Here is a 71942-nt window from a genome sequence, read left to right on the forward strand (position 1 = left end):
GCTTGGGATGTTTAAGTAGTATCCCTGTAGGCTTAGCGGATGGGAAAAATAAAGAGTTAGTAGAATTGAAAATTCCATAGAAAGGATCGAGATTATACATTATTGTAAAGGATTCTATGATTTGGATTGGGACTCAACATGGATTCTACCTGATTGGGATTCATAGTGAGATTTGGATCGATACACTGATGTAAGATCGTCAAATGGTAGGATTCCGGTACTAGGATCGGGATTCTGACTACCTTGCCCCCTAGGTGCCATACGATCCTTTCACCTTTCCCTTATGGCTAGGTTTTTTCTCCACTCCAGAGATGGCAAGGTACACAACCATTTCACAAGCTCCATGAAGGAGAAGCTCGGGCCTCTTGACAATCTTCCACGAAGAGGTCACCAGAGCACCAACCTCCAAGACAACTAGGAGGTCACCCCTCCAAGAGTAACAAGATCACGATCACTCACTCAAACTAATTGTAATGGAGAGCTCAACACTATGCAAGGATGCAAAGCAAGAACACCAAGAAAAATATCAAATCATTCTCGCTCAAATCCCACCAAAGCAACAAATGCTAAGGAGGAACTAGAGAGGAAGAACGATGGTGGAGGTCAACCAATGACTCAAGATCTATATCCTAAGAGTTCCCCTCACTTAGAGAAGGAATGGATCGGTGGAGGTTGTAGATCTAGATCTCCTCTTTCAAAGCCCTCAAAAAGATGCAAGAATCATAGGAGGAATGGGAGAGGAAGCAAGCTCGAGAAAGTCAACAATGGTGGAAGAAAATAAGCTCAATAACCCTAGAAAACCTTTGTGGAATGAGCCCCTAAAAATATGACCAGGGTGCTGACCTACCCGGCATAGAGCCCGGCGGGCCGACCAAGGTGCCGGATGGTCTAGAAAACCCCACAACACGTCACCCGGCAGCAGCACCCGGCATGGCGACATATATGCCAACCTACCCGGTCCTGGACCCGGCAGATTGACCTATACGACGAACAACTCGGTTGTACCCGGCGGCGCCGACCTATACGTCGGATGTTGCTGGCAGAAAAACCGCCCTTACGAAAGACGCGATAACTTTTGCATCTAGACTCCGATTTTGATGAACTTGAGCTCGCTGGAATCACGAAAACGAGATATACAACATTGTGCATAGAAACATCATAGTAAAACCATGGAGTAAGAACAACAATATGAAATATTTTACCTATCTATAAAAGGCAAACTAGTAAAACCTCCAAACATGAAAACGCAATAGAAGATGCATACGAATTCCATTTTCTATGAACTTGGGCTTGTTGTAAAGTTAGCAACAAGCTCAATAACCTCAATCAAAGAAACACCAAGAAGAAAAAAAGAATATGGGGATTCAAAGTATGCAAAGGATTGATCTCCCTAAGATGATGCAATCAAACTGAATGCCCCTCTAGCTTGATAGTGCAGCTATCTATCCTATAACCCGCTCTCCCAACAAACACCTTGATACCAATAAAAGGAAAACCTAGCAAGGCCATACCCTTTGCCTTACGTCTCCCGCTTGATCTTGATGATGATGCTTCATGCTTCATTCAAGGCGGAATGCCCACTTGATCATTGTTGCTTCGTGAAGACTCATGATTGTTCCTCCATATACCACTATGGAAAAGCTTCATTGAGGCACATCTTCACACATGTCCATTATCACCAAATGGACGGCAAAGCTTCAAGCATGATATCTTCGATATGCTCATCTTGAACTTGCCCTTCTCAACCTTGATGACATCCAAGCTTGATGTCATCCTCTCATGGGCTATATGAGATCATAGTCTTGATGAATGCCCATGGCAAGATACCTAATCCACATAGACAACACAAATGCACATATATAGTGGGTTAGCTCATGAAGCATAATTGACAAGGCTTACCGCCCACAAGATCACATGATCCAAAGTGGTACAATCTTTATGTTTCATGTGTTGACCAACTTGAATTCAATCTTCACTTTTAGTCTTGGTCAACATTGTATCTCTTCATGCTCTATCATAATATCTTGATCATTCATTGCTTAACACATAAGCTAGAGCATGGATAACTTGAGTTCCACACCAGAAGTCCATCTTCATTTCTTCTTCTTGATCATATCATATTTTTCTCTTCAAATCGATGATCTTGATGCCAATACCTAAGGTATAACATTATATTCATGGCATCGACCACTTGAATCCAACATATGGACTTCAAGAAATACCTATGAAATATTCTTTCATATAAACACAATGAAAATATTAGTCCATAGAAGATTATCATTAATTACCAAAAATATGCTTAGGGGCAATGTACCCTTACACTTGGTTGTGCTGCTATTCAGATGCTGCAGTAGCTGCCTCTTCTTTCTAGCCAGTCGGGGTGATGAGGAGAGAGGGGAGCAACAACTTCTTGGTGTCTAGATCCTACATGAGGCAGGTTGAATCTCGAATCTGCGTTCAAGGAGAAATTCTAGAATTCATCAACATCAGCTCTTCATCGACGGTTGTTTGTCGTCCAACTGTTGATTCCTATGGTCGAAGGGCGACCACTCCAAGCTCTGACGATGCCTTTCTGTTGTTGTCATCTCCTCTTCCTCTAGGCCAGTGAGCCATGTCGGAGGATCTTCACGAGCTACGTTGTGGCGTTCATCGCCTCGTCATCTCCAAGTGGTGTAGTCCTCGACTAGGACAATGGTGGACGTGACGTCAAGCTCTCCTTTGGCGGTGGAGAAGGACTTGATTGCATTTTCATCAATAGTTGCATGGTCCTTTTTGTAGAAGTCTAGGGTTGTGTTGTAGGTTTATTTATGTTAGGGTGCTTAATGTAATTTGTATGTCCACCCCTTCTCCTTAATATATTTTCTAGACCCTTCAGGCTCGGGGTCCTTGCCCGTTGAGGAAAAAAAGTGAGAAGATGAGATAGGAATGAAAGGTGGGAGACCCACACGACGCATGGAGAAACACGAAGGCGAGAACGAGGGATCCCCGGTGGGATTGTATCATTTTCCTTCTTGAAAACACAATGCGGTTCCATCCCCCGAGTCCCCATTGAGGGCTCGTTCGGTTAGCCCCTCCCCCGGGGGGATCATGTCCTAATTCCGGTCAACTCTCGTGGATCCGGCCCGGCCAGGGATTAATCCCCGTCCAGCTAAATTCGTGCATTCGGTTACACCCCGTGGTGGGGATTCCAGCCCGGCCCAAACCCGCCTGAACCCGGCCATTCCACAGGGGAAAATAAAATCGTCTCACCACCCGTGGATCAATTCCCGATCACCCTAATCCCGGGCGAGTTAGTTCCCGGGTTGCTTCCCAGAGAACCGAACGAAGCCTGAATCCAATCGATTCCCCAGAGGCCCAGAAGATGCTTCGGCGGCGGTGACCAGTCGCAGTCATCCAGTCCGGTGGCGATTCCTGCTGGCGGGATGCGGCAGTGGCTGGACCACGAGTCCACGACGGCAGCGGCCCCCCAGCCCGTTCGAAGCAAACTGCAGCAGGGATCGAGAACAGTCCAGTCGTCTTGGTGTCGGGTTCGTTTGTTTGTAAAGATAGTAGAATAGCTAGAACAGATTCAGTTCACAGAAGCGTTCATCGTGTGCATGGATTTCGAGAGATCGATTTGCAACAGTAAGGACTTCATTTTCGCAATAATTTTGAAGTTTCTTCTGGAAAGGGAGCGGATAATCTCATTCCTCATCAACAAGAATGCAAGATCGAATCGAATCTGTCATATGCCAAATATTTCGCAATAACTTTGCATATGAGGCGTAAGAAATTAAGTAGATCTGCGATCTTCAGCAAGTTGAGGTCACCAAGCCGCTCCTTCTTTATGCATTTAAGTTCTACATTGTGCTGCGCGGATGGTTTTCAATGGCAATGTGCCAACTGCACATGACCAACATGCTGATATGCAAATGTCCACACCTACCGAGGCCTTTGTCCCAACTCAACTTACAAATAGCATCCTAATCTCATTATTTTGTTGCAACTAATGTCCAAGATAAGCTTCTTGGTTACTTGTCAACATCATGAATACATTACATGTTAGAGCTAGACATCCCTTTCTGCATTGTACGCCCCTTATATCTGGATTGACTTCCAGTGGCAATGTGCATGATTGCAGAGGCTCAAACTGCTATTAGCTACCAAAAATGGCAAACCAGCGAAAGTGCATATTTCAACTCACTCATTGGCATGGATAACATCTTTGTCCTGCTACTTTAAGAGCAGTTTCTTGTAGTAGTACCTGATGAGTCAGTTTTCATCATGGATCTTTCTTTTGTACCAATCATGTTCTTGATTACAACCTGTAAAACTTTATTCCTTTTTGGCAAAGTAGCATGTGGAGTCCAGCTCCTATATAATCATAGGGTTAAGACAATAAAAGGCTATCGAACAGAACAAATAACAATACAAGGCGAGGTTTCTGATTGGCAACCCCAACAGGTAAGTGACCTTAGCAGTGATCTGTACCCATACTATATGTTATTATTATCCTTAATTTAAGGGAACAAAAAGGACAGCATTATTTAACTACGCTGACACACAAGAATTAAAAAAGGGGATTATTTTGTTTAACAATAAGACCCACTGTTGCACATGTTTGAGTGATTGAGTTCTATAAAGCAAAGCTGAGGATCAGAGCCAAGCAATGCAGGTGTTCTAGAGTGGACGCATTTAGATCCAGGTACTGTTGTTCTCCTCGCTTTGTTAGTTATCTGTAGTTGCTTGAAAGTTGAATGTTGGACCACATGATTTTAATCGATTATTTCCTACTCAAAATGGTTCTATTTTCTTGGAGAAGGGAAATGGTTAGTTTGAATACAGAGATATTTGTGCAAATGAAATCTGAGGTGTCAGTGTTTTTCGCATTTTGATTCTTTGAAATCCCAAACTTTCATCACAATATTCATTATCTGTTACACAATGATCTCCAAATAGATATTGTCATGAAACAAGATATGCCTACAAAACTTATCATAGATCAGTAAACTGGATCTTGATTCAGGCCCTTTTCAATGTAGGAGGCTTATCTTCGGCTATTTCTGTTCTAACTGTGCATGCCTTCTTTACAGAGAAAGAACAGTATAGCTCAACCCAAACAATATCCATACCAAGATGGGAACTTCAGAGTTAGAGCAAACAGATGTAAGGGCAGGGTTTTTTTTTTATCAAGGCTCTTCTTTACACATGCTTCAATCCGTAATGTCTTTGCCACAGTAAACTAGCATGATACTAATGTTCCTTAACTTTAGACGCACTCACAAATCAATTGTGTACAACCAGCGACAAGAACTTGGCAAAGGAAATTTGATGACGAAGGAAAGAAGATTGAAATGTTTAGCATGACCATGCATGATGTGGTATCAATTGTAAGTATTTGAACATACTCTATATCTCCAAGATTTCTGTGTGAGTATATTTTGAAGAATGTGACCCTTTTGTGCGCCTTTTTCTTAACGTACTAATTAGTAAACTTAAACCACATCTCACACCTCCTGGTCGACGCTACACAAGGAGACATTGTGTTTGGAGGTCGGATGTGGTTAAAGTTTGAAAACTTATTCGTTTGAAAAATGAGGCAAAAATGGTTCAAAAGCATCGAAAGAATACTCTGTTTGAGGGCCTTCACCAAGTGTTTCATTAAGAAAAACCTGTCACTGTTGCTAATGATATCTGCTGCAAATGGTATGCCCAGTCATATCATCAACTGACAGGTCGAAGAACATTATTTTTGTGCGTTGAGTACTAAGTATACGTATGTTACTTCATTTGTGGACTTAACGCTAACCACTTCTGGTGGTACTGCAGATACCCATGATTCTCAAGGGAGTGATGATAAATGCCGAAGAAAAGGGAAAAGGCCGAGTAAGTGTTGAACATTTATAAAATACATCAATCGTCATTCTTCTTACTTCAAGCATTGAAGTAAATTTACTCTGCCTTGTCACCGAACTTAACAAACAATTCTTCACCTGTGAAGGATACAATCTATGATATCTTCAGGAAATGGAATGTCAACTGCTGCCGTGGCCTACCCCTTGGTGGGATAGGGTAAATACTTTGGCCTTTTCTCTGCAGATTCTAAATTAATTAACCTCCATATACATCAGGAGGAATAAGCTTTGCTGTCACATTTAACCTTGCCTTGGTGATTTTAACTCGGATATGTTCCTCTAGCTGATTATACTTTGGATGATACAGTTCTGTTCTCAAAACATATCATGTTATCAGTGCAGGAAGCATCGGGAGAAGCTACAGAGGGTATTTTCAGCATTTTCAGATATTCCCAGCATTATATGAAGAAAAGCTTATCCTTGCAAATCAGTTTTCAGTAACTATACTTTACTCTTCCATTTCCTGATTTGCAATGCCTCTTGTCACTCTTAACTGTAAAGAAACATCTAATTAGTGATTACCACTATTCACTTGTCTAGGCTTTTATTTCACGTCCCAACGGAAAGAGCTACTCCACAGTGTTGTCCGCACCCAGTGCTGATGACCTCAAGTAAGCTTTGAATCTCAACAATCTTATTTCTGACCACTCATCCAGAGATTTCGTTCATTATGCATACTTGCAGGGGAGTTGATAAGGCCGCTATCGGATCTTGGGACTGGAAACTTAAGGAGAAGAATTGCACTTACCATGCCTTGTTTCCAAGATCTTGGACAGTATATGATGGTAATTTACTGCAATAAAGTTCCATATGCAGTTTTATCTCTTATCTGATAGATACATGTCAGTTATCTGAAGAAGTTATCACGTACACCATTACTGATTAAGATAACACAATTGCAACGTAGGCGAACCTGACCCTGAAATCAAAATCACCTGCCGTCAGATATCACCATTCCTCCCTCACAACTACAGGGAGAGCAGCTTCCCTGTTGCAGTTTTCACCTTTACGGTATAGCTTCTACTATTTTTTTCTTTATCTGCTGCAAATGTAATTGATGCTAATTGAGATACTCCTTCTTTTACTTCTGCTGCCGAGTTTTACAGGTGCATAATTCTGGGAGCACAGCTGCGGATGTAACTTTACTCTTCACATGGGCTGTAAGTTTAAGCCAAACATTTTACTCTTTCAATGAAAAGATAAAGCATCTTCGAGTGAATAACTGACCTTTCTTTTTTTATCTAGAATTCTGTTGGTGGGCAATCAGAGCTGACAGGAAATCACACCAACTCTAAGATGATGTAATGAACGTCAAATATCGTCTGTCTTTTGTTTCGTCACAAATTCTATTTCATGCCATTTGCATCAATCTCCCTGACAACCTTAATTATTTTCTTTCCATTGTACTCTTTGTTCTTGCACAGAGAGCGTGATGGTGTGCATGGGGTTCTTCTCCATCACAGGTATGTTAAATAGTTCATTGTGCAGAACTTCAAATGATAAAGACTCTAATGTAACAGTGAACTTGAGATGACACAAATGTAGGACTGCGGATGGGCACCCACCAGTGACATTTGCAATCGCATCTCAAGAAACAGAGGACATCCGTGTCACAGACTGCCCTTTCTTCACGATGGGATCTTCCAACTCCGGCGACTTCACGGCGAAGAACATGTGGGAGGAGATCAAGAAGGTACTATTTACAGCATATGCACAACCTTTAACACGTGTCAGCATCCACCCAGTTCGTTCGCAACTTGCGCCAATGTTCTCTGAACATGTAATATTCTGATCATTGCACATCTGCTGCACATAGCATGGTTCCTTCAACGAAGCCCGCACCGACAAAGGGCCAAGGGTGTCGAAGCCTGGATCATCCATTGGAGCAGCTGTTGCGTCAGCAACCACGGTGCCAGCTGGGGGAACCCGCGTGGTGTCCTTTGCGGTGTCGTGGTCCTGCCCCGAGGTCAAGTTCCCAGACCGGAAAACGTATCACAGGTGATGTGCCTGCATATTTGCTGAATCTGCATGGTTTACTAGTATTAGCTATTTTTCCTTGTCGCTGACATGGTATTCTGGAACAGGAGGTACACCAAATTCTATGGCTTCAATCGAGATGCAGCTGCAGAGAGCTTGGCTCATGATGCCCTTCTTGGTAAGATCTGTTGACTGTTAGACACAGGGGAAAAAAGCGCTGTTGCAGAATTCTGATGCTCATATGCTATTCCTTCTCTCAATGTAGAACACATGGATTGGGAGTCTAAAATTGAAGAGTGGCAGAGACCTATTCTGCAAGACAAAAGGCTGCCTGAATGGTAATCATTTCGTACTACTCTCTTCAGAGTTTTCTCCAGAGTCTTCCAGGGTATAAAATCACTAGGCAAGAAGTAATTTATAGACTTAGTACCTAAACTGATTGGTGCTAAAAAAAAATTGGTATTGATATTGTAATCTTGACACCATATGCCTCTAATCTTTAACAACTAATGTCATAACTGTCTTCAGGTATCCGATTGCACTGTTCAACGAACTTTACTATCTGAATGCTGGAGGCACCATATGGACAGGTGATTGCGAATTTGCGGATCTCCTCTCAGCAACGTTCTGATCTCTTATACTACAAATTTCCTAGAATGGAACTGACCATACATCTCTATGACAAGGGACGCAGATGGGCTGCCTCCAAAGATCAGCGTTGCCTCATCCGGGACGGGGACTGAGCCATTCTCCCTTGACGTGTTCCACACAGACCTTCAGGGCACCGCCACCGGCACGAGCAAGACCACGGCGGATGGCGTCCTGCGTGAGATGACATCCGTGACGGAGAATCTGCACTCGGCCGCAGCATTTGGTGCAGCACTGCTGGGTGACAGCGAGGAGAATGTGGGGCAGTTCTTGTACCTGGAGGGGATGGAGTACCACATGTGGAACACCTACGAGGTCCACTTCTATGCCTCCTTTGCGCTGCTCTCTCTCTTCCCGAAGATCGAACTCAGCCTCCAGCGGGACTTTGCTAGGGCCGTCCTCCTCCACGACCCCCGCCCTATGCGCACCCTAAACGGGAAGACCGTGTCACGCAAGGTATGCGAGTGCGGTGGCGCCATTTATTATTTCCTGCCATTTTTTTTATTGAGAAAAACAGTGGGAGAGTTTCACCTGACGACCTTCACCTGAACAAAACAATGTGCAGGTTCTTGGATCGGTGCCGCACGACATGGGGCTGAATGACCCGTGGTTTGAGCTGAACGCTTACATGATCCATGACCCGTCGCGCTGGAAGGATCTCAACCCGAAGTTTGTGCTGCAGATTTACCGGGACGTTGTCGCAACAGGCAACGTTGGCTTTGCTAGGGCGACGTGGCCGGCAGTGTACCTGGCCATGGCCTACATGGACCAGTTTGACCGGGACCGGGATGGCATGATCGAGAACGAGGGCCGCCCTGACCAGACATACGACCTATGGTCCGTGTCCGGAGTAAGCGCCTACACCGGCGGGATCTGGGTCGTGGCGCTGCAGGCCGCTGCGGCCATGGCACGCATCGTCGGTGATGGAGACACCGAGTGCTACTTCCGCGCGCGGCACCAAAGGGCGAAGCGCGTGTACAATGACGAGCTCTGGAACGGCACCTACTTCAACTACGACAACAGCGGTGGCAAGACTAGCTCCTCCATCCAGGCAGACCAGCTCGCCGGGCAATGGTATGCTCACGTGTGCGGCCTGGAGCCGGTCGTGGAGGAGGAGAAGGCCCGGAGCGCGCTGGGGACGGTGCTCGACTACAACGTCATGCGGGTGAAGGGTGGGACAGTCGGGGCGGTGAACGGGATGCGGCCGGACGGCACCATCGACATGTCGTCGACGCAGTCCAAGGAGATATGGTCGGGCACCACCTACGCCGTCGCGGCCGGCATGATCCACGAGGGCATGCTGGAGGCCGCGTTCCGAACGGCCAAGGGTGTTCACGACGCCAGCTGGTCCAAAGATGGCTTCGGGTCAGTACACCGAACCGCGCCTGAAAACTGAAATGAACCCCATGACGAGTGACTGACAGTGAGTAAATCTAACTAATATGCAGGTATGCGTTCCAGACGACGGAGGCATGGACGGCGGAGGGTGGCTACCGTGGGCTACACTACATGCGGCCCCTCTCTGTCTGGGCTATGCAGTGGGCGTTGTCGCCGCCGGAGCTCCACGAGGACCTCGGGCCGCTGTCCTCACCTGGGGATGCCTCCATTGGGCAGGAGAAGTTTGAGAAGGTGGCGAGCATGCTGAGGCTTCCTGAGGAAGTTGAACACGAGGGATTCCTCCGGGCTCTATGCCATATTATCCGGCAGTTGGTGTTCCCAGCATGATTCTTGGAGTGCAAGCGTGCAACTCAACAAGTCTGAAAGGGTGATGTTTTTCTTTTGCAGGGCATGAAAGAATGATGGTAGTTTCACGAATAAATCCATCGGTCAATGAACAGAAATGGGCGTGAGGGGTGCCGTTGGAGTGTTCTTGGTCCTCCAGAATAAAAGATTGGTTCTTTTACCGTTGGGATGATACTATCGCTTTGCCATGCCTCCTTTACCTGGACATACAAGTTCTTTTCTACATGATTTACATCCATTTGTATGTGCGGCTGAAGATATAACCTGTGTGGCTGTGTTGATTCATGACAGAGAAGATGTGTCTAAGTCTTGTCACAAACAGAGGCCCAAGTGATTGACCAAATCAGCCCCATAAGTTCCTTTGAAAGTCTAAATTTTCTTCATTAAGTCAAGATCTTTGCGTGGCTGTTCTGGTAGCATGTAGATTGGACCAACCCACCACGGATAATTCAATCTGAATATAAACTGCTCGGTGCTCCTAAATTTTGGTCCTGCAATACACCTCAAAGTGTGGATCAACTTTTCTACTGTACTAGAATGTATGGAGTATGGACATTATACTCGCTCAGTATGTCCTGGGGCTTGACTGGATACCGCACAGGGGAAGGTTGTCAGCCTGGTTATTTTGAGCAAACAAATTGGTGGTGTAAAAAAACTGTTCTTCTTTTGGAAGAAGTTTTTTCTGGAAAAAGGCGATGTTTTGACAGTTAAGCCCCGGTTGGATTCAAAGTTTTTTAAAAAGCTATTTTGGAAATAGTTTCTGAAAAACTACAGTTTCAAATGATTTCAGTTGTTTGGATCAAATAAATATTGTAGTTACGAGTAGTAAAATTACGGGTAAGGGTGTGCAAAAAACTGAAACCGTGGAAACGGCGGGTGGGAGATAATTCATTTCTTTTCACAAATTCAATCCTCACTTCCAAGGTAGTACAGAAACGGTGGAACTGTTTTCTTGCACACTTACTTACAGTATTCAAGATACCGTGGTAATCTGAAATAAACACGTCATCGACTGAACTTGTTTCCCGATCGGCCTGTAGTGATGTTGCCTGTTCCGTCCGAGAGCTTGATGGTATGATCACGATCTTTCATGGTGCTTTAGGTGGAGCCGAGGAGGAGAGAAGGAGGCGTTGGGGATGAAAAGACGCAGCAAGGCGGAGCAGCCCAGATAGGAGACGCTGTTCAGGAGAGAAGGCTATAGAAAGAAGAGCTCGAGCACCGCAGGTGAGGCCTGTCTCTACTTGCACATGAAGGTGCGATGCAGCCCCTTCCGGCTCTGATCGTCACTCCTGTGATGCCTAATGTGCTGGGTGAAGTAGGCATGGGATGACAGGGGAATGCCGATCGGCTCCTCTTTAAAGCCGACACTCATTCAAATCCATGATGTTTCCGAACGTCTTCAGTGACGATCTTCGGAATTCAGTGGGATAATATCACTTAAAATTGAGCTCCGAGAGGCATCACTTCGATCTATATCTTCTAGCTAATATGGCGTTGTGCGAGGCCTTGAAGAGTGTGATTGTCCGTCCAGTTGCAATTTGAGTTCAAAATGCTCTATTAAGTAGAGCAAAGAGCAATTGCCACACTAGAATATGTAATATACGTGTACTTGCATTCCATGCCTATTGGTTCTAATGTTGCAGTTTAGTCTGATGAGTATTAAATTACCTAAGAGCGTCATAGCATGATTCCAAGAAACATATTTCCATAACAGAAACGATTGCATCAGCAAGCAAAGTGCAGACAAAGCGAACTGAAAAGATATCCAGAAATTACAGTTATAACCTAACAAGGTTCTCTTCTCAGCTGAATAGGAAGTTCAAAGCTGTGGTAACCATCTACTAGGTACTACAGAGATGCAGCAGAACAATTATACGCCTGGAGCTTACAGTTCACGACAGAGGATGGTGCTCAAGAGACAAAACATGGCGTTCAATTGCATCTTGCTATCAGCCGGGCTTCAGAAACTGAACTCATGCAGTCCACTGCCCGCCGTATCCAGCAGCAGCGGCAGGCTGCGGTGACACGCCCTTTGCAACAGCAGGCTGTGGATTCGCAGGGGGTGCAGCATAACCGCTTTGAGCAGCGGCTGGTGGTGGCGCTGACTGATCATAACTTGGCGGATTTGCAGGTGGCTGGGTGTATCCTGCCTGACCATATCCAGGCTGCCCAGTTGCTGGTGCAGCAGCATATCCCGACTGTGGGTAGGCAGCATTGGCATAGTTGGGATCAGCTGGAGCTGCCTGGTACCCGTAGTTGGCACTGTTTTGAGCTGATTGATCGCCACCATATGCAGGTTGTGATGGAGGATACTGTGCATAGCCACCTTGCTGACTGTACCCTGGTCCTGCCGGAGCACTCTGACCATACGTTGCCGGCGCTTGACTACCCTGCTGTGGGTAACCCTGTTGAGCATACCCATCAGGTCCGGTTGCTGGGTATGTCTGACCATAAGCAGGAGGTTGCTGAGCTGGTGGAGCATAAGACGCAGGAGGTGGCGCCTGGTAAGCACCATCTCCTGCAGGAGCGCCGCCTCTGGGTGGCCATTGTGCAGGTCCACCATATGGAGGTCTGGCATAAGGATCTGGCTGTTGAGGGTAGCCTTGCTGTGGACCCGCTGGTGGCTGCCCATAGTACTGGGTTGGTGCAGGAGCGCTGTATCTAGGATCACCATATCCAGGGCCATAGTTCTGTGGAGGTCCAGACTGCGGATACGGAGGTTGTCCATAGCTTGGAGCTGATGGTGGCCCATAACTGTTGTAGTTACCTGGTCCAGGAGGGTAGTTTGGTGGCTGGCTTTCATATGGTTGAGATCCATGCTTGTAATAGTCATAACCACCACCCTGGTGTGAAGAATGAGGCGGGGGACCCTGCCTCTGATCCCAGCCCATGCCACCTCTTGGAGGAGGCTGCTGTGGATAGCCACCATAGGGCGGCTGAGAGTATGGCGCATTCTGAGGTGGAGGACCCCTTGGTGGATATCCATACTGCTGTGGCTGAGACCGTGGCCCCCACTGAGAGCCTGCACCATGACTCTGAGGATGGTGATGTTGCGGCCCATAGCCACCAGTCTGAGTTGTATTTCTTGGAAAGGCCTGTTCAAGAAAGGATGTTAAAAACCAGATAATGCAGTTCAAAACCTAACAAAGGGCACTAATACAGAATTGTAGAGGATAACTGCAAGTATGCATAGCAACGGTGTACAACAATAACCTGCATGAACTTGATAGGAACATCAATCAAATGAAGTAGTCTACCAAGAGAAAGATGACAATTAACATCTTTAAACATTTCAATGACTTCTCAGGAGATCTAGAGCGAAAAGATTAACAAGGGGCAATGGCATCTGAACCATGGTACATAATAAACAAATAATGTCAATGAGGAGACACTGATAACACAATGCAAATATCAACAAGATCTTTAGTGCAAATAAGGCAACAAAAGCTTCACAAGTTTAAAGAAACAATGTTTTCAAATATTCAAGAACATGGTGTGATGACATACAAAGCACAACATGATAGCACATGTTAATTGGCCCCAACTTCCTAAAGGGACAGGAATTGCAGTTGTGAGTAACACATCAGAAAACTAAGACAAGTGATGTGAGAAGAAAACACAGTTTTCAGCTATAGAGGAAGCGGTTCTATAGACAAGAGTCGCAAACAATTTAGTTTAGCAAACCTAGACATGGTGATGCAGTATCCTTGTCATGGCAATGATACATTTGGTGCAGTCTTCCAATGCCGCATTGTTTTTTCTTTCTGTTTCGGCCATAAGCAACCTTACCAGTTAACCCAACTACAAAACACATGCAAGGGCAAGGGATAATGATCAAATATCCCTCATCTGTGCATGCAATGGATGAAGGAGATGACCCCATCAGGAAAGCCTAGCTGAATCTGCATTAGGACACCCAGCCAACTCCAAATTGGCACCTTCAACAAAAGATAATTCATGGAAACTGGAAGGGACAGAACCTGATGTGTCAGCTATGACTTCTGATGTAGGAAACAGAATCGGATCTTTATCTAGCAGTTAGCAAGAAGCTAATTGGCCAAACCATGTGTACAGAGTAATTGCAAAGCCAAAGACAAGGATCATGCTAAAGCATTCAGCAAATGGAGCATGCGCTATACTTTCGGTTAAATATTCCCATGTTTATGGTGAGTTACGAACACCACTGTGAATTCAATTAATACACCAAGTTTAATAAGTCTTAATATGAACTGCAAAAATTGTGAAGTAGTTACACTACAAACTACTTTCATTATTACCTGTAACTTGGAACATTTTTTGAGATTCAATTTTATTTCCATACAATTGGTGACGTACATTATGTCATGAAAATCACAGTAGCTAGATGAGCCAGTGTTGAGCACAATACAATTTAATCATGGTACGCAGAGATATCAATGAGAAATAAAAATACAATATTAAATATTTGAGGGTTATTGGTGATGCTCTAATAACAAATATCCCCACAAAAAATGATGTGGGTGAAACTACTACAAATCCTAAAAAGCGGTGGCATGCCACTGACTGATTGATCGATCAAGGAAAATAGAGCAAACAATGGACTTACCTTCCAGTCCAATTATGCACTCCTATAATTCAAGACTGATAGTCCATTGTAGAAAACACAGATTAGTCTATAATCATTCAGTTTCCATGATGGGGAAAAAATCCAACACCCCGAAACATGATCAACTGACAGAATATTTCCCACATTGTTTTCAAATGAAGAATGCATTTTTGCTAAAGTGTTCTCATACACAACCAACCTTAGGTCAGGTATACTAGATGTGGAGGTGGTATGAATACAGCGACAACTAGGACAGATTTTCAGTTATGTATACAAAAAAACATGTTTTACAACAATAACCAACCAAATGAATAACCTCCAAACATCACCAGTTTTATTAATTAATAAGTCAATCCAAATTGACAAATAAGTTAAAAGGTACAAAAGAGAACAAAATAGATCCCCTTTATTAGTAGTATATAGCACAGTGAATAACATATAATTAACGAAAATTGTACCACAGCCCAAAGATATGTGTAACGACCAGACCAAGGTAGCAATAAAATACACAGGCAGTACCTCATGATATGATTTTATATCATATAACATAAATACACAAACTTCATAACACTAAGTTGGTCACAGCAGGAAGGTAAGAGTGGTAAGCATCCTAAAGTTGATCGCAACACAAATGGACATGGTCAATTGACAAGCATGTAGCATACTGAGTTGATCACAGCACAGATGGATGAATAAACATAAAGCAGAATCATATCACCCTCTAGCATCAGTGACTTCATCGCAGCAAAATAATTGAACAACAAAAAGCACAGAGCAGGATCACATCACCTGATTCATAGCTTGTTTAATCAGTTCTTTTGCAGCTTCTATCTGCTTCTTATTGCCAGTAACACGCACAGTCCTTTCGGTTAATGTAGTACCGGCAGGAGGATGTTGAGGAATTAACTACAAAAACATTTATTGCCAACCTCAAACCTTGGATAACATAAGCTACAATTGTTAATAATGCCAACATGACACTCAAGTTATCTACCTGGATTCGAGCACCCGATCTAGTTTGCAGGTTTTTTATTGTCTCGCCACCTTTTCCAATAATTAAACCAACCTAGCAAATAATTAAGTCGGTTAAGCAAATGAAATAGTTTGACTCCTCACAAACATTGAAACCTAACCTTATTATCAGGGACAAGCATCTCAAACTGTTCTGAACCTGACTGTCCAGACCCAAAACCCTTGGCTATCAAGGCAGGGGAACCACCAGCCTCAGCCTGGAACAGATGCATTGGAGCAAGCATTAGCAATGTAACTTCCATTAACAGAAATAAAGCTTAAGTCAACAACTAACAAGCACCATATATGTTTAGCATACCTCAGCTATAACGCTCTTAATAAGCTGCTCAGCCTTGTTAATACTTTCAAGAGTTCCAACCAGTTCCACTGGACGAGTAACAGCCTCTGCAGAAACATCTGCATCCTTTGTGATTTGGATCTTGGCGCCTGAGCTCACTTGCAGGTTTCTGATCGTTTCACCAGCTTTTCCTATCAGAACACCGACCTGCACGAATTTCCAGAATAAGAATAAAACGTTACATTCCGGTTCACACGTGTTCTTATCTGTGTTTGATGCTATCTATCTATGTTTCTCTTAAGTTTCGCACGGAGTATATTATCAACATCAACCGTACCTTGGTATTGGGCACCTCAATTAGCCGTGTAGTCTCCTGCACCACACCGGTTGCATCACCTCCTTGCTGCTGCAGCGGTGCTTCAGTCACGGTGTCTGCTGCGGCCTCCAGCGGCTTGTCCTCGGAGCCTGCCTGCAAGCCCGCATCAGGAGCAGCCTTGCCGTTCTCGGCATCTGCCACCCCTTGAGCAGCCGCAGGGGCTTGCTCCTCAGGCTTATCGGAGGCCTCAACGTTTTCCGCATCTGGTCCCAACAGAGACAATGACCGGATCAGGACAGACCAACCCGAGCTTAAAACAATCCGACCACGATTGACAAGCCAGCCTCATCACCGAGACACTAAACCCTAGGTCAGATAGAGGGATTCACCTGCCCCGTCGCCGTCCACGCGAGGCCGCTTGGCGTCCTCCGCGTCGCCGTTCGCCTCCGCGCCCGCATCGACCTCGTCGAGCTTCCTCTTGTGGTCGCCTTCACCCTCGGCAGCCTCCGGGGCGGTCTCTTCCAGCGCGGGGACGGCAGGCTCGGATGCGGCGGCGTCGGCGGAGAGGCCTGCGGCTGGGGCCTGCGCCTCGGGCGCTACCTCCGGCGGCGGCGCCGTCGCGTCGGAGTCCGCCATGGGGATTAGGGTTTGAGGGTTTTCGCCTCGTGTCTGTTCTGGTTGGGGAGGCGGATGTGCGAGAGAGGGAGCCCGTGTCCTGGCCTGGCTGGTCATATAAGGCGTGGCCACGGCGTATTTTCGCTAGAGCTTTTACGCGCACCGTGTAGAGAAACGTATTTCTTGAAAGTTCGCAAGCCGATCATCAAAGCGTATACGTCGGCATCCGCTCTTTCACTTTGCATTTGCATGTTAAGTAAGTTTTAGAGGCGTAAAAACCAACATTGTTCAGTTTATCATCTTCTTAGCCAGAATAAGTCACATCGAACTGCAGAACGTCTGTAGAACGATAGAGGGAGAAGAGATTGCGGAATATGATGGATGTATTATTGAGCCTCATGGGCGAGTATATATAGGCGTACAGGGATCATCTTGGAGTGCAAGACAAGACACAAGATCTATCTCTATCCTAGACTACCTAAACCGTACGTATACCAAATATATCTCTAACACTCCCCCGCAGTTGTAGCGGTAGTGACGTGAACAACAGTAGCGTCGCGGACGGTCGGACCGGAGATAAACCGAAGTGGACCCCGGAAGGCCGACACTCCCCGCAGCCGTAGCGGGAGCGTCGTGGACGGAGTTGCGTCGCGGATGCTTGGACCGTAGAGGAAGCTGGTGAGGCACAGGCGAGGTGGTAGCCCTTATGCCGATGTCGAGGAGCCGAGAGCGTTGGGTGGTGCAACCTTGGTCGTGGTAGCCGCGCGAGGGATGCCGTGGTCGATGTCGTCGTCGGGTGCCGGTGTCGAGGTAGCCGCACATGAAGCCGCAAGCGCATAGTGCGCGAGGAGAGTGACGGAGACGCGTCGAGGCGGTCGTGGAGATGGTCGATGCCGAGTCGAGGCGGTCCGAGCCGTCGAGGACGAGGCGCGGCCCTAGTTTTGCCGTAACCGGGCGCACGTCGGAGACGAAGGCATACTTCGGTTGTGCCAGAACCGAGTACACATAGAAGAAGTCGGTGACGCGGTCGAGGCAGTCGTAGAGGCGATGCCGAAGAAGACGTTGTCGAAGCCGATGAAGACGAGACGTCCGACGCGAGTTTGCTAGACTCGGGAACGTGTCGGGGACGAAGGCACTTCCGGTGTTGCCAGTACCGGGCATGCGAGGGTAGGGAACATTACAAAGTGCGCGCCATGTCGGAGTAGACTAGTAGAGGAGGTCTCGACGACGTGTGTCGGAGTAGAGTAGCAGGTGACGTAGTCGGGGAAGAGGCGAGGACGCTGGCGGCGAAGCTGTAGTGTACGAAGACGTAGAAGGCGGCGAACCCAGCGGTGACCAGGGGTGGTCAAGTTGGACGCCTAGACGGGCGTTGCGGTGGTCGGCGAGCCCGGCGCGACTCGAAGAGGTTGGCGAGCCCGGCCGGCGACACGGGGTGGGGCGCGGCGGCGGTACACGAAGTAGGCGAGGAAGACCCGGCCGGCGTGACGAAGACCATGCGCGGATGGAGGCGACCCGCGCCGAAGGGGCGGCGCCGTGGTGGCCTCGGACATCGACGCGCGGGGACGGCGAGGGCGACCGCGTGCGGCGACGCCACGGCCCGAGGGGCCGGCGTAGGCTGCAGTGGCGCGAGTCGGTGCAGCGGCGGGACGCCACCGGCGATGTACGCGCCTCGAAGGCGCGTCGTTGGCTAGCGGCGTGGACCAAAGGCGGCGGCGCTGCGACCCGAAGGGGCGACGCAGCGGCAGCCCGTAGCTCGATCGGTGGTAGGCGCGTGCTCGGGGACGTGCTTGGCGGAGACGTGCGCGCGGTCGGTTGATCGGACCGACGGCGGCGCTCGTACGCGCCATGGCGTGGACGACGTGCCGCAGATTGGAGTCGTTGGCGACGTTGTCGGTGATGTCCCGGGCGATGACGGCGAAGACGGACCGGCGATGGAGACCGCGCGGGCGAGACAGCCTCGCTGCGTCGCACGTAGGCGTCCCGTGTGTGACGCGTGCGGCCGTGCCGCGCGGTTGATGAAGATGGCCGGTATAGATCGATGCCGTTGTCGGAGTAGAGGCGCGCGGTGACGGCGGCGGTGGGCGACTCAATCCAATCTATGATCGGTAAACCGAAAGAAAACGCCGGTCGAGCGACCGGCGGAGCAAAAGAAAACCAATCTACGGATTGGAAAAAAAAGACTCGAGGGCAGCGGATCAACGGATCGGCGGACGAACCCTCATACGGGTTGCGCGGCCCCCGGAGTAGATCATGGAGATCGACCTCCCCGGGGGCGGCGCGGAAACTTTGCGGCGGCTAGGTCAAGGAGCGTGCCGCTCTGATACCATGTAGAACGATAGAGGGAGAAGAGATTGCGGAATATGATGGATGTATTATTGAGCCTCATGGGCGAGTATATATAGGCGTACAGGGATCATCTTGGAGTGCAAGACAAGACACAAGATCTATCTCTATCCTAGACTACCTAAACCGTACGTATACCAAATATATCTCTAACAACGTCTACCAACTACTCATCGCATTGTATGATGGAAATGATCTACTTATACTATTGTTGTACAAACCTTCAAATCTACTCTTAAGACAACATCCTTGTAACGCAAAGAGCAAAAAACATCATCACATATATTAAATAATTTGTACAAGAGTAGTCATCTGTTTTGTAGTTGTCAACATTAAATTAATCATCAATGTTTTTGTGTTTTCCTCACAACTTTCTCTTTATCCTACCGTCACCTTTAATGGAGGACATGTCGTCTACTCCCAAAGATGGAGTACTCCTGCCGCACCCTCCAAACTATTGACGTTGGATACAAGTTGTACGTACACGATAGAGTGCCTCAAACCACCATTTGTAAAAATTTGCGAAGACATCTCCTTAAAGTACATAATAGCTCTAGCATCCTCCTTCGGATAGCTACGAGAGGTGCCGCCCACAAGTTTGTGAAAGGATCGTATGCCGCACCTAGAGGGGGGGTGAATAGGTGCTAACCAATTTTTAGTTCTTTTTCAATTTAGGCTTGACACAAAGATAAATTCTCTAGATATGCAACTAAGTGAATTTACCTATATGACAAGATAAGCAACTAAGCAAGATATAGCTACGCAATATAAGAGATAGAATAGGATAGAGGTAACCGAGAGTGGAGCACGCGATGACACGGAGATGATTTCCGTAGTTCCCTTCCTTTGCAAGAAGGTACATCTACGTTTGGAGGAGTGTGGTTGCTACGAAAGCCAAACCAACAGCCACGAAGGCTTCACTCAGATCTCCGGTGAGCAACGCCACGAAGGCCTAGCCCACTTCCACTAAGGGATTTCCTCGAGACGGAAACCGGGCCTTTACAAGGTTCTTGGGGCACACATCCACAACTGAATTGGAGACTCTCAAATCTGTAACAATACAACAATCAACAACAACACATCAACACAAATCAACTAGGGAACCAAACAGGAACACTAGCATGAGATCCCTCAAACAAATGAGGGGGAAATGAAAAACGCTTCGGTGAGGATGTAGATCGGTGTCTTCTCCTTCGAATCACCAAAGATCAAGAGCTTTGGTTGGGGGAGGAAGGAGATCTTGCAAATCTTGTGTTTCTTGAGGTGGCTCTAATGGAGGTGAAGCTTGGCAGATTTCTTGTGCAATGATTGAGCAAGGAGCAAGGTAGAAGAAGGGGGTATAAATACCCCTCTCCAAAATCCAGCCGTTGAGCCTTCCGGGGGGCCGGATATTCCGGCCTAAGTAAGGGCCGGATAATCCGCCCCCCGGATAATCCGGCCTCAGGTACAAAACCGGGAAAATGTCCGGCCAAATATCCGGCCTCTATCCAGACTTGCTTTTCTTCAGGTCCTTAGCCATTTTCGAGGGGGCCGGATATTTCGGAAATGTCCGGCCCGGATAATCCGGCCTTGGGACAAATCCGGGACAATATCCGGGCAAATGTCCGGCCCCTATCCAGAAGCATACTGAGCCACAAAACCTCAAGTTCTTAGCCGAAAACTGGGGGCCGGATATTTTGGAAATATCCGGCCCGGATTATCCGGCCTGATGATCTTTTTGCTGCTTCTTTTTGACAGAGCTGACCACATCCAACACACATAAAAATGTATCTATATAATCCTTGTACCACTTAAACAAACATTAGTGTATCACATACATTGACATCAAACACACAAAACATAATATGAGATATGTTCTTTCAATCTCCCCCTTTTTGGTGTTTGATGACAATATACGAATTTGCAAGAGAATCACTATAGAGACAAGCATGATGGCAAAATATAGAGGCACTCCCCCTACATGTGTGCATATAAGTAATTTGCATTTGAACAGAAATACACAACACATGATCACGGTTGGATATGTTGGTCGGAATTTGCTCCGCCGTATCGATCTAGTTACTAGCCTATTCGAACTGGATCTTTGATTCGGGTCCATCGCCCGCTGTCAGTGCGTGTACGTACGAGTATACAACTACTCTCCTGGATTAGATTGTATTTCGGTCATGCTGGCGGAATCAGAGACCATCTCGTGACACGATTTCAAAGCGTAAACGGTTTATGGTAGAAAAAACTGAACCACCGGGTCTATGGGATCAGCAGCGGACAAGACAGTTCCGTCATAATCGATAGGCGGAAGCATGAGCCAAAAGAAGCGAGCGATCGGAAAAAATAACCAAGCATCACGAAGCGTTTCATTTGTGTGGTGACCCGGCATACCACTGCATGGTGTAGTATGCAAGTCTGATATAACACCAATGAAACACCGTTCCACTAGTATTATATCGCTCAGAGTGGTACAACAGAAACATATGCGGGTCCAAGGCATGTCTATAGAATTACAACATTGACTCAATTACATAAGATCATCACAGCCTCCTACTTTACAATGAGGTAAAACCGCAAATAAACTCCGGAAGAACGACTCGTGGTCTAGTCTTATCACGAACTCTAGTTGTAGAGTATTTAACTAGCTATAGAGGCTATGCATAGATTCTAGCTAAATAGGAGCTGTGTTTAGGAAGCTAGTTCCCTTCTATGGCTAATCTAGGTTTTCTCCTTGTTGGATGTAGTATTTGACTCTTCTGACAGTGTCCTGTCCCTTGAAGTAGTTGTTGACTCCTCGATCTTCGAGTTGTATTGTAGATCCTCCTTTGATGCCTCCATATCTAAGCAGAGGATTTAAGAGTGGGATGAGTACGAGCGTACTCAACAAGTTCATTATAAGAAAGAGGTGTTTAATGCACTAGCTACAGCATTAGACCAGAAAGTCTAATACTAATGCAGGTTTTCATAACCATTTCTTGAAAAGGTTGTTTTTATTCAGAAGAACTATGTCCGTCAGCCTTCACCGGTTTACTAGAACTTCATGGAGCTCCTTTCCGGCCGCGTTCGCAGTTCCATATCCCGGAACAGGGAGTGACAGGTCACGGTTCTTTACACTCTGCAGAGGTGTGTTGCTTTACCCATAAGAGATCTTAACCTTGGTGCCAACCGGGTGATCTTCCCGTCCACACTTCCTATGGTGTGAGGCCCGGTATAAGGTCTAGCCAATCATGTTCCTCCGCTACCTCGAACACCCACCCGTTGTTGCATGCGCCGACCCTGGGTCCACGTCGGTCCCATTATTCCTGTAGATTTCAAGGTGGACCCCGACCACGACAACAGTGCTGGGCTCTACCATACACTCCTACGCCGGTGGCTGCAACCCATCATAGACCGCAATACCATGGGGACTTAAGGCTTCCCCAGCCTACCGCTTGTTCTTCGAACGACAAGTGTCTATGGATCATGCCGTGGGGACTTAAGGCTTCCCCAGCCTACCGCTTGCCGCCGACAGATACAAGTGTCTACGGTAAAGCGCATCCGTTGATGAACGAGAGGTGGAAACACTTTTGACTACTCCGTCCCACTCCGGATCTTATGGTTAACACGGGTATTACGAGCACAAGAATCATCGGCGACATTTGTTGTTTAATCCTAGATGGATATAAACCCTTGCAATGGAACCTCCACCATATCAACACAATCCATGGTTCCATTGCCCACCACATAGTCATATTCATAGTTATGAAAATAGTGGTTTTGGTTTTTATGCAATAGTGATAACCATAGTACTTCGCAAGTAATTTGATAGAAATACTCAAATGACATGAGCAAGCGATGAACTTGCCTTTCTTGGCTGCAAGATTATGCAGGCAAGGTCTTCGATACGCAATAACTCCAAATTCCGAAATAGCAATCATCGTCCGGTAAGGACGATGTTTAAAAGATTGGCAAGGATGCAATAATGCATAAGAATGAGATGCAATCGCTCTAAGCGTGATCTAACCCCGATGATTTAGGATCAGTGAGTTGTAATGATTGGTTCAGGGTGTGTTGCACTTTTAGAGTGATTCACATACAAGGTTCTTATTCAGGTGTGATTACTTGGGATCATAAACAGGTGGATAATAAAGCATAGTAATCAATTGAGCACACAAGGAATGATAATTGTCATAATGTTAACAAGTAAAGAACAGTGGTTAGTTTTAGTACTATATGGCATGGTTAATGATTGATTATCATATACTTTAAAAGAATAACTTTTGAAGAACATGTTCTTTAATAAAGAACAAGTATGATAATTAGGTTTGTGGAGTTCTATGGTGTACTATGGTTTCCATCGCTTCGGAGTAAGTAGTAGATGGATCACAACCTAGTTGGATTCATCAGCTACTAGGCTTGTATTGTTGAATTAAGTCTAAACATCTTAATTACCAATAGTTGTTGTCAAGGTGGTATATCTTGTTGGTGATACCAGGCTAGGTTTTGTAGGTCCATATAAGCAGGGTTGATGATGATTCTTTATTTATTTCAAAAGAATAACTTTTGAAGAACATACTTCTTAGGTAATAAGAAGTATATCAGTTAGGGTTGAGGTTGTCTAGGTTTTGCTACTTGATCCACTATGTAAGGAATGATTGGCTCCTAAATAGGATGGTTCATAATTAGGAAGTATTTGTAGGGTTCAGTGGACTATGGTGATGTAATGATAAATAATAAGCATGATTGCTATTTGGGTTCATCACAATGGTGTGATGCTAGGCATGGTTAATTAAGATTGATATCTCTAAGGATAGGAGCTAGGGTTTGCATTTGGTTGCCCTTATTTGATCAATTAGGTTGGATAGGTATGCCTACATGGACTACTAAATTATTGATAATAGGGCTCCTACAATTTTAGGTGGCATGGCAAGTATTTAATTGTTGTTATGATTCTATGTATGAAAATAGAACACCATGATTACATGTGAGGAGCTAGGGTTTAGGTTTTAGAAGTAACTTAGGGTTCAAATGAAATAGTGGAGCTAGGTTCTAAATGGCATTAGGGTTTTAGGATCCCACATGAAATTATGGGGTTATCACTTTGTTTTATAATGGAACTAGGGTTTCCTAATTACTCTATAATTCTTGTATTAATAACTTCATTAATAAAGTTGAAGTTATTAATAACTTTGAAATTAAAATAATATTGGATTTATCCTTTTATTATTTTTAAGAATTAATAATTAAAGTAATTATTGATTAGGATTTAAATCCTCCTATTAAGGATTTAATAAATTATAAGCAAAGAAAAATTAGTTTTATTATTTTCCTGATTTGCTTATTGGTTTTTATTAATTTTAGAAGTTTTTGTTAATTATTGAATTTTAATTAAATTTGGCATTTAAAATTAAAGGTTTAAATAACAAGCATTAAATAATTAAATTTTTATTAAAAATAAAAATTTCATTTTATATTTTTATTGGATAGAGTTTATCTTTATAAGAATTTTGATACCTTATTTATAATTTTCTGAGTTAAAATGGATTTTATAGATTCATGTAAAGTTTCAGCAATTATTAGATTTGAAATAAAACAAACGAATTAGCTAAACGTACCCGGTCTAAACTATACCCAGGCACTGACTGGTGGACCAGGTGTCCACGGTGGCGGCCACGCAAGCGTGGACCGAGTCGAAATCGAAAAACATGGCGGGGTTTCTCTGCCGGCGGGATGTCGGCGACGGCGCCGCCGTTCCCGGGCATAAGCGGACGCGCTGATGGTTTGGTTAGGTTCAGGGTGGCGTGGCGATCATTTTGAGGGTGGCGCCGCTAGATTTTGGTCGCCGGAGTTTGCTCGTCGGCGATGTCGCGCGGCGATGCTCACAGGTGTGCATAGCGACAGCGATAGGAGGTGTGCGCGACGGAACTATGGGGTCCTAGAGAAGCAGGGGCTCACCGTGATCACGAAGAAGGTGACGGCGAGGTCGAAGGTGGTCGGACGGCGGCTCCATGGTCGACGGAGTCCATGACCGGGAGTGAAGAAGAGGAGCTTGGTGGGGTTGATTTAGGTCGCTCCGTCTCGATTCCTCGCGCAGGTGAAGCAAGTAGAGCATGGCGATGCGAATGGCGTCCTTAGCGTGGCCCGGGGATGCCCCAATCGACGGCAGTGAGAGATGGCCGGAGGTGCTAGGGTTTCAATTTGGGGAAAATTGGAGCAGAGAAGAAGAGAAATTGGAAGCTAGGGTTTCGGTCCGGGATTTATACGGCGCTCTCTCGGTCGTCGGTGGTCGCGCAGTCAGCACGGCGGCCAGGACGTGGCGTTGGCCGTCGCGGTGGCGACCTCCTGTGAAGCGAACGAAGCGGAGACGAAGACGAAGACGTTGTCTTCGGCCTTATCCTTGCGAAGAGGTAAGTGGGCTGTTTGGCTGCGACGTGGAGCTGGGCCATGGGCTGCTTCTGGGCTTCCCCAGTTGGGCTGCTGCTGGGCAGAATCGGCCAGGTGAGTTTTTCTCCTTATTTCTTTTCTGTTTTTATTTTCCTGTTTTATATCTTCTATTTGGATTCAATTCTATTTGCAGATATTTTTAATTATGTTAATTTAATCAAGATCTAGTATACTGACTAATGTATCAGTATTCTCTTTGAACAAGCATTTTATATGAGATTTTAGTGCACACTTGTGATCTTATTCAAAATCACTATTCGACATGAATAGATATTTTCACTTTACTTTTCTTTTTATTATAAATTCAAACTTATTTAGAAACATTAGAGTTGAGAGTTCCTACTCTAAGTGTTTTATAAGTAATTAATATGACTTGATCTCTTAATTAAAACTTTAATCACATGCATATTATTTTATATGAGCAACATTTTATTAAGGTTTTACAATTTCTATTACCACCCCCTTTTGAGGTGTACACTATTATTATAATTTGGAAGTGCCTAAGGCAGGTATTGTTTCCATCAGGGTTTGGTTTTGGTTCATAAGATTAAGTGGTTGATAACCACACATGTGGTTTTAACTCTAAGATGGATCACAAGGATTCTTTTCTCAGGTTTAATAATTGAAGCTTAAGATTTTATTACTGTGCCATACTAGGGTCCTAATGATATTTACCTAATGGTAATTGGTTTGAATCTTAATTATGGCCTAGGTTTATGTTGTGATCACCATAGTGATACAAAAACTAGGGTTTAGATATACTTCTAGGTTGTAGATAAAGGATGACACCATATTGCATGTGCTAAGGTTTAATTTCCCCTAACCAAGGTAATATGGTTACTTGCTTAGTTGTTAATGTGCTCCTTTAGTTACTAAGGATTTGAGAATTGGTTTTATCTTATACACATAGATTTCTATTATATCCTTAATCTATTGTCAAAGCAACTAAAGTTGTTATAGTTCTTTTTATATTTAACTTTGGTCATATGGATGGATGGTTTTTCACCATATTAAGTATGGAGTTTTACTCTAAGGTTCTCTTTTGTTTATTAGGTGAAGAATAAGTGGAATGTATATGTGGGAGAATTCTACTTATGATCACCAAGTGGTTCACAAATTAAGGTTGGGATACAAGCCTGGATTTGATTACTAGTGATCTTCCTATAATTTCATGTGAGGATGAGATCTTCTTATTCTAGTAGGGTTTAACTTATCCTCACATACCTCAAGAGCATGATCATGGATTAGGCATGATCAACTTGTTGTAAATATCTCTACCTCAAGTTCTTAGGATTTATGATCATCACTCAATTTATAATGATCAAGGTTTGGCTTCCTAAGGTCTCTCTTATTAACTAGGTTTCTCACTTCCATGATCAAGCATTGTCTTGATTAACTAGGTATAATATCCCTCTTATTGTTTCTTGGGTGGACATGGCTATAGTTGTCTCTATAAATTATATCCCAGGAGAATGCCTGAGATATTCTGTTAGTGTTCTACTTAATCATTGATGATATAATCATCTGGTATTTGGTTATCTCACCACTTCAAGATGAAATGGTTGTTCCTAATACTTTAATTTAAAGGTTTTCTCTGATTCTTAAATAGGTAAAGCTAGAATTAGTATGATTGGTCTCTCTCATTTGGGAAGGACTTGAATAATATCTTAGGGCTTCTCTTAAAGATGATTAATTGAATACATGGATACATATCCAAGGTTTAACTCAAAGTTTGTTATTGCTTCTTTAATAATTATTATAGAACTCTCACCTCTCTAGGTTTGATGTACAACAATATGGAATGTAGAGGAATATATATTTCTTGAGTGGATCTCCTTGTCATGTTTCCAAGAATGAAGTAAAATGAATACCATGAGGTTCATGGTAGGATCATGGATTAGTTTAAGACATGGAAAAGATCAGTGAAGAATGGTGTCTCCATTTATTGTTACTTGATTTCCAAATAGATGTATGTTTATATGTTTTGGCAAAGATTACCATATTATGATCTTTAATAAGATCAAGTAATGGATCATTGAGTGAAGTGTTGTTGTGTTGATTATTAGTTCCATTTGATCTAACCCCTTAGATCAAATTATCTTTACCCAAAACAAGGTTTTATCAAAGTTCACATTGAGGTTTATAGCGCTTGACTTGATGAGCTACTTCAATTCCACCAAGGTCAAGTGAAACTTCAGTTACTGTGACTGTTTTACTTTAAAGCGCGAAAATTCCCAGATTTTCTATGCATGAATGCAATGCACACATCTGTTTCCTCTATTTTTGTAACCCCATTACCTGGGATATTACAGTCTCTACCCCTTAAACTAAACTTCGTCCTCGAAGTTTGATCTCTCTCACGTTTCTGAAGTGTGGATCTGACTTGTGCAGACTACGACTTTTCTCGAACTCCGTGGTAATCTCACTGGATATAATTGAATATATCCTTTGTCCAGATTCTTCCTGGAATCCATTACTGTTTGATATCAAACAACTATTACTTCCTTTACTTCCATGATTTCCTCCAATATTATAAGCTTGTTTCCTTTCTCATTGAATATTCAATGATTGAGACTTCTTCTTGTCTTGACAGTCTTAATTGAGGACTAATTGGATAACATTCTCCTATTTGATAAAATAAGTCTTTGTTTTTCCCTTACTACCAAAATTGCAGTAATGGTACTAAGTAAGGTACTTACTATGGGAATGATCATGATGGTTTATTTCCCTAAGAATGGATTAGACTCATTTAGTCCATTCAATCATGGTTTATAATTGATACCCATAACTCTTTGGATTCATTTAGGTTCCATGAAAGGAATCTTTCATGTAGTCTCTGATTCTGGTATGGTCAAATCCCTTCAGTCTTTGACCTCCTTGAGCTCTATTTGGTCTCTGATATTTCCTTCGTCCAACTTCTTTATCTTTGACTTACTTGAGCTTAAGTACTTCTGAGTAGATATTACTTACTTGCTCAAGTTATAATCCACTTCTTACTTCCTCGAGGTATGAACCTCAGCTTCGGTCCGACCTTCTTCCGAAGGTATTGTTCAACAATCTTATGAAAATAAGATCGAACTTCCTCTCGGTTCGGACCTTCTTCTTCTATTATGCTCAAAGTATTGAGTTATTGTATATCCAACTCAATCTTTACTCTACCCCTTAGAGTTTTCTTATGGTCTTCAACTCCTTTTCTTCCAACCATTGGATTGATGGTTGGAATATTGGTCTAAGTATAGCTTATGATTTGTACTCTTCTAAGGTCTCGCGAAGAATGTTTGTGGTATATCCACTCAATTGTGGACATCCAATGTGAATCCTTCAACTAAATGATTATAGATCTAGCTATTTGGCTGACAAGATCTTTATTTGTTCACAAACTTTTGTTACAAATAATTAAATCGTGGACTATTTATAATACCAACTGATACCAGCTGTGGTTATTATACCAACTGTGGCTATTGATATCTAAAAAAAATGGATTCTATTATAGGTTCTGATCAACTGGACGAGACATCTTCTACTTTATCTCTCAGTATTGATCCTATACCACTTGTGATCTTCTGATACCAACTATGGTCTTCTTATATCTTCTATGGATTCATAGGTCATCTTTGTTTCTTCGAGGGTTTATTGTTGCAAGAAAACCACTAGCTGACACTATGAATATAGTATCCTAAGTGATTTCCCATGCATTCCCTCTTCTATAATAACTATGGATCTGCTTCAGCTTCACCATAATCACCATATTTCTTACCTTCATGCTCCTCAGGTACTAAAGTACTCCTCTGTTGAGGTAAAGCATGAATGTTGGTTGGCACTTCCTTCAGAGTATTGTGGTTGCTTCCCACAACTTTGTTTCCTTTATCTGATGAACCTTCATCTTGTCTTCAAAATATACAGAATTCGTCACTTCCTCACACGAATACCATAACCCTCTAGATCTATAGCATCAAGTAAAGACTTGATATTGCAACATGCATTTGCATATCAAAGTCAAACTTCATGTATGGATCTAGTCAAACAATGAAAATCCAATAAAATCCAAGAAGATTCAGCTTTGTGCTTATAATACACCTCATCATAAGCCTGAATAAAATAGTTGAGTAAGACATCTCTAAACATCGAGCTCGATGTGTAGTATATAACACCACATAAGATAGGTTTATATCGTGATACTTAGCACGATTATATGGGATTCTACTATTTGTCTCAACATTTACCTTAATTGCACATTTGCAATGAGATAAACTTGAAACAGAGTGGTCTGGGATGGTTGAGGTTAACATAATTTTCTTTGGAAGTACTACTTAACTTTCATTTTATTGAGGACTATCTCCCATGATATGTCTAGGTTCTAACATTGCTATTCTAAACACATAACTATGGAAATATAGCTCATATACTTTCATATGTTCTTACCATGTAACTAGGTTCTGATGTACTTGACACAGTTCCCATGGTTTTGGAACGCAAATCTTACTCTATTGTTTCGCGTCTAACTTCTTTTCAAACTCATCCTAAGTATTTATGATATTCTAGTCCATCACATAACGATTCTCAGGTGAATCATATATGATTAGTAATTCTATCATGTAAGTAAGCATATTATAATTTCTAACTCTCTTCCTTACTTTCCATGATTGACTCATCATGGTCTATACTACTTCATCTAACTTAGATTTATCACTTACTATCAAATGTTTCACAAGTTTGGATAAATTTTACTTACTCATTATTTAACTTGATCTACATTTTCTATTAGGATACTTTAGTTATCTTTGTCACTTAATATTACTCCTATTACAGTTCTGGATAACTCCTACTTAAATATAACAGGTGTTGGTACACATCTTCCAATAGGATATCTTCCTTGTGGTTGTATCCTTTCTTTGGACTACCATGTATTTTATACCAACTGTGATCTACTCATCTATTGTTTTAAGGACTTGATGTGCTACATGTTTTGGATTAGCTAACTAACTTCACTTAGGAAAGATAGGTAGGTAATGTTGACTCAAGTGTATCAGGATTATTCACAAGTGAATATCCATCTCAAGTCATAAAAAGATTTGGTTCACCTAAGACACTTCCTATAGACACTACCAATCCTATAGGTCTCCTTTAAAGGGTTTTAATCCTAAGGTCAAAGCATTTGCTCTGATACCAGCTGTGGTGACCCGGCATACCACTGCATGGTGTAGTATGCAAGTCCGATATAACACCAATGAAACACCGTTCCACTAGTATTATATCGCTCAGAGTGGTACAACAGAAACATATGCGGGTCCAAGGCATGTCTATAGAATTACAACATTGACTCAATTACATAAGATCATCACAACCTCCTACTTTACAATGAGGTAAAACTGCAAATAAACTCCAGAAGAACGACTCGTGGTCTAGTCTTATCACGAACTCTAGTTGTAGAGTATTTAACTAGCTATAGAGGCTATGCATAGATTCTAGCTAAATAGGAGCTATGTTTAGGAAGCTAGTTCCCTTCTATGGCTAATCTAGGTTTTCTCCTTGTTGGATGTAGTATTTGACTCTTCTGACGTTGTCCTCGTCCCTTGAAGTAGTTGTTGACTCCTCGATCTTCGAGTTGTATTGTAGATCCTCCTTTGATGCCTCCATATCTAAGCAGAGGATTTAAGAGTGGGATGAGTACGAGCGTACTCAACAAGTTCATTATAGGAAAGAGGTGTTTAATGCACTAGCTACAGCATTAGACCAGAAAGTCTAATACCAATGCAGGTTTTCATAACCATTTCTTGAAAATGTTGTTTTTATTCAGAAGAACTATGTCCGTCAGCCTTCACCGGTTTACTAGAACTTCATGGAGCTCCTTTCCGGCCGCGTTCGCAGTTCCATATCCCGAACGAGGAGTGACAGGTCACGGTTCTTTACACTCTGCAGAGGTGTGTTGCTTTACCCATAAGAGATCTTAACCTTGGTGCCAACCGGGTGATCTTCCCGTCCACACTTCCTATGGTGTGAGGCCCGGTATAAGGTCTAGCCAATCATGTTCCTCCGCTACCTCGAACACCCACCCGTTGTTGCATGCGCCGACCCTGGGTCCACGTCGGTCCCATTATTCCCGTAGATTTCAAGGTGGACCCCGACCACGACAACAGATGCTCGGGCTCTACCATACACTCCTACGCCGGTGGCCGCAACCCATCATAGACCGCAATACCATGGGGACTTAAGGCTTCCCCAGCCTACCGCTTGTTCTTCGAACGACAAGTGTCTACGGACCGTGCCGTGGGGACTTAAGGCTTCCCCAGCCTACCGCTTGCCGCCGACGGATACAAGTGTCTACGGTAAAGCGCATCCGTTGATGAACGAGAGGTGGAAACACTTTTGACTACTCCGTCCCACTCCGGATCTTATGGTTAACACGGGTATTACGGCACAAGAATCACCGGCGACATTTGTTGTTTAATCCTAGATGGATATAAACCCTTGCAATGGAACCTCCACCATATCAACACAATCCATGGTTCCATTGCCCACCACATAGTCATATTCATAGTTATGAAAATAGTGGTTTTGGTTTTTATGCAATAGTGATAACCATAGTACTTCGCAAGTAATTTGATAGAAATACTCAAATGACATGAGCAAGCGATGAACTTGCCTTTCTTGGCTGCAAGATTATGCAGGCAAGGTCTTCGATACGCAATAACTCCAAATTCTGAAATAGCAATCATCGTCCGGTAAGGACGATGTTTAAAAGATTGGCAAGGATGCAATAATGCATAAGAATGAGATGCAATCGCTCTAAGCGTGATCTAACCCCGATGATTTAGGATCAGTGAGTTGTAATGATTGGTTCAGGGTGTGTTGCACTTTTAGAGTGATTCACATACAAGGTTCTTATTCAGGTGTGATTACTTGGGATCATAAACAGGTGGATAATAAAGCATAGTAATCAATTGAGCACACAAGGAATGATAATTGTCATAATGTTAACAAGTAAAGAACAGTGGTTAGTTTTAGTACTATATGGCATGGTTAATGATTGATTATCATATACTTTAAAAGAATAACTTTTGAAGAACATGTTCTTTAATAAAGAACAAGTATGATAATTAGGTTTGTGGAGTTCTATGGTGTACTATGGTTTCCACTGCTTCGGGAGTAAGTAGTAGATGGATCACAACCTAGTTGGATTCATCAGCTACTAGGCTTGTATTGTTGAATTAAGTCTAAACATCTTAATTACCAATAGTTGTTGTCAAGGTGGTATATCTTGTTGGTGATACCAGGCTAGGTTTTGTAGGTCCATATAAGCAGTGGTTGATGATGATTCTTTATTTATTTCAAAAGAATAACTTTTGAAGAACATACTTCTTAGGTAATAAGAAGTATATCAGCTTAGGGTTGAGGTTGTCTAGGTTTTGCTACTTGATCCACTATGTAAGGAATGATTGGCTCCTAAATAGGATGGTTCATAATTAGGAAGTATTTGTAGGGTTCAATGGACTATGGTGATGTAATGATAAATAATAAGCATGATTGCTATTTGGGTTCATCACAATGGTGTGATGCTAGGCATGGTTAATTAAGATTGATATCTCTAAGGATAGGAGCTAGGGTTTGCATTTGGTTGCCCTTATTTGATCAATTAGGTTGGATAGGTATGCCTACATGGACTACTAAATTATTGATAATAGGGCTCCTACAATTTTAGGTGGCATGGCAAGTATTTAATTGTTGTTATGATTCTATGTATGAAAATAGAACACCATGATTACATGTGAGGAGCTAGGGTTTAGGTTTTAGAAGTAACTTAGGGTTCAAATGAAATAGTGGAGCTAGGTTTGATGAAGGTTCCTTCCCTCAATTGCTTAATCTCAAAACCAAGGAAGAACTTCATCTCTCCCATCATAGACATCTCAAACCTATCGGTCATAAGCTTTGAGAATTCATCATTGAAAGCTTTGTTAGTAGAGCCAAAGATAATATCATCAACATATAATTGGCAAACGAAAAGCTCCCCATTGACCCTCTTAGTAAAAAGAGTGGGATCGATTAGCCCAACATCAAACCCACGGTCTACCAATAATTCTTTAAGGTGCTCATACCAAGCTCTAGGAGCTTGTTTGAGACCATAAAGAGCTTTATCAAGCTTGTAGACATGGTTAGGGAAGTTGAGATCCTCAAATCCCGGGGGTTGCTTAACATAAACCTCTTCATGCAAAGGACCATTAAGAAATGCACTTTTCACATCCATTTGTTGTAACTTAAAGTTATGATGCGATGCATAAGCAAGAAGGATACGGATGGACTCAAGGCGAGCCACGGGAGCATAGGTTTCTCCAAAGTCAATTCCCTCAACTTGAGAGAACCCTTGAGCCACCAATCTTGCCTTGTTCCTCACAACATTTCCAAACTCATCTTGCTTGTTCTTGAATATACATTTAGTGCCTATAACATTGCGGCACCCCTTTGGCTTCTCTACTAAGGTCCATACTTTGTTGCGCTTGAAGTTGTTGAGTTCTTCGTGCATAGCTTCCATCCAATCCGAATCTTCAAGGGCTTCAAATACTTTCTTGGGTTCCACTAAGGAGATATAAGCATGATGATTGCTAAAGTTAGCCAATTGCCTTCTTGTGGAAACCTTTGCCCTTACATCACCAAGAACCTTGTCATGTGTGTGTTCAAGACGCTCAAGTTGCCTTTCTCTTCTTGCTAGACGACGGGCCTCGATCTCCTCCTTGGTTCTTCTTGGCCTTGGAGGTGTCACTTGATCAACTTGATCATTTGGGTCCCCGTCTTGACCTTCAACTTGAGCTTCCTCAATTTCTTGAGGTTGCTCATCCTCATGTGCTTGATCTTGAACAATATTCGTGAGAATGAAAAGAGTTGATTGGATCCTCATTGGAGCCATCATGAATGCTTGGTTGATCTTGTCCTTGATCTTGCACACAAGAGGGAGGGTCTTGTTCTTGTTCTTGGGTTGGTGCATCATTTGCTTCACTAGATAGGGTTTGTTTATGTTGAGAAGATGAGGGCTCCACCGTGGTAGAGCATAGTTCTTCCCGAGACGCCACACCGTGTCCCTCAATGGGGCGGAAAAATCCCACACCCATTCTTACTATGGCATCTTGAGGTATTTCATCACCTGCACAAACATCAACTTGCCCCACTTGGGAGCCATCATTTTCTTCGAACTTCACACTACAAGATTCAATGATAATCTTGGAGGATATATCAAAGATTCTATAAGTGTGAGATTCGGCACCGTAACCAACAAATATACCCTCCAAAGCTTTAGGAGCAAATTTAGACAAACGAACTCCTTTGATTTTGTAGAAACACTTACACCCGAACACCTTGAAGTATGAGATATTAGGCTTGTTCCCGGTGAGTATTTCATATGGAGTCTTGTTCAAGCCCTTGCGGAGATAGAGCCGGTTAGAGGAGTGGCAAGCGGTGGAGATGGCTTCGGCCCAAAAGTTATAGCGGGATTTATACTCCGCCATCATAGATCTTGCCATATCCATAAGAGTCCGGTTCTTCCTCTCCGCAACACCATTTTGTTGAGGGGTGTAAGCAGTGGAATATTGATGACGAATCCCCTCATCACTAAGAAAATCATTGAGTGTATAGTTCTTGAACTCGGAGCCGTTGTCACTTCTTATTGCCATAATAAGGAGGTTATGTTGGCGTTGCACCTCGGTAGCAAAGTCAATGAATATTTGTTGAGTCTCATCTTTCGTCTTGAGAAAGTAGACCCAAGTGTATCTTGAGTAGTCATCAACAATCACCAAGCAATGTTTCTTCGCACCAAGACTTGCATGAGTGACGGGACCAAAGAGATCCACATGAAGGAGCTCCAAGATCCTCTTGGAAGAGATGATAGTCTTGCTTAGATGCGGAGAGTCATGCATTTTGCCTTCAACACAAGCCCTACAAACACGATCTTTGGCAAAAGACACATTTTCCATTAGTCCCACAATATGGTTCCCCTTGTGAAGACTTTGCAAAGTTCTCATGTTGACATGGGCCAAGCGGTGATGCCACAACCAACCCACATCCGCCTTTCCGAATAGGCACATCGCACTTGACGTGGTTTTCCCCGAAAAGTCCACCACATACAAGTTGTGTTCGCGATACCCAACGAAAGCGACTTTTAGAGTCTTGCTCCACAAGAGGACCACAATATCATTATCAATAAAGACGGCGAAACCCATCTTGCCAAGGGCGGAAACGGAAAGCAAATTGTAACCAAGGGTTTTGACAAGCATGACATCCACAAGAGTAATGTTGTGTGCAACCACAACCTTGCCAAAACCCAATACCTCGGATGTAGAATTATCGCCAAAGGAGACGGTGATATCATTTATGTTAGGCCTCAACTCCTTGATGAGGTTCTTGCCGCTGGTCATATGACTTGTACATCCACTATCAAGTACCCATTTTGAACCTCCGGCGGCATAGTCCTACATGAGATCAATTCTTGGATTTAGGTACCCATTTCGCAATGGGTCCTCTTTTGTTAGCAACAAGGGTCTTTGGGACCCAAATAGACCAAGCAACATAACCATCATATGGGCCAACATATTTAGCATAAACATCACCATAATAATCTTTAAATAAAACATAGTGAGGGTTAGCAATTCCCGCATCATCATCATTTATGGTTTTGCCCTTGGAGGCTTCACCATTAGTGATGGCTTTCTTCTTCTCTTGTGCGGGCTTGGCCTTTTGCTTGTTTGCCTTCTTTGCCTTGGCCTTATAACCAAGGCCCTCCTTCCCATTGTTTGATCTTTGCTTACTCAAAAGATCATCCAAAGTAAGTTTACTTTGGGGAGAGGAGGCCTTAGCAAGTTCATCCTTCAACCTAGCATTTTCCTCAATAATATTTGCATGATCACATGAAGGAGTAGAGGTGCTAGGTATGTCATATGAAGCGAGCCTGATTTGAAGTTGCTCATAAGACTTGGAGAGGAGAGAGTATTCACTCTTCAAGGCTTTGTGTGCCTTGTCTAGATCATCTAGATCTCTCACAAGTTTCTCATGATCAACACCAAATTTGGCCTTTTCCTTTGAAAGCACTTTAGACTTAGCTCTAGCAAGATCTCTAGCTTTAGTGAGCTTGTTAATTTTATCTTGAGGATCTCCAAGATTTTCTAACCTCTCTTCAAGAGAAGCTATGGTTTCTTGACTTTCCTCAAGAGCATTTCTAAGAGCATGTAGTTCAAGAGAGTCTTCTCTCTCTATTTGGCATTTTTTCTCAAGAGTACGATTTAGTTGAGCCATACGAACCATGAGATTAGAAACATGCTTTTTAGTATTGCCTTGTAGGTTAAGCATGAAATCATCAAACTCTAGCATTTCTTGTTTCACTTTTAGACTAGCAAGATCAACCCCTAGATCATTTGAAATGTTAGGCGTAGAGGGGTTAGGAGATGATACCTCGGAGGATTTAGCCATGAGGCAACTTTCTTCCTCCACATGAATGTCCTCATTGGGGGATTCACTTGGTGATGAAGAGTTAGTGGAGAGGGAGGCAAGAGCGACCAATCCATTAGAGGTTGCATCTTCTTCATCATCAACATCATCATCTCCGGAGGTATATTCTTCTTGAGTTGATAGCACAATAGATGTGTCCAAGGAGGACCTTGCCATGAAGCAATGTGCATTCTTGATATGAGGATTCTCATTGGGGGATTCAAATAGAGATGAAGAGGGAATGTTGGTGGTGACAATGGCGGCCACTTCCTTTGAGCTTTCTTCATCTTCATCATCACTAGAGCTTTCAACTTCATCGGAAGAATATTCTTCCCTAGTCACTAGCACAATTTTTGAGGGCCTATTGCCCTTCTTGGTCTTGTTGTTGTAGAATTTCTTCTTGGGGGCTTTTGAATATTTGCCCTTTGAGTCTTTGCTCTTGTCCTTGGGAATGAGCCTTCCACCATGAGTCTCCCTATTCTCATAGGGGCACTCGGCAATGAAATGACGCTTGTCATCACAATTGTAGCAAGATCTTGTCCTTGGGCCCGAACTTGTGAACCCCCTTGAGTTGTTTCTCTTGATGTTGTCTTCCTTGGCCTTGGATGGGTCAACCCAAAAGGAGTTAGCATGGAATGCCATGTGGTCATGGTAGTGGTGTTCCAAGTCTTCCGGATAGGATATACTCCAAGATGCCCTATAAGATTCTTGAGGAATCACTTCTTCAACGGAGTTGACCGCCAAGGCAAGGTTGGACCCTTTTGTCATCCCAAGAGCTCGATTGCGAGAATCATGAGAGTTTTGCTCAAGCACCTTGAGAGCTTGCATCTCGTGCACGACTTGTTGAGAAGTGAGAGAGGGATAGCATTCTCTACCGACAAGAGTCTTGACATCAATGGGTACAAACGGCATCATGCATTCAATGTACTTCTCCTTGATCCAAGAGTCATTGATGTGGGTGGCACCAACAAGCCGGAAGGAATCGGCAACGGTGAGAAGTCTTCCATACATGACTTCATGATCTTCATCCGGTAACCTCATGAATCCTTCGGCTTTATTCCGAAGAGCATTATACTTGTTCCTTCTCGTGCTCTCACTTCCAATGCAACTAGCGGCCAAACCATCCCAAGCTTCCTTGGCGGTGGTGAAATTCGAACACGAGACAAATCCTTTGTCCCCACACTAGTTTGAATCATGTGCAAGGCGGTGTTGTTGAGTTGACTATCAACCGCTTCTCTTCTAGTCAACTTGTCGGGGTTGTATGGCTTGAAGCCTTCCACGATGATTCTCCAAAGTTCATTGGAGGCACTGCAAACATGAGAGCGAAACTCAAATTGCCAAGTATCGAAATTTTCAACGAAAAACTTAGGTGGGTCGCCCCGAATGTTCATATGGGGATGTGGAACCGGTATATCGGGAGATAGAAAAGGTGGAGCTACTCGATTGTAGCTCTCACCTCCACTAGTTCCCCTAGGAGATGCAATGGGAGATTTGATAGTGTTTAAGTTATCACCGGGTTTGGTAGAGAAGGGTAATGCCGAAGCATCTCCCTCTTCTAACGCACCCGTGTCCTTTACCTCTACGATGGGAGCCTTGGGAGGGACCGACGTTAAAAGCTCGGAAATCATCTTTTTCACGCTTTCCATTTGGGCTTCCATGGAGGACTTCAACGAATTGAAGTCTTCCATGGAGACCATCTTAGCGGCCCCTTCCGAAGGCACCTCGTCCGGCATACTCTTAGGCGGTTAAGCCCGAAATAAGAGCCGAGGCTCTGATACCAATTGAAAGGATCGTATGCCGCACCTAGAAGGGGGGGGGGTGAATATGTGCTAACCAATTTTTAGTTCTTTTTCAATTTAGGCTTGACACAAAGATAAATTCTCTAGATATGCAACTAAGTGAATTTACCTATATGACAAGATAAGCAACTAAGCAAGATATAGCTACGCAATATAAGAGATAGAATAGGATAGAGGTAACCGAGAGTGGAGCACGCGATGACACGGAGATGATTCCGGTAGTTCCCTTCCTTTGCAAGAAGGTACGTCTACGTTTGGAGGAGTGTGGTTGCTACGAAAGCCAAACCAACAGCGACGAAGGCTTCACTCAGATCTCCGGTGAGCAACACCACGAAGGCCTAGCCCACTTCCACTAAGGGATTTCCTCGAGGCGGAAACCGGGCCTTTACAAGGTACTTAGCCGAAAACTGGGGGCCAGATATTTTGGAAATATCCGGCCTGATGATCTTTTTGCTGCTTCTTTTTGACAGAGCTGACCACATCCAACACACATAAAAATATATATATATAATCCCTGTACCACTTAAACAAACATTAGTGTATCACATACATTGACATCAAACACACAAAACATAATATGAGAGATGTTCTTTCAGTTTGGAACATAAATATTAGCTCGAAAAATAGCTTCTCTTTGTTGACCAGCCAATCATAAATTATTTAAATATGTATAGTGAATCACTAGCAAATTAAGCTAAATAATGAACATGAGCTACTATTACTCAACTAGAACCATACTTTAGTGTACTCACCCAACAAAAGTGCATACCGTTTTAGTCACCTCAACATGATCGACCCACAACAATGATAATAAAGTTTGAAGACAGCTCCGAGTTGTCTAGGGCTTGTACTAAGGTGAAAGTAAAACGGCCTCATTGATGCATCGGGGTTGTTCGAAACTTCTTTTTTGCGGATTATGTTGTTCGTTTGCATGTGTCATATCTCTAGTATTTCTGGCTAAGTTTCGCAAGTACACTTAGAGATGACCTCGTCGGTGGCAAGCCTAGCGTCAATCCACGGATTTGAGCACCTTGGGTTAAGAAAGTCAGGGAAAAATGAAGGGTGAGCAGCTCCAGTGGTGACACGTGATGAGCTATTTGGGGAAGGAGGTAGTTCATACTCAAATTTAGAGATTTGGCGGGATGTTTTCTCAAATATACGGATGGATCTGGCAGCGAAACACATTGGTCAAGGGCGGAACCCATTTGTACTTGTATACATATAGTAGTTTATGCACGTATACCGTGTTTAAGCCCAAATTCATTAGTAATCCAATGGAAAAAGCATATCAAAGCCCAACCGTCAACAAAAAGAGCCCATCTGCACATGTGACTTCACCATCTGTTCCTTTGCCCACGTCAGATTGATCGATCGATCTACCTAGCCGCGACTTGCCATGAAGTGTCCTAAAAAAACAATTGCTAAGACGATGGTAGTTGTACAAAGATAAAAAAAACTCCATTCATTGCTTATGCATCTTACGACCAGAACAATTCTAGTGCAGTAGGAGACTCAACGACTCAGATTATTGGATATGATCTCACCATATCCCTAGACCAACATTGGCTCGCTTTTTTTATTTGTGACTCCAGCCACTAGATCAAACATCAGTCTATGTTCGTCGACTCTCATGAACTTTCTAACCCTAACTCGCAACTTCAACGAGATCCATTCTCACCTACCTGTCGGGTTTGTTCTGATATCCTAACCATCGCCTGGAGTCTCCTTCCTACCTTTTGTCACTAGTGTTATTGAGCAACAACTTATTTGTCTTGTCACCATATAAAGATGCAAGCTAGGTCTTTTCACCCAGGTTCACTAAAAAAATGTGATGTTAGATGTTGAAGTGCACTATGTTAAAAAGGAAGATTTTCTTTTTCAGGAATTTTTTTTTTCCAAAATGCATACGCCAAAAACGGATGCGGTGCAACAGGTGGTCCGACCCATGCGTGCCACGAGCACACGACCGGCGGTTGAGCTAGGGAGAGCCCAACCAAAAGAGCATCCGAGTCAGAGCCATCCGGATCCGTCCCGTTCCTTCCTTCCTTCCTTCCGGCCCACGGCGGCTCCGCACAGGAGGAGACCCACCTCGCCGGCTCACTCCCGTTTGTTCCACCGCCTCCTCCGCCTCCCCTCGCCGGCCGGCTCGAATTCGAAGCGGCGCGCATGGCGGACCCCGAGGAGAGCCGGGCGCGGGAACCCTCCCCGGGGGGCGACGCGTCAACGAGCCACGCGGCGCCGCCCCCGTCGCCGGACTCGCTGCAGAACACGCCGTCCAACATCGCCAGGCTCGAGGACGCGATCGAGAACTGCGCCGCCCGCCGCAAGTACCTCGCCCGCACCAAGAGCCCCTCCGACGGCGAGGACGTCCGCTGGTACTTCTGCAAGCTCCCCCTCGCCGACCGAGGTGCGCCTCCCCCTCCTCCTCCTCCTCCTCCTCGCGTGCACACCCCAGACTCTCTAGTTTCATGTACTGAATAGTGCTAATTGATCGGCTCATTTGTAGTCATCATCTACGCCTGGTTCGCTGATCCCACGATCACCTGACGCTATCTGGGCCGTAGGTTCCGTGTCAAACTCTTTCTGAATTTGACTCTTAACAAATGTCGATGCCAAAACACACACACACACACACGTGCGCAGTGCGGTCCCCTGAATCTTCTGACTGGGTTGTAATTTAAGATCCATGCATCGGCCAGTCAACCAGCTACTCCTCTAGAGCCGTGTTGGAGAACCACATGCCTCCGTACATCATTTTTTCAGCACCATTTTGCTGTTATAACGTCGATTGTCCGTGTGAAGTGAACTGCTGAATCGGCGACGTGTGAGCTGAACCTGTTACCGGACTGACATTTGGCGTGTTTCTGTGAATTTGCTGTTGGTGCAGTGCTCTCGGCTTCAGTCCCGCAGACGGATATAGTTGGGAAAGGAGACTATTTCAGGTTCAGCATGAGGGACTGCCTGGCGTTGGAGGCGGCTTTCTTAGAGGTCAGTACTTCAATGCCTGTGTACTGCTGAATTGTTTGCTCACAAGTTCACATAAGCTGCAATGACTTCGTGATAGCTAGCTACAATTCTATGACTTCTGAAATACAGTTTGTTTCGGAGCAATATCGTTTGTACATAGTTGATCTCAAATGGGGCTTTCTAGGTTTGGGTTTGTGCTAGTTTATCTACAGTAGTTAACACTGTGTGTGTGTGTGTGTGTGTGCGTGTGTGTGTGTGTTTAACTTGTTTTGTTCTCATAGCCTGGATCTACTCAATAATATTAGGGGAAATTTATATTTTGTACATCATTATTGTGTTACTGGTTTGTAGAGAGAGGAATCGCTGCTTGGTTATTGGTGGAGGGAGTATGCTGAATGCAGTGAAGGACCAGCAGGTTCCTTGGTGAAAACTGATATGTCAGACTCTGAACATCTGTATAAGGTGGAGGAGGAGCGGGTTGGGGTTCCTGTGAAAGGTGGACTGTATGAGGTTTGTATATTTATCTAGTATATGTTCTATTACTACCCATATGCTACCAGGATTTCTTATTTGTGTTTGCAAAACCAGTTATGGATCTGTTTATCCATATTTACATTCTACTCATAACTATTGACTGAGTAGGGGTAAGAAGTAAGATCAGTAAAATTGAACACTAGAGTATTGCTTATGTGGTTGTAAATATGGCATCGTTTTTCACTTTCAAGTATGTTGGCTGTTGAATTAGCATACACTGCTGCAGGTTGATTTGATGAGACGTCATTGCTTCCCTGTATATTGGAATGGTGAGAATAGACGTGTTTTGAGAGGCCACTGGTTTGCTCGAAAAGGAGGTCTTGATTGGATTCCCTTGCGTGAAGATGTTTCTGAACAACTTGAGTTAGCATATAATTGCCAGGTAGGAAATTATGCCATGTCCTTACTTTTTAGCAACATTATCCCGTAAGTGCGCTGCGTATTTATTCTTTCCTAACATTATTGGATAAATAGCTATATTATGGACTGATGCTTTGCTAGCACTGCTGTGAATAATATACTTGTAAGTTGGAATGCTCTAGAAAAAATAGCCAAAACTTGTCTCACTAGATAGTATAAATCAGTTCAGTGGGCTGTGAGCTTAATTCTGAAAGCCAAAACTTGCCTCACTAGATGGTAATGGTGGCAAGGAATGCCATTTAACTATGTATGCGATGGGCACCTGCAGGCTGGATATACCATTTCCATATAAAGAAAGATTGGCATGTTGCAGTGTCTGTTTCTCCATTTATCCATAGGCAGACTCCCTTTTATAATTCCCTGTGTTCAGAAAATAGTTGAACACCCTATTGTTGTCGCACTAGGTCTGGCATCGTCGCAAATTTCAACCTTCAGGCTTGTTTGCTGCACGGGTTGATCTCCAAGGAAGTACACCGGTATGTAATATACTGATATAACATTCCCAGAAATGAGAAGGAGAAGTTGGATGGAGGCTGAAGTATATCTTGTGCAGGGCTTGCATGCTTTTTTACTGGAGAGGATGATACTTGGGAGGCTTGGCTTGTCTTTGATACAGGTCCTAAGTTAGGTAGCAGCACAATCAAAATAAGGCGTGGTTTCTCTTCTTCTGGAGCTGCAAATCCCACCCAGGTGAACAACCATGTTAATTGTTTTAATGCTATTTATGTCTATCCTAAGCTTTGCTCTCAACCTCACAATGTTGAATAGCTTAGAGAAGTCAAAATCGTTTATGAACCGAAATAATGGGATACCTTTACTGTTTAAATTATGGCCTGTTAAATGTTAATGCCCATAGCCCATTTGGTTTGTGAGCACAAAATGTTGGCCTCTGGGTGGTTTACACTTAGCTGTAGAGACTGTATGATACTTAACAGCATCAAGAAGGATTGACAAACTAGTGATGTATTGTACTGACCATTGAATATGTTATTTGAGCTGGTGCTGCTCGTGATGAATTGTTCTGACTTCTGACATACTGTGGACTAGATAGCTGAAGATTGTGATCTCGTCAATTGTTAGCGATATCATTGCTTAATTTTTTGCAGCAAAAAGGGGCCTATTCTATCTGTGCCCATTTCTTTTATAGCTAAGTATCCAATGTACGATTTCATATACCTGCTAGTGTAAATCTAGAATGAGAACCTGCCACCTCGTTGTGGCGTTCCCTTGTAAGCTTGGAGCTATCTTCTTATTTATGAGAGTATTCAATGCGTGTGTGGTGTATAATTGTTATTTGATACTCTGCCAGGATGAGTTGCGTCAGCAGAAAGAAGAGGAAACGGATGATTACTGCTCTCAGGTACTTCTTTTGTCAGGCATCTTTTCTCTTTATACATTAGTTTCCATAATCTTTATTCTATCATCTCCCAAGCAAAGTAATCCATCTGAATAATAGATGGTTCCTCAAACCAAACTGTCATGACACCTAACACACATGTACATTATTGTGATTGTATGCACTAATTTCTAACATGTCTGAATTACTTAGGCATCCACCTTACACCTATGATTGTCACACAAATGAAATATGTATGCTGTGGCTTCCGCTTTCCCCCTTAAATGCATGTGAACGAAGTTACCGTAAACTTTACAAGGATTATTGCCTAAGGAAATTTGGAGATGCTGACGTACCTCCTGATTATGTCTTAATAGGTTCCAGTTGGTCATCTGGTATTCATGGTTCATGGCATCGGGCAGAGATTGGAGAAAGCTAATCTTGTTGATGATGTTGTCGATTTCCGCCGTATCACTGCTAACCTAGCTGATAGATACTTAACTCCCTATCAAAGAAGTACACAGAGGGTTCTATTCATTCCGTGTCAGGTAACATTAATAAATTATTAAAACTAAGTTACTTGTTCTGGTACCACATATGGAAATCTCTAGCATCATTATTTGTTGATCCCTTTGTTGCAAAGGATAAAACAGCTGAATTGTCTATAGCATGATAAAGCAAGCGCGAATCCGACAACTTTATCATCTACTGGAACTTAAACATGTGTATCACTTTGTACAGTGTTACTTAGAATTGTGACTACATTGTGTTTCATTAATTTTATCAGAAAGGGGATGGCACATATGGCAGGTTGGTATTGATCACCTATGAGCACTGGGAGCTTTTTATATACTCTGTCATGTCTGCCATCCATTGCTTTTAGGCAAACACACTTATCTAGTTAATCAGCAATGACTTAAGCATATGTGTATAGCTAAGTATATTGCACTTACACAGTAGCGTGCTGCCCTTTTGTTCTACATGATATGAAATCCGTTTTCCTCCATGTTTTCACTGGTGGTTTTTATGTTTCATAGTGGTGATTATCATTGCAGTGGAGGAATGTTTAATAGTGATGATTATTATTGCAGTGGAGGAAGAGCTTGAAGCTTGGTGGTGAACGCACAGTTGAGAAGATCACCTTGGATGGAGTTAAAGGTCTCCGCGTAGCGTTAGGCGCCACCGTTCATGATGTTTTGTATTATATGAGTCCTATCTACTGCCAGCATATAATTGATTCGGTATTTTGCTTTCTAGGCACACTTTTTCCAGTCATTTCCATTAATTCCTTGATTTCCATTTAGCAATAGAACATACTTTTAGTAGTTCTACTTCAGACGTTGGTTTCTGAGTATATCCCCTTTCTTATGTTCCACCTCAATAGTTTCTGCATTGGAACATGAAACCCATACGAAGTTCACATGCTGAGATTGAATTATGGAACAAAAGTGTCAGCAACTTTTGAAGAAAATTTCAGATATATATTAATTACTATTTTTTTACATGGAGTAGGATCTCATGTGTTTTTTCTCTGTTACGAGTTAGTTCGTGTGTCATGGATGTTTGAGAAAAGGTTTTTGTGCCATGACATGGTATTTTATTGCATTTTTTTTGAGGTGGAAAGGAACGACTATCGCCCCATTCACCAAGTCTTTTAATTAGTGAGGATGATGATTTAATAATTCAAATATATAACAGGTTTCAAGTCAGTTGAACCAGTTGTATATGAAGTTTTTGAAGAGAAATCCTGGCTACAATGGAAAGGTTTGCTGTTCATAGATTTTTTCATTATATTTTTTGAACATTATACTTTTTCTGTCAGTTAGACAAGAAGCTGCTTGCCTTTTTTTTGGCAGGTTTCGCTGTATGGCCACTCCTTGGGAAGTGTTCTAACATATGATATACTTTGCCACCAAGAAACCCTTTCCGCCCCATTTCCAACAGATTATTTTAAGATGGAAGTTCCGTCTGATGAAGACCAAGTAGGAAAGGCACCCAACACGACTGCTGTTCATGACTCTGGCGTAAAAGAACATGATACTTCTTCCACTTCAGGACATTCTTCTGCTGATAATGTAAATGATGTAGATGAAGACAACAACAGAACCGACAGCTCATTTACAGACAAGATCGCCTCGCCATGTGTGTCTGAGAATGTGCCAAATCATGATGACACACTAGCATCACCTATCGCAGTTGATGGGGTACAAAATGAAGTCGGAAATCAGGATGAGAATCATCAGATGTCTTGTACTGAAGAAGGGGATACTTCAGCTGTAAGCACAAAAGATGCTGAGTCTGTTTCAAGATCTACTGTAGAACTACATGAAAAGATCCTTGACAAAGACAAATCAATCTCGTCATTGGAAGAAGAGGTGTGAATTTATTGAATTCGGCTAAATATTATGTGCTTATCATTTAGGATTTTTTAAATTACATAAGAAGGCTAACAATGCTGATTACCTTGAGATCAACTCATCAGAACAATATTTGTAGTTATGATTGATAACTTGTTTCAGAACACAAAATTTAGGGTTTTATTTTGGAGCGTAGCAACTGCCCAACTTACATATTGTGTTGATGCCTAGATTTCTATCTTCACTTCAGGTGAGACGTCTTAAAGCTAAACTAGCAGAACTGGAGCGACATAATGATTTGAGTGAAAGCATCAGTAATGTTGAGTCTCATCAAGGTAATTGTTGCTTTTGTTCCATGGTGTTTCCTGGAAGAATATGTTTGCATCTGCGAGGGTTTATTTTCAGATATTTATGTGTTCAGATTCTAATTATACAGTGAGCCTTGCATCAGGCAAACTTAACATCGGGCAAAGCAGCACAAGTCAGTCCTACAGACCACACATTAGATACACTAAGCTAAATTTTAAGGTAACATATCCTTATTGTTCAGTGATGTTCTTTTACTTTTGGTACTTTATATCATCATCACCATTTTTTGGATAATCAGGTCGACACATTCTTTGCTGCTGGATCCCCTGTGGGAGTCTTTCTGTCCCTGCGGAATGTTCGTATTGGTGTTGGTATGTAACCTTTGGCTAATAAATGCTTTGTTACACCAGTGTCGAAACTTTTACCCCTTTTTGGTTTAGCTGCTAGAAGAATTATCTATGCTGTTTTCAGCATAATAGCATAAAACAATGGCCAGTAAATAAGCTGCAAGCAGGGATTAACATGGATGGTGTGGCTCAGAATGTTATTCTTCTGAATGATTCTTTTTTGATGAATTGTGGCGTGGCTCCCGCTGTATTAGCATGCTGTTAGAGTACGTCATGGGCCTGGGCCCGTTAGTCTCATGGTTTGCTCTGATACCAAGTGGTAGGGGCTAGGGTTCTACCGGGTCTAGGGCGGAGGTTGTAAGGGTGGAAGTGAGGACGGAGAGGCTGGAGGGCTCGGCTCCGGCGGCTGGGCGCCGTCGCGGAGGAAGGAGGCGGCGGCTAGGGTTGGGTGCGGCTGGGCGCAGGGGGTCTCCCGTCTCCCTTCAGGAGACGAGACAGTATGATACTGAATATTTGTCTGATTAATCACGAAGGGTACATGTGTTTATATAGGAGGACGGCCTCCTCTAAACCCTAATTTACTTGGGCTAAGCCCCTAATTTACTTGGGCTAAGCCCACAACTAGCCACTAGTGGGCTTCTTGCGTGTATAGGTCAGACCGACCATAACACATGCACCGTGTCCTCATGTTTATCAAGTCATTATTAGCATCTCTTCCTCTATGTAGCTATTGTTCCTGTCCAGTTGTCAGTGTCTTGATGATTTGTCATATTTGAGAAGTGTACGGGGGACCTGGGCCCAGCTTATGATTTGTCATTGCCCCTGGTAATTGGCAATCATTGTCTTATTTCTGGAATTCATAGCTTCTTTTAAAGGCAGGGGACAAGATTATTGGCAAGACAAGAACATAGTTGAAGAGATGCCATGCTGCCGGCAGATGTTCAATATTTTTCATCCTTTTGATCCTGTAGCATACAGGTTTGTAGCTTCCCTGCATATAATTTTTGTAACCTTATGTTTAGAGAGCTGACTAAATATGCAATATCATGATGAAACTAAATAATACCAATCTGGTAGGAATTAACATTCTTATGCAATCGTGGTCGCTTTTATCAGTTGTCCAAGAAGGCACTAAGCTTCATCACTTTTAGACATGTTCCTTTATTTCACTGGAAGAGAATGAACTTATCTATTGCACAGTGAGGAGGAGACTCATAAATCTACGTTGGCGTGTATGCAGAGTTGAACCACTTGTATGTGAAGATTACGTGAACAAGCGCCCCGTCCTTATACCCTACCATAGAGGCGGAAAGAGGATACATGTTGGAGTGCAGGTGTGTAGTATGTCATTTTAACTGCGCTATCAGAGAAGCGTGCTTATATTTCTAATTTAAGGCTGTTTTGCCTCATATAAGTAATTTGGTTTGATATGCTACAGGAGTTCACAGAAGATGTTGCTGCACGTTCTCAAGCTATAGCCCGACAATTCAAGTCACTGAAGGTTTGCTCTTTATTCTGAAATGCTCATGTGAATGTAACACATACACTTTAGAAACAGTAACATGAATCTGGGTGGGGTTTGATACATTAACCTCCGATACATGTGAACGATAAAGAACTGCTGGCATGGCTCTTGCTTAAGGAGTTGTATGTTTGTTCTGTTTAGGTTAAAGCTGTAGCTGCTTTCCTATCAATGGGCAAACACGACACGGAAGGTACTGATATATCGGTGTTTATTAGCTTTTACACGTTCCAAGCCACAAACAAGCAGCGTTCTGATCATTTATTATTATTCAGAGGACGGTGAGAGTACCAAGGAGGAAGAGAGATCATATGGTTCCATGATGATGGAAAGGTTGACAGGTTCACCTGATGGTCGGGTTGATCATGTGCTTCAGGTTATTGAGCTCTTGCAGTTAAATCAATATAATTTCTACAGTTTCTATTGTTGCGTTGTTGCTTAGTATAGGCATTAAACTGTGTGCTCCACTACGCGTTGGGAAAGGTATCTTGCGATCCTTAGGCGTGCGTGGTTTTGTATCTTGAAGATGCACAACCCCATGTGTTTTAAATTCTCAGACCGTTTCTAAAAAGCAGCTCAGGACTTCCAGGGGCGGATATATTGTTAGTGCTCCCTCTCTGCTCTCTCTTCCCTCTGTTCTCTCTCTTGAGTAAAAGCAGAAAATGAAGGACTAAAACTACAGAGGAGAAATGGGGTGTAGCAACGGATGCGTTCTTCTTCTATTAGCTCTTGTAGCAATGGATGCTGGCTGCGGATTGTAGTTTCCCAAAGAAATGGGGTGCACACGCAACTAGTTGCGGATTGTAGTTTCCCCGGATGCTGAACAATACTTGGCAACGAATGGCTACAGAACTGAGCAACCGATGCTTGCCCTAGCAACCTATGCTAGGACCACATGCTTACCCCAGCAACCTATGCTAGGACCACATGCTTACCCCAGCAACCTATGCTAGGATAGCAACTCATGCTTAGTTCCCCTTCTTACATGGGAGGGGTGGTATCCCCTATTTATACTTGTACACTTCTAGACATGCCTACACAACCTATGCACTAATTCTAGAGTTCTCCCTACATGCCCTGGATACTTCTAGAACGGCATACATGCCTATCTATTCAGTACACAACCTATGCGCACTGTTCACTCACACAGGACACAACTCATGTGCCTTGTTCACACATAGCAAGCACACACACAACCTATGTGTGCTATTCACACTACAGTCTGCACACAACCTATGTGTGCAGGTCACACCATGACAAGATTACATTGAGGCTAACAGATATCAAGTCCCTAGTGGCAAGTTTGGAACTGCCTGATTCCCCAGATCCCCACCAGGATTGCTAACCCCCTCTGTCATTGTGACCCAGTTTCCCCTCCCTGCTTCCATTTTGGCATAGTTAGTTAGGTTTTCTTGTATACATATACAGTAACTGCAGATATTTCGGAGCTTACAATCTCAATAATCTAATTGCAGGAGAAAACATTTCAACATCCATATTTATCTGCCCTGGGATCTCATACGTGAGCTCACTCATCATTCTGTCTGGTTTGCTCATTTTTTCCCGTGTTTATTTCTCACATTAACAAGCCTGTGGGTCTATTCCTGTAGCAACTATTGGCGAGATCATGATACAGCTCTCTTCATGATCAAACATTTGTACCGTGATATACCTGAAGAACCTCCAACTGATGCAACTGGAAGACCGCCCATTAGACTATTCTATGTGAGGGATCCAATTGCTGAAGACACCCCCTTGACATTTTCTGATAACTCATCAGTTAAAGAGTTCTCGAGAAAAGTGAAAAGTTATTCAAGAAAAACGGAGGACGATGCAAACTGTGAAGCTTCTTGATGGGTATATATCTGGAACATCCTCTTCACTCTGACACCAGACACGGGAGTAAAGAACACACATTTTGGGCGAATGAGCGTTGCACATAGAATCAGGGGCCAACAGTTGCTGTGTATAACTTGTTCATCAATGTATGTAGTGTTGATGTTGTACATGCACAGGTAAAGATGACCAAAATAAATCGATTAGTTTCGAGCAGTTCAGCATCAGGTGGAAAGCAGAGAGCAAAGACCGCAAAACTCAGTTCCATGCCAGCACCCTGCAGTGCAGTAGAGTTCGATGGCAACATGGTATGCACCGGAACCAAAGCAGATATGTGTTCTCAACTTATCATGTCATGTACGGAGAGTGGAGCATGCCAATGTCGGTCTAGTTGTAAAGGAAACATCAACAGCAACAAGAGGATCCGCCAGATGCAAATGAGATGCCCAGTACACACTAGGCAAATGAGACTGGAGAATGATTGAATCTTATGTTGTCAGTCAAGATTTTTAGCTCTTAAAAGTTGGTCAGAGTACAGCTAAACTCGATTGATATATAGTACAAAAGAAAGATAGATTGTTGTAACCTGGGCAGTCGCTGTAATCTGACACGTTGAAGGTCCTGTTCCGTCCCTATCAGTATTACATTTTTAGTCAGCCGCTTAATTTGACCGCGTTTTGCCTGGGTTGGTTTGACCTGTGACATGGTCGCTCCGCTCCCCTCCTGCAACGAACCTACCAGATTGCAAAATACGCGTACACGTGCATGTGCCCTGTACATGTCATTGACTTGCTCCAACTGATCCCTACTTACTTCGGAACATGCTTTGGTTGCTTATACTACTATTTGTGTACGGAGACCATGTATTTGTTCGGTTGCTTGTACTACTACCAAGTGAACATCATACTACGTGCGTGGGGCGCTTGGCTTCCTCGTGCACCATAAGTAGGGGTGGCAATGGGCCGTTCCCGCAAACCCGTGGAGAATTCATATATTAGGGGACGGGTATTGGGAAATTTTGATCCCCGCTATCTAAAATGGTGATCGGGATTAAAAGGTCTCCCCATATCCGTTCCCCGTTATACCTTTATATACATATAAATTAGCATATTTTTATATAAAATGTGTTGTAATATTATGTATAGTGTAGTATATTTCAATACATTTTAGCATATATGATACTCTTTTTTTGCATTTTACCACATACGTATTATAAAGTTGCTTATTTGTATATGTGTAAAACATGTAAGATCATAAAATTTTGAGAATATAATTTGAATTTAACTTCTTAATAGGGAAACCGATCCCCTTCCCGAACCTGATGGGGATGGGGATGAGAATTTTTTTTTCCCGATTATTAAACGGTGATGGGATGAGAAGGCACTCCCCGGTGGGGAGCAGACCCGCCCATAAGTTGGCGCCATCATGGGAGTGGCTCTCAGATTTGATGGGGCGACACACTTTAGAGTGTCTTTGGTAGCCTGTATCATCTTTATCTCTTGGTATGGCTATTTCTTTCGAGACCTGTCAACCCTATATATTGCAACTATGTTGAATATTTGGTAGAATGACATACCAGTTGAGCCAAAATGTTGAATACGTGGATATTTGGAATCACGCAAGAGTTGAACTCACACATTGTCCATCGGCCACCTTTTGACTCCAAGCCATGCGCATCATTCGTCAGGCGTGATTGAGGTTTTCAAGGGGACGTCCCAAAGAAGAAAACAGGTGTGAGCACGGCGCTTAACCTATTAGAGTCTAGGCTTTCACTCGAAGAGCTTGATCCAAGGGCGAGGCTGGAAGAGGACTCTATAACTACCCCTCCAAATAGGAGAGTGATGCCCATGGGTGCCGCCGCCATCTCGGCAGGCAAGAGCCAAGCAGACTTTCTCTCAAAGCTTCAGGACCACCACCCCACGAACCTGCCAGAGCCGCGCACCCCCCGACATCGTGACAGAGCCATCAATACGCATAGGCCGCCACCTACCTTGCCGAATGCAAACTCTAGCGAGCCCTATCCGACCGAGACCAACCAGAGCTGGCAGCCACTCGTCGTTACGTCGCAAAGCAGGAAAGCGAAGCCACCCATGCGAATTGTCATCACCTCTTCTTGGACAAGAGGTTGCCACCTTGCCCCGTCTCATCAGGAACGAGCTGATGGCCGAAGCCCGCACAACACGCTGCTGCCACAGCCCCAACTGTTGGATGCATGACCTTCCTCGTCACAGGAGCCCCAAGCCACACCGCGTCGGATGCTGGATGCACGATGTGTTACAAGGGACCCCATCGATCGCCATGCCACACCACGCCAGGAGGGCCGATCCTTCCCACCGAGAAGGCGCGCTCAAGGAAGAGGCCCCACCGCCGTCCACCGCATAGCAGCTCGGTGGCCTCCCCTAGCGGTGGCGAGGGAGAGCGAGTTTGAGGGAGAGGTTAGGGGTGACGATGCTAGGGTTTTGCCCGAGCCGCCCCCAGGAGCGACCTGGGTGACGGGTTTGGTAAGAATCCAATCGGATCCTTTTTCAACTCGAATACTAGATTTGGTTACCTCCTATGTATGGTTGTGATGATACCAAAAAAATATGGGATGTGATTAGAAGTGCTATAGCAGATTATTTCAATATGTACATGAAAATACATCATTTAAATATTGTGTCACGATAAATAAACATAATGTCAACGATGCATGGTTTCAGTACGACTTTCGGATAGGGGCTTATGGGTTGAGAGCAAGCAAAACACATATATGTCCTCATATAGAAGTGGTCAATGCAGACTCGGGCATTCCTAAATCCTAACGATCCAAGTCAACCTCATCCACGGTGAGCACCGAGGAGGTCTCTTTGAAAAGAGATGAACTGTTAGAGGGCTAGCTGTCTCTAACTAAGCATTGCATGAAAGGAGGGGAACGGCCGTTAACATGATGATGATCGAGTAAGCACCATGCCAGTAGTCACCAGAGTTGGTGGAATAGCACACAGTTCATCGTTTTGTGCTAGCTGTATTTTTCTAATTGGGGAGGTGCTAGCTGTTTTGTTGCAGGATGAGGTGACGATGAACGGAGCCAGGCTCATTTTATTCCGCGAACCCAACAGGGGAGACACCTATGCATGCACAGCACCGCAAACTGATCTAATCATGGCTGGTGATTGCGTCCGCCGATACGGTTCACGATCCAACAGTGATGTTGCTGTCTTCAAGTAGATTATTAAGATTTGTGTACTCCCTTCCTTTTGTTAATAATATTTCTCGTTGGATCATATGTATCTATATATATTTTAGTGCATCTATTCAATCGTTTTAGTTTTATAGTGGGAAGTATTACGAGGTAGGGTATCTCGTAAAAGGACGTTGGCGGTATGCTGATAGATTGCAAGGCCTAAGGGTGCCTCAAACGGACTGATCCGTTTCGCCATTCTCTGCCCAAATTTAGGCTGGATTTGCGGTCTGGTGGACAACACATGGACTTGTCACGTGTCCCTCCGTGGCCCGCAAGTCACTGGAACTGGATAGTTTTATTACTTTGTTGATAACTATTACATTTTAAATGAATTAATCTAAACTAAACTCTATTGGATCCTTGTTGCCAACATCGACGTAGCTAGCTTGGCCCTGATTTTCTTGCCACTCGTGAACTGTCTTATTGCCGATCGCGCTGCAGGAGTTTCAATGGCCCTCGTCATCGCCCCCTGGATACCACATGATAGATTTATTGGCCCGTCGCATCCTCTCGGTTGCGGCTAGATTTCGCCTATTGAGGCGGACGATGGTCATGGCCTCTCGTTCCGCGCCGTCACCATCAACGTTGTCGCTTCGGCAGACGCTTCGACTTCGGCATCCCTAGCCATCTACCGCGCCGCCATCGCTGTCGCATCCTCCCGTAGCCGCTCGGTAGCCACCTGTACGACAACGAAGGTAGCCCTCTTGCGGGCGGCCTCTTATGCCTTTGTGCGGATTGGAGGGCAGCCTGTTGGCGAGCCTCCTCTTCTCCCGCCCAACGATCCTCTAGATCCGCCTATGCCCGCCTCTCTTTCGTCATGAACATGTGGTCGTGCTCCTCTCTAGCCGTCGTTTGTTGGAAAGTTGTACGATGCAGACCTCGATGGCCGCATCGAGGTCTCTAGAGCACGCTATTGCGCGACCTAGAATGACTCGAGAAGGGTGTCCTCCATGTCCTCTTTGCAGCTTGTCGTTGGGCTAGGACGGTACTGCTCAACCGTGACCTGGCTAATCTCGGCCCTAGTGGTTGGATGACGGCGAGTCATGGCTTTGTGGCCTAGGTGAGTCCCCATATCGGCTCAGTTTATAGGCACGGTTGCCTGAGCGGGAACAAGGGATTTAGGCGGGAAATGGTGCATATGCAGGAGAATGTTGTGGGAAGCAGTGGGATGGGCATGAAGCACGTCAGCCACCCCATTAGTCTCTTGTAGCATGATGGCCCGCTAGCTTCACAAACGGGTTGATCCGTTGGATGTGTAGCCACCCCCCACAAACATGACCCTCCAGCCGGTCCACAAACTACCGCAAACAGGTTTGGATGCTTATTGATGAACCGGATTCCTTGTGTGCAAAAGTCTTGAGGGCAAACTATTTTCCTAATGGAGATATTCTTAGAGATGGACCTAAAGCGGGTTCATCTTTCACCTGCAGAGTATTGTGGCTGGCATCCAAACTTTCAAAAGAGGATGTATATGGAGAGTGGGAAGTGGTGATTCAATTCATATATGGAGGGACCTTGGATTCCGACTAGCCCTAATAGGAGGATCATCTCGCCTAGGGGTAATTGCATTATCACCAAAGTCACAGAGCTTATTGATCCAATTTCTTGCTAGTGGGATGTGAACTTAGTTTACAACAATTTCCTCCACCAGATTGATGCTAACAGAATCCTTCAAATTCGTTTATTTAGTGAGAGTTTTGATGACTTTTTGGCTTGGCAGGGACTAGATCTGGGAAGTTCTTCATCCGATCCGCTTACCACACGGAATGGCGGCATCAGTTCAACGGTGTCACGTGCAGATCCCTTATAGCAGGCACTTAGCTGAATAATTCTATTTGGAAAGTGTTATGGAAACTAGATGTGTCAGTGAAAGTTAAGATATATTGCTGGAGGATCTTGCACGGTGTCCTACCGTTGAAGGTCATTCTGTTCAGACGACACATTGGTCCCAATGGCCTTTGTCCTATTTGTAATGTGGATGAAGATGTGCTTCATATGTTATTTAAGTGCCCTGAGGCTAATCAAATTTGGAAGGCTTTGGTGGTTGACAACCTGGTTCAGGGGGCGATAACACATGGACGACCGGGGTCAGAGGTTCTAGAGGCACCGTATCGGGTTTTAATTCCATGCAGCTGAGGGATTTGATAGCAGTGGCAGCGTGGTATATCTGGTGGATGAGAAGACGTCGTCTAGTTCAGAAATGTGTTACATCGATCAGGGCAATTACTGCCAATTCGGCGCGTGCAAATACCGATGTTAACACACATGTGAATTCGAAGTGGTTGAGACCGATGTGTCATATGGTAAAGGTCAATGTGGATGCAGTCGGGGCCTCTAGAGCTGTGATTAGGAATGGTCGAGGAGGTTTCCTCGCGGCCGGGGAGTGTTTATACCGCATGTAGATTCCGCTTCTATGGCTGAGGCCCTGGCATTGTTTCATGGGCTGAAGCCGGTGCAAAACCTTGGTTACACTACACGTTGGTAGGGTGCGGAAAGAAATTGGAGCGATGTAACAATCGTGTATGCTGAGATCATTGCGGCAGCGCGATGTATCGGAGTTGCGGAGTTTAGTCATTGTAGGACGGAGATGGCCCATGATACTGCTAGGGATAGTTTCGAATACAGGAATTTTTGTAATTGGATCGGTGAACTCCCCAGTTTTCTTCTCCAGTCTCTCCTCGATGATGCAACTTTCGTGTAACCGTGAGGCGGCAAGTTTCTTACGTACTACTATTTTCCTTCCAGAGTGCGTAAGGGAACTGGAAGGTTTTTAACGAGGCGTATCGAAAAAGAAAAACCATTTAGACAGGGTTGTTGGAGATGACCTTAAACTATTCTTTTGGCATACTACCAAAATATATTAAGCTTTACATTAGCTAGCTAGGTAGATAGCATCTGATACGCAACGACCGCGCACATGCATTGCCGTTGCAAACTGCACCGGAGTTGGAAGTGTAGAGTGCTGGCTCTCGCACGAAAAGAAAAGAAAAACGGCCGCATCCCAACGGCACAAAAAACCGGCCGCCGCTACTCCCGTCGCATCGGGTCACGCGTGCCCCCACCACTGACGCGTGGGCCACGAGGTACACGCACGATCCCCACATGTCAGCTACGAGCTGCACGCGACCACGTCCACTCGCTGGCCGGCCGACCATTCCAGGCCATCAAAAGCGACTCTTTTACCAGTCACCGTTACTGCCAGCCGGGCCCCACGTGAACCAGTCTGTCTCCCTGACAGTCTGGCCCACCTGGTCACCGCGTCTCCTCCCCGCCCGGTTTTAGACCGTTTCTTCCCACCCAAATCCAACAATCATCTCCCTCAAAAAAAAAAAAATCCAACAATCATCGTCAACTATTAATCTCGATCGATTTATGTTTACATCGTCGTGGATTAGTCTAATCTAATCCCCCGCCAGGGCCAGGGCCAGGCATCCTCTTCCTCTCGCATCGCCGTCCTCCTCGACGACCACTCGGAGAAGAGAAATCTGGTCCATAAATACCACCTCACCTCGCCCGAGCGGAGCTGGATCGGAAACGACAGCGACCTCCCCCGACTCCGGCCTCCTCCTCCTCCTTACCCACTAAGAAACAAAGAAAGAGAGAAGGAAACACTGCCGGCCTCCCCACCTTCCTCCCATCTTCCGCCGTCGTCCTCCGCCGTCGTCCTCTGCGCGTCGCTGCTGCGCGTGCCCGTCCTGCCCACGCCTTAAAGGCCTCGCCTTTTTTCCGCCTGGATCCGATTGGGATTTCCGGCGGCACCACATAAACAGATCGGCTCCTCTCCTCTCTTTCTCCGGATTCCGGCATCCACAAATCCCGCCGATCCCCCCGCCGGCGGCAGCGGTCTCGATTCGATCCTCGCCGCGCCGGGACCGACCGACCGGGCCGCCGCCGCCGCGATGTTGTGGGGGGAGACGAAGCCGATGCTGAAGCCATCCCGCTCCGGGACCAGCCCCGACGACACCGGCGACTACTTCGCGCAGGCACCACGCAAGAACGCCGCCGCCGACTGGTGGTCGACGGGCCTGCTCAAGCTCGTCACGGCGATGGTGATCTTCATGGCGGGGGTGGTCATCGGCCTGTCCGTCAGCGCGAACGTGTCGCGCTACTACTACAACTCGCACACGGAGCTCTTCTTCCCGGCGGCCACGTACAGCAGCGGGGCCTGCGACCGGCGCGGGGCCTCGGGCGACTGCGGGCCGGGGTTCCGCGCCTTCGTGCACCCGCCCACGCTCGCGCACTCCATGACGGACGACGAGCTCTTCTGGCGCGCCACGCTCGTGCCGGCCGCCGACGAGTTCCCCTTCCAGCGCGTGCCCAAGGTCGCCTTCCTCTTCATGACCCGCGGCCCGCTGCCGTTCGCGCCGCTCTGGGAGAAGTTCTTCAGAGGGCACCAGGGGCTGTTCTCTGTGTATGTGCACACCATACCGGATTACAAGCTCAACGTCTCCAAGGCGTCCCCCTTCTACGGAAGGCAGATCCCCAGCGAGGTACTGAACATCATCTTTCTTTCTTTCTTGCTTTCTTGATTAATTAATTACAACTTTACTGCATCACCATCTTCGTCCGCATTGCTTTACGACCGTAGTGAATTGCTTGCAATACTCCAATCGAGGCGGATTAGTTGAACCCTGTCGTGCCTTGCTGGGGCGTTGATTGATTCGTTTGCTAGCTGGAGTGAGCCGGACTACCGTTGGCCGCCGTGCCAACTTGGTGCTTGCCATGTGCTCAACTTGGTTGTTGATGATTGAGATGTGTGTGCTCTCTCCTAGGGGAATATGCTTTCTTTGCTTGACCCCATGCCAGGATGGTGGCCAAACTACTTGATGGAGGATGCTCAAACTAGTGCTGCTCACGAATATTGCAAATTATATGTGATTTAGATATTATCAAAGATATTCTGGTTACTAAACAATTGCTCAAGACATTGGGGATGTCTTATGGTTGGGACTGGGGATATTTTATCTTTGCTGTCTGATTCTTCCTTATACACTAGTAGTTTTTTGGGGGGCTGAAGTTCCAGCTTCAGTTTTGATGAATTCTGCATCCATTTACTATTTTACACTGCAACAAGTGCCCTCCATGTGCAGTTAACGGCTAGTAATCGTTCCGCATTCTCATCTTTTATCCCTTGTCAATGCAGGAAGTGTCTTGGGGATCGATAACCCTGGTGGACGCGGAGAAGCGGCTGCTGGCCAACGCCTTGCTGGACTACTCGAACGAGCGCTTCGTGCTGCTCTCAGAGAGCTGCATCCCGGTGTTCAACTTCCCGACCGTCTACGAGTACCTCATCAACTCGGAGCAGAGCTTCGTCGAGTCCTACAACATCGACACCCCTCAGAGCGCCGGCCGCTACAACCGCCGGATGGCGCCCCACATCCTGGCCAAGCAGTGGAGGAAAGGGTCGGAGTGGTTCGAGCTCAACCGTGAGTTGGCCGTGCGTGTGGTGGCCGACTACAAGTACTACTCCATCTTCAGGAAGCACTGCAGGCCGTCCTGCTACCCCGACGAGCATTACATACCGACCTATCTCCATCTGTTCCACGGGGCGCTCAACGCCAACAGGACCATCACATGGGTGGATTGGTCGAGAGGAGGCCCGCATCCAGCGAGATACGGTGCTGGGAACATCAATGTTGAGTTCATCAAGGCCATCAGGAACAATGGTACCCAGTGCACTTACAACTCCAAGCATACTTCTGTCTGCTACCTCTTCGCCAGGAAGTTCGCCCCTAGCGCTCTGGGGCCGTTGATGAACCTCACTTCGACCGTGCTGGACTTCTGAGCATCACACCTCATCGGCATTACATTATCGAGCTATCTCCATCGATGTGCTGCATACAGGTCAGGGAGTAGAGGTGCTCTGCTAGCTCGGAGACGTGTGTCTCTTCTTAGATAGATCAGAGGCAGCTTCCGATGATGGCGTCGCTGGCGGATGACGCTGTGTGGGACGGTGAAACTTACTTCACTTATCCTGAAGCTGATTCCCGAGTAATGGACGAATGGCACTACATCCAGAGAGGAATTTTTCACCTCCCATTCTTTTCTATTATATCATAGCTATGTGATAGATCTTTTCCTTTTCTTTTCTGCTACCATCTTATTGTAATGACTTGGTCAGGATGCTAATTTTATGTGAATATAACTCCTCAATCATTGCTTTGCTTCAAGTCTGGCGTTGCCAGATGTCTCTGTACACTTCATTCATACATAGCCTAAATCTTCAAGTCACAGCTTGTCATTGGTTGTTGAGGGGTGGACGGTGTATAGGATTGTCCAGAAAAGCTAGATAGAGAAGTCTGTGGATGTAGGCAGAATATGCCACCACCTTGTGGCACTGTCTTAACAAGAGAGAGAAAAAAGTTTGGTTCTTTTTGAAAGGCACATATGAGTAGGCCATCTTGCTATTAGTTCTTAATTTGTTCAGACATTAGGTGCTGTTACAGTATAGAACACCCGGTGTACTTGTTTGCAAGTGAAATTGCATAATATTGTGAGGAACATGCTTAACAAGAGAGAAAAAAAAGTTTGGTTCTTTTTGAAAGGCACATATGAGTAGGCCATCTTGCTATTAGTTCTTAATTTGTTCAGACATTAGGTGCTGTTACAGTATAGAACACCCGGTGTACTTGTTTGCAAGTGAAATTGCATAATATTGTGAGGAACATGCTTAACAAGAGAGAAAAAAAAGTTTGGTTCTTTTTGAAAGGCACATATGAGTAGGCCATCTTGCTATTAGTTCTTAATTTGTTCAGACATTAGGTGCTGTTACAGTATAGAACACCCGGTGTACTTGTTTGCAAGTGAAATTGCATAATATTGTGAGGAACATGCTTAATTGGCCGTTGCGTTTGGCAGCTGCGCAGACTAAGATTGGTTGGCGAACATGGGAGACATGATTTAGGCTGGTGCAGCCCACACCCTTGTCATGCCCTGGGCCAGTGATTAGTGTTTAATATAATAATCCAGAAGTACAAGTCTATGGACATTTCATTCTAAAAATATATTTAAAAGAAGTTTGAAAATTATTTTTTATTTTGGGTACCTGACCCACACAATAGAATATAGTATGTATCCTACCAGTTTTTTGTTTAGGATGATTCTAGTTAGATATTGGGTGAAATTCTAGTTGGTATCCATGAAGTGGGAAGGCAATGAAATGGTTGTGAGATTTTGGGTGAAAGTGACTGTTATGTCCCTTGCTGATGACCTGGTCCATTTGGAACAAGACATAAGAGGGGATGAAAGTGATGCATTCTGATGAAGTGATATCGTAGTTTTGAGAAAGAAAGAAAACAATTCAGGCCCAAATGTTGCTAAATGCTATACTAGCAGAAACTCTTTGAAATTATATGGCTCAGGCCTCAGGGTATGGACTTGCTTGGAACTACCTCATATTTTTAAAACTATAAGAAAATCAAACTGTTAAAAAAATAGTTATGAAAAAGTAAAAAAAGAAAGCATATCTATTATTTAGGAATACCAAACATATTTCTTGAAAACATGGCAACTAAAATAGATGCATTATCTTAAAATCAAGGATGACTCAAAGGTTAACTAGATGATTTATTAGTGAAAGCATGACACCCAGGATTTGCTCTAGTTCGAGCCTATTGTTTTCTATATTGAGAATTTCCTGAGAAATGAAGGAAAGTCTTGCAGCGATATCCATGGCTTCATTCTTCTCCCGCAAAATAGAGAGTGCGCCAAAACTTCTATTTATAGCCGAGGCTTCGAATCCTAGTTCAGTTGCCACGGGAACCTTAGCGCCGCGTGTGTGTTGTCCTCCAAGAAAAATAAAGAGGCATAGAAAGAGTGACAAAGCTCAATCCAAAACATGAAAGCGGAATCACAACTGTCTCACGAAAGAAGGGTCTCAAGCAGTGTGTTCATGGTCACTCCAAACATCGGATTTTCGGCATATACTCTGGAAGAGTAGCTTTCCCTTTCCGTGCGCAGAGGGGATATGTTAAGTACATTTGTTTGATAAAAACTATTGCGTTGACACAGTGATCACTAATCAGGTGAGCATGACGAAGTGTTTTGGGACCTTCATATGCCTGTGGATCATAATAATATGCATGTGGTGTTGAATTTGACGAAAGATGGAATTCCTTTTTTTGACCATGGGCAACTTTTTTTTTTCATTTCTTGGGATGCGTAAAATCTTCCCTTCTTTCGCTATGGGCCTTCAATCTACATTTTTGGCTATCTTGGCTGCAATATTTTCTATTCTAAACGACCCCTTCTGTTCATTGTTGATGACTGGCCCATTTCGAACAAGAAATGTCGTCACGTCTCTATTTTTCCTCTCGGTGGATTCCTTTGACCAACGGGTATGGTGAAAAACAAAAAACTGTTCCACGAGTTGTTTGCTGTTAAGCCGCCAGGGGGAGAAAAATGGCTTGCCCTTGTAGATTTCAACTAAATCTACTGGGCTGGGCAAGAGAGGTAAAAATAGGAAGAACGTAAATAGGAGCAGTCTAAACTGTTTCAAAACGGTGCTAACCACTTTCGAGCTTAAGGAGATCCATTTGCAAAACACTCTGGTCATGCTCTGGGTCGGTCAGAAGATTAGTTTAGTCCATATGTACAAGTCTGAACATTTCATTCTAAAAAGTATTAAAAAAATTCTGGATATTTTTATGATGGGTAAACCTACACAAAACAAAAGAATATAATATGTAACCTATGTAGTGTCTGTTTAGGGTGATTCTAGTTAGATATTTTGGTGAAATTCTGGTGCTCATGCATGGAGAGGCAATGAAACGGTTTGTGAGATTTTGGGTGAAAGTGACCGCCTCTGTTCCTTGCTGATGACCTGGCCCATTTCGGACAGGAAATAAAATGGGGATGAAAGCGATGCCGTCTGATGAAGTGATACCGTAATTTTGAGAGATAGCAATTCAAGCTTATGTATTATGATGAAGTGATAGAGCAAAAGTGGTAGCCAAACAGCATGCCCTGCTTCCGCTGGTAATGCCCAGGTGAGCTAGTTTAATCTGGCATGACTAAGCAATATAAGCTACAAGTCTATTTCATTCTAAAAATATATCTAAAAGAGTCTGAACATTATTATATTTTGGGTATCTTACCCACACAATAGAATATAATATGTAGCCTATGAGGTGTTTGTTTAGGATGAGTCTAGTTAGATATTGGGTGAAATTCTAGTTGGTATCCATGAAGTGGGAAGGCAATGGAATGGTTGTGAGATTTTAGGTGAAAGTGACTATTTCTGTCCCTTGCTGATGACCTGGTCAATTTGGAACAAGACATAAGAGGGGATGAAAGTGATGCATTCTGATGAAGTGATAACATAATTTTGAGAAAAAAGAAAACAATTCAATCCCATATGTTGCTAAATGATATAGCAGAAATTCTTTGAAATTTCGCGGCATAGGGTATGGACCTGCTCATCATGCCTAGTGCATCTTCTTAATATACAGGTGGTGTTAAATTTGAGGAAAGATGGAGTTTCTTTTTGTGAGCATGGGCAAGTTTTTTTCTTTTCTTTGGGATGCGTAAAATCCTCCCTTTTTTCCCTACCGATCTTCAGTCTGCATTTTTGGGCATGCTAGCTGCATTATTTCTGTTCTAACGCATGCTTCGCCTAATGGCGTCCTGAGTTTGTTTTTGTTCCCCGGTGAGTGACGACCTCTCTGTTCATGCCATGAGCTAGAATGTGAGGGGATCAAAGGTAGACGAACAACAGTGCACGAAACTGTCGGATCCTCACAACAGGCAAAGTTAGATGATATAGACCGCTTCGTCTCGGCGTTCCTCGGTCGCAACTGTCTTCGAGTTTTCCTTATAGGCTGGCAGACACGAGATGATTGGATTTTGGGATGACCATGTGGTAACTGTAACATTGTCAACGCACTTTTTTTCCAAGCGATCCACCCCTCAGGGGATCGATTTTCATTACCAAGAGATAACGAAAAACATCATTAGTTTTGCATCACACGAAGGGGGGGGGGGGGGCTGCCTAATGCTAGCGTTAAAGAGTTTATTACATACCAGCCGATAGAATCGACAGAAATCTATTTTTCTAGCTAAGAAAAGAAGCAACAGAAAATGACCCTCAGGTCAGCTAGATGAGGCACCAGGGATCGCCAACTATCTCCAAAACAGCTATCCACAAAACACCAGGATCTGACGACACGCAACAAAAGCCGGCTTGGAGGGGGAGATCATCAGTTCTTGGCATCATCAGTCTCGATACCTTCCTGTTCTGTCAACACACATCGATTGCCACTAAATTCAAGATCACATAACGAATTCTTCCAGGAGTGGTTTGCTTACCAGGGGGAGCAAAATTGTTTGCCCTTGTAGACTTTCAACCAAATCTACTGAGAAAGAGATAAAAGTAAGAGGAATACAAACAGGAGCCCCGTCTAAATCATTTGCAGAACAGAAAATGTCCATCGGAAGATCACTTTTGTCATGCCCCGGGTCAGTGATTACTTTAGTCCATATAAGTGCACGTCTAATGTTTCATTCTCAGAAGTATATAAAGGAAGTCTTGATACTTTTGTGATGACCTACACAAAACAAAGCAAACGAATATAATATGTAACCTATGTGGTGTTTGTTTAGGAGGATTCCAGTTAGATATTTGGTGAAATTCTAGTGGTCTTCATGCGTGGAGAGCTCAATGAAATGGTTGTGAGATTTTGGGTGAAAGTGACCGCTTCTGTTCCTTGCTGATGACCTGGCGCATTTCGGACAGGAAATAAGATGGGGGGTGAAAGCTAGCGACGCCGTTTGATGATGTGGTACCATAGTTTTGAGAGAAATAATAATCTAAACTTGTTTATACCTGAACGACAGAACAGAAATTCTGTTGGAAAAATAATTCTACAGCATAGACTACACCGACCTGTTTGGATTGCGAGATCATCATATCTGTAAACCGTACTCAAAAGGAAAAAAAAGATCCAACGAAATCAGTGCGTCCGAGTAGCCAAATTGGTGAGCTAGTTTGATGTCTTAAGTCTTAACTATGGTTACAAATCCGGCTCAGAGCCAAAGTGCCAACCAAGCAGTATGTCCTGCTTCCGTTGCTAATAGCTGTACAATTTACTCAAAATAAGAAGATCCAAATAAATTGTTTTGCTAGTTTAACCATGCTCACAGCAAAAGTGGTAACCAAGCAGCATGCCCTTCTTCCAGTTGGTAATGCCGAGGTGATTCAGTGAGTATTTATTTTGAGCAGAAAGTCACTGAGTATGTTTGGCACTCGTGATTCAGTCAGAACCACGGATGCATTTTTTGTTTTTTGTTTGTGAGTAACAGAGCCATATATTACTTAATGACATCACGGTTTGAATCCTGTGTTACAAGGTCGTATACAACATCTGGAAAGTTACTAAACCAGATACAACTACCAGCCGATCTGGCTAGTTTAGCAAGACAATCTGTAACCTTGTTACTCTCTCTTTTAACTGAATCAACTCTGAATTCAGAAAAGTCTTAATCAGCGACTTGGCTCTGTCATAGGTAGCCAACTGCACAGATCGGTCAGTCAGGGAGGAACGTGGTGCGACAACTGCCCTAGCGCAATCAAGCTCAAGGATGATTTTGTCATGTCCAGAACCAACTAGTTACATAGGTCCCTTCAGCGCCGCTTTAGCCTCTGCATCTTCAGCATATCTAGAGAGCCAACGCTACGCTATTCTGACGCTATAGCGCGCTATTCGCGTTAATAGCACGCTATAGCATGCTAATAGCGTATTTTTAGACCCACACTATTTTATCATAGGTAGCCAATTGCACAGATCGGTCAGTCATAGCGAGCTTGATCCAACAAGGTGGTGGGGGAGCCAGATGCTAGCAAAACCTGGCGATCGAGACATGGGATGATGGTTCCAGGGAGGGGAACATGATGCATATCTTGGTCTCCGCTATCTTTAGAGCGCAAGACTAAGACTGTGTTTGGTTGCTCTCACTAGCTTAATCTGGTTTTACGAAGACAGCTACAAAAGTACAAAACCAAACGGAACGAAGAAGCAAATATTTTTATTTTGAGCAAAAGGTCAGAAAATATGTTACTCCATCCGCTGTAAAGTAATTGTCGCATATTTATATAAAATGTTGCCTCAATGGACAAGCGACAACATATTTAGATCACAGTGAGTATTATTTTGAGCAAAGAGTGAACCATCTGTCTAGTACTACCTCCAATCAGATTTAATCAACACAGAACGGTGCCTATGTGTACATGCTAGCGTCGCCTCACCTAGGGCCGGTCCTGAGTTTTCAAGGGCCCGGGGCGAACTAGAATTCAGGGCCCTTAATATAATTATTAAGAAAATTAATATTTTGTAATATATAATAATTATTACCTATACATATTTAAAGTGCATTTGAATGCATTTCTATATTAGATAACTCATATATGTTAGACTAAACTATTGATAAATATATATGGAAATCACTAAACTCAAATGTTTTTTCATTGCGTAATGCATAAATTTTAGATGACAAGTGCAACTCGACCTCTAGAGGTGAAAACTAGTGGGCCAGCAGATGGTCGTCTCTCACTTTTGTCTAGAAAATAGTCGAACTATGGCATGAACAACGCCCAATACCTTAAAAAGGTATGAAGAATTAGAATCGTACCTAGTCACATAGCTGTGCAATTCCACCTTTAGGAACTAATAAATGAAATTAACTTTACCAAGTATTAAATAAATCAACGCTAGACTTTTTTTGAGGGTGATAAATCAATGCTAGATGGAAAAGAATGAGCCAACTGATGGGATTCGTAGCATAGAAAACAAAAAAATTTCCTACCGCAAGAACGAAACACAAGCCAAGATCTAATCTAGAAGACGGTAGCAACGAGGGGATCACGAGACTAACCCTTGAAGATTTCCAAAGCCTACGAGATTAGATCTCGTTGTTGCAGAAGATGATCACTTGCCGCTTTCAACAGCGCGTAGAAGATCTTGACGGTGCCACAATCGGGCAGCACCTCCGTACTCGATCACACGTACGGTGTTGATGAAGACGACGTCCTCCTCCCCGTTCCAGCGGGCAGCGGAAGTAGTAGATCCTCCTCGGAATCCCGGCAGCACGACGGCGTGGTGGCGGTGGTGGTGGAGATCTCCGGCAGGGCTTCGCCTATGCTCTGCGGGAGAGATATGTGGAGGAGGGGCGCTAGGGTTTGGGGAGAGGGGGGTCTAGGGCGCCGGCCACTTGGGGGCTGCGGCCTAGATGGCTTTGGTGTGGCCGGCCCCTCCCCTTGGCTCCTCATTATATAGGTGGAAGCCCCCAAGAGTTGTAGTCCAAGTCTTCGAATAAGACCCCAACAACAAAACTTGCCATAGGTGGGAAACCTACTCAAAGGGGAAGTCCTACTCAAGGTGGGACTCCCACCTTTCCTTGAGAGGGGGTGGCCGGCCACCTTAGGTGGAGTCCACCTGGGACTCCCCCCCCCCCTTAGGGTTGGCCGGCCATGCTAGTGGAGTCCCTCCGGGACTCCACCTTCCATAGTGATTTCTTCCGGACTTTTCTAGAACCTTCTAGAACCTTCCATAAATGCACTGGATCATTTTCAAACTTGTAAAATGACTTCCTATATATGAATCTTATTCTCCGGACCATTCCGGAACTCCACGTGATGTCTTAGATTCCATCCGAGACTCCGAACAAAACTTCGAACTCCATTTCATATTCCATATCTACTTAAACGACATCAAACCTTAAGTGTGTCACCCTACGGTTCACGAACTATGCAGACATGGTTGAGACTTCTCTCCAACCAATAACCAATAGCGGGATCTGGAGATCCATAATGGCTCCCACATATTCAACGATGACTTAGTGATCGTATGAACCATTTACATACGATACTGATTCCATTTGTCACGCGATATTTTACTTGTACGAGGTTTGATCATCGGTATCTCTATACTTTGTTCAACCTCGTCTACTGACAAGTACTCTTTACTCGTACCGTGGTATGTGGTCTCTTATGAACCATTCATATGCTTGCAAGCTAATTAGACGACATTCCACCGAGAGGGCCCAGAGTATATCTATCCGTCACCGGGATGGACAAATCCCACTTTTGATCCATATGCCTCAACTCATACTTTCCGGATACCTAATCCCACCTTTATAACCACCCATTTACGCAGTGGCGTTTGATGTAATCAAAGTACCCTTCCGGCATAAGTTATTTACATGATCTCATGGTCGAAAGGACAAGGTAACTATGTATCGAAATCTTATAGCAAATGAACTTAATGACGTGATCTTATGCTACGCTTAATTGGGTGTGTCCATTACATCATTCACATAATGACATAACCTTGTTATTAATAACATCCAATGTTCATGATCATGAAACTATGATCATCTATTAATCAACAAGCTAGTTATACAAGAGGCTTACTAGGGACTCCTTGTTGTTTACATAACACACATGTATCAATGTTTCGGTTAATACAATTATAGCATGGTATATAAACATTTATCATAAACACAAAGATATATAATAACCACTTTATTATTGCCTCTTGGGCATATCTCTCACTTGCACTAGAGTCAATAATCTAGATTACATTGTAAGGTACCTAACACCCATGGCATTCTGGTGTTGGTCATGCTTTGCCCTAGGGAGAGCTTTAGTCAACGGATCTGCCACATTCAGATCAGTGTGTACTTTGCAAATCTTTACTTCTCCATCTTCGATGTACTCGCGAATCGAATGAAAACGCAGCTTGATATGCTTCAGCTTCTTGTGTGACCTTGGTTATTGTGCATTGGCGATGGCACCCATGTTGTCACAATAGATGACTAGTGGGTCCAATGCACTAGGAACCACACCAAGCTCAACAATGAACCTCTTCATCCATACCGCTTCCGATGAAGCCTCCGAAGCTGCTATGTATTCCGATTCCGTTGAAGACTTCGCCACCGTGCACTGCTTGGAGCTGCACCAGCTTACCTGCAGCACCATTCAATATAAACACGTACCCGGACCGAGGCTTAGAGTCATCGGGATCGGTGTTCCAACTTGCATCGGTGTAACTGGTTACAACGAGCTCTTGGTCACCGCCATAACAAAGAAACATATCCTTAGTTCTTTTCAAGTACTTCAGGATATTCTTGACCACTGTCCAGTGTTCCATTCCTGGATCACTTTGATATCTGCTAGTCAAACTAACAGTATGTGCTATATCCGGTCTAGTACATAGCATGGCATACATGATAGAGCCTCATCGCCGAGGCATAGGGGATCCGATTCATCCTCTCTCTTTCTTCTGCCGTAGCCGGACCTTGAGTCTTACTCAAGACCTTACCTGGCAACATCGGTAAGAATCCTTTCTTACTTTCATCCATTCTAAACTTCTTTAGAATCTTGTTCAGGTATGTACTCTGTGAAAGCCCTATTAGGTGTCTTGATCTATCTCTATAAATCTTGATGCCTAAAATGTACGCTGCTTCACCAAGGTCCTTCATTGAAAAACACTTATTCAATAACCTTTTACACTGCTTAATAGTTCTATATCATTCCCAATCAATAATATGTCATCTACATATAATATTAGGAATGCTATAGAGCTCCCACTCATTTTCTTGTAAATACATGCATCTCCATGACCTTTAGGTTGTACCATATACAACTCTTCCTCAATGTCACCATTAAGGAACACCGTTTTGACATCCATCTGCCAAATCTCATAATCGAAAAATGCAGCTATTGCTAACAAAATCCTCACAGACTTTAGCTTCGCTACAGGTGAGAAACTCTCATCGTAGTCAACACGTTGAATTTGTCGGAAACCCTTTGCGACAAGTCGAGCTTTATAGACAGTAACATTACCATCAGCATCTGTTTTTCTCTTGAAGATCCATTTATTCTCGACAGCCTTTCGGCTATCAGGTAAGTCTATCAAAGTCCAAACTTTGTTATCATACATGGATCCCATTTCGGATTTCATGGCTTCTTGCCATTTGTTGGAATCTGGGCTCATCATCGCTTCTTCATACGTCGCAGGGTCCTTATCATTGTTGTCCACAATCATGATATTTAGACAAGGATCATACCAGTCAGGAGTGGTACGTTCCCTTGTCGATCTACGAGGTTCAGTAGCTACCTCGCTCGAAGTTTCATGATCATTATCATTAGCTTCCTCTGTTATTGGTGCGGGCGGCATAGGAACATCTTCCGGTACTACGCTACTCTGATCAACGAGAGAAGGTTCAGTAACCTCGTCGAGTTCTACTTTTCTTCCAGTCACTTCTGTAGTGAGAAACTCTTTCTCAAGAAAGGTTCCGTTCTTAGCAACAAAGATTTTGCCTTCGGATCTGTGATAGAAAGTATACCCAATAGTTTTCTTAGGGTATCCTATGAAGACGCATTTCTCCGCTTTGGGTTCTAGCTTGTCCGGTTGCAACTTTTTTACATAGGCTTCGCAACCCCAAACTTTAAGGAACGACAGCTTAGGTTTCTTATTAAACCATAATTCATATGGTGTCGTTGCAACGGATTTAGATGGTGCCCTATTTAAAGTGAATACAACTGTCTCTAATGCATAACCCCAAAACGATAACGGCAAACCAGTAAGAGACATCATAGAATGAACCATATCTAAGAGAGTTCGATTACGACGTTCGGACACACCATTGCGCTGTGGTGTTCCCGGCTGTTGTCAACTGTGAAAGTATTCCGCATTTCTTTAAATGCATGCCAAACTCATAACTCAGATATTCGCCTCCGCGATCAGAATGCAGAAACTTGATCTTCTTGTTACGTTGATTTTCTACTTCACTTTGGAATTCCTTAAACTTCTGGAAAGTTTCGGATTTATGTTTCATGAAATAGATATACCCATATCTACTCAGATCATCTGTGAAGGTTAGAACATAACGATAACCACCGCGCGAGGCTACACTCATTGGTCCGCACACATCGGTATGTATGATTTCCAATAAGTCTGTAGCTCGCTCCATAATACCGGAAAATGGAGTCTTAGTCATTTTTCCCATTAGACATGCTTCACATCTATCAAGTGACTCAAAGTCAAGTGACTCAAGTAGTCCATCGGAATGGAGTTTCTTCATGTGTTTCACTCCAATATGACCAAGACGACAGTGCCACATATAAGTAGAATGAGAGTGGATTTGGTGACCGCGTGTATACGTGAGCACCCATCAGCCATCGTTGGATTGGCTTTGAGATTTCGCCATCCCACTTTCTGAAAACGGCAACATACGGTGTTAGAATCTTTTATCTTTGTCAGTTGGAGGGCAGCGGCCGCGGGAGCTCAAGGTACGGGCTCGATTCCGCCCCTGCTCGTCAATTGGAGGGCAACATACGGGCTCGATTCCGCCCTTGCTCGTCAATTGGAGGGCAGCGGCCGCCGGGAGATCAAGCGAGTGTCTTGGCGCTCATCCTGGATGTGGAGCGGGTTCCCGTCGTGGGTGTCGATGGGCGACCGGAGGCGGCTGCAGGGCTTCCAGGCGGCGCCGGACCTGGTGGTGGCCAAGGACGGGAGTGCGGACTTCACGACGGTGGAGCCCGCTGCTCGGCGCGGCCGCATCCCCCGCTGCTGCGTGCTTGACGCGGCCGCCAAGCAACGCGCTCGGAAGCCCGGCGAATGCTACGGGAGCGTTCGGCCGAGGCGTTGGCTGCGGCCGCGGCTGAGGAGGTCGGGGCGAGGCTCTACGTCGCCGATTTCTTCGCGCGCGCCTTCGCCCTCGCGGGTGATGTCGAGGTGAGGACCAAGTGTTCACATTGTGCAAGTCAGATTCTCGCTCTAAGGTCGGAGAATTTGGGGGTGCAGCTTCATTGCTTCGGTTCAGTATAGAAGCGTGCTGCGGCATGTGTGATTTGGTTGCAGTTTCAGGGTTCGATTTGCGGTGCAGTTTCAGTGCTTGGTTTCAGTATAGAAGAGTCCTGCGGCGTGTGTGAGTGGTGATGCAGCTTCAGCACTTCGGTTTAGTACAAGTAGTGTCCTGTGGCTGCGG

At 44.2% G+C, this 71942-nt stretch overlaps 3 protein-coding genes, 1 long non-coding RNA gene and 1 pseudogene across 4 annotated transcripts in view; 4 read left to right on the plus strand and 1 right to left on the minus strand.

The window, feature by feature from the left end:
* Positions 1–5115: 5115 nt before the first annotated feature.
* On the plus strand, positions 5116–10650 carry LOC124655747 (non-lysosomal glucosylceramidase-like). The gene is made up of 19 exons (XM_047194601.1): positions 5116–5145; positions 5253–5369; positions 5809–5865; positions 5981–6051; positions 6232–6331; positions 6435–6505; positions 6579–6679; positions 6802–6905; positions 7001–7054; positions 7140–7195; positions 7319–7357; positions 7440–7587; positions 7711–7892; positions 7979–8049; positions 8137–8209; positions 8400–8461; positions 8566–8975; positions 9085–9884; positions 9968–10650. Exons 1-19 carry the CDS (start codon positions 5116–5118, stop codon positions 10242–10244), a joined length of 2823 nt encoding a protein of 940 aa, XP_047050557.1. The 3' UTR covers positions 10245–10650.
* A 1300-nt stretch (positions 10651–11950) lies between these two features.
* On the minus strand, positions 11951–17150 carry LOC124691168 (far upstream element-binding protein 1-like). The gene is made up of 7 exons (XM_047224438.1): positions 16862–17150; positions 16494–16735; positions 16178–16363; positions 15981–16076; positions 15842–15913; positions 15637–15753; positions 11951–13357 (listed from the first exon to the last, which is right to left on the minus strand). Exons 1-7 carry the CDS (start codon positions 17106–17108, stop codon positions 12236–12238), a joined length of 2082 nt encoding a protein of 693 aa, XP_047080394.1. The 5' UTR covers positions 17109–17150; the 3' UTR covers positions 11951–12235.
* A 24847-nt stretch (positions 17151–41997) lies between these two features.
* Positions 41998–51399, plus strand: LOC124691179 (annotated as a pseudogene).
* Positions 51400–57865: 6466 nt separating this feature from the next.
* On the plus strand, positions 57866–60127 carry LOC124691189 (glycosyltransferase BC10-like). Its single transcript, XM_047224456.1, has 2 exons — positions 57866–58447; positions 59101–60127. The coding sequence occupies exons 1-2, from the start codon at positions 57881–57883 to the stop codon at positions 59740–59742; spliced, it is 1209 nt and encodes a 402-aa protein (XP_047080412.1). The 5' UTR covers positions 57866–57880; the 3' UTR covers positions 59743–60127.
* An 11488-nt stretch (positions 60128–71615) lies between these two features.
* Positions 71616–71942, plus strand: part of LOC124683290 — a 1942-nt gene continuing 1615 nt past the window's right edge. The window contains exon 1 of the long non-coding RNA XR_006996615.1: positions 71616–71689. This is a non-coding gene — a long non-coding RNA (uncharacterized LOC124683290). The remainder of the gene's footprint in view (positions 71690–71942) is intronic.

The sequence above is a fragment of the Lolium rigidum genome, chromosome 1, assembly GCF_022539505.1.
Source record: "Lolium rigidum isolate FL_2022 chromosome 1, APGP_CSIRO_Lrig_0.1, whole genome shotgun sequence".
NCBI classification, from domain to species: Eukaryota; Viridiplantae; Streptophyta; class Magnoliopsida; order Poales; family Poaceae; genus Lolium; species Lolium rigidum.

What these genes read in the sequence shown, in the direction of transcription:
- LOC124691189 (XM_047224456.1), top strand. Translation starts at nt 57,881, where the DNA reads ATGCTGAAGCCATCCCGCTCCGGGACCAGCCCCGACGACACCGGCGAC. An exon ending in GAAGGCAGATCCCCAGCGAG is followed by an intron (nt 58,448 to 59,100) that starts GTACTGAACATC and finishes TTGTCAATGCAG; the next exon opens with GAAGTGTCTTGGGGATCGAT.
- LOC124655747 (XM_047194601.1), top strand. Translation starts at nt 5,116, where the DNA reads ATGGGAACTTCAGAGTTAGAGCAAACAGAT. An exon ending in CACACCAACTCTAAGATGAT is followed by an intron (nt 7,196 to 7,318) that starts GTAATGAACGTC and finishes GTTCTTGCACAG; the next exon opens with AGAGCGTGATGGTGTGCATG. An exon ending in TGTGGGAGGAGATCAAGAAG is followed by an intron (nt 7,588 to 7,710) that starts GTACTATTTACA and finishes TGCTGCACATAG; the next exon opens with CATGGTTCCTTCAACGAAGC.
- LOC124691168 (XM_047224438.1), bottom strand. Translation starts at nt 17,108, where the DNA reads ATGGCGGACTCCGACGCGACGGCGCCGCCGCCGGAGGTAGCGCCCGAG. An exon ending in TGCTTGTCCCTGATAATAAG is followed by an intron (nt 15,914 to 15,980) that starts GTTAGGTTTCAA and finishes ATTATTTGCTAG; the next exon opens with GTTGGTTTAATTATTGGAAA. An exon ending in TTAAACAAGCTATGAATCAG is followed by an intron (nt 13,358 to 15,636) that starts GTGATGTGATCC and finishes TTTCTTGAACAG; the next exon opens with GCCTTTCCAAGAAATACAAC.